The following is a 60,948-nucleotide window of genomic DNA, read 5'->3' on the forward strand; positions in this document are numbered from 1 at the left end:
ATCTTTTCCCCTTAAAATCATGATTCCCGGCCACAGCCACTTCATCAGTATAGAAAAAGCTGATTTTCCCACAGTCTCTCCAACATTGAGACAACAAACCTGCACCAAAGATGGTTCAATTTCATTGGAGTCAGCACCTAGTGAGCAATGTGGTTTGGGTTTCTTTTAAGCATTCAAGAACGTTTTTTCATAATAACGCCAGATGGCCTTGCAATCAAAACCTTCACATTCAGCCCTTTACCTCCAAATTCACCTCTGATGCCATACAAATCTGAATTTAAATGCATAATACAGAAGCTGCTTCAGATTTTCTCAAAAAAAACCCCAAAACAAATCACCTCTGTAGCAACAAACTTTCCAACTGCATTAACTGTTCCGCAGCTTCCCCAAACTTTTCCAAATATTATGTGAAGAAAAGAGGAAGAGAGAAAAGAAAGGATTTCTCGACTACCATCACAAAAGAAATAGTTCCTTAATTACAAACAGGACACCCTTAAGCCAAGAACTGGAGACAAGGGCAATCTATACGACCTTTCCCCATCATTTTGCTTTGAAATGTGGGGTAGGCAGAACCAACTGATGTGAATAGACTTAGTAAGATAAATACCAGTGGCAACTTTTCATATTTAGCAACTCTAGGTCTTCTCCGTACAAAGACTGAGAATGAGGAAACTTGTTATGTACCCTTGCAAAATGTACTGTGTATTTAAAAAGAAAATATTTGCCATCAGCTGTGGCTGTGTAATGTCAAACATACGGTAGCTACATGGCAGTTTAACCTTACCCCCAAGCTACAAGGAAATTGAGCAGATAGTTGGTTTTCTGGTGTCTCTAAAGTAACTAAACATGAAAGGTCAGACTTAGGGAGAACAGCAGATAAGCTGCCCAACAAGGCCAGCAGAGCTGAGGAAACATCTCATGTGCAATGGTTATCCCAGTGTTTGCTTAGAAATGCGTCATAAATGTAGTATTTAGAGATGGTTTAAAGTATCCCACATGAATCAGCAGTGTAATTTACACAGGAAAGAAAAGGATATGAGAGTGTGATTTCAACAGCAGAGGCATGGCTCCGTTAAGTCTCAGACCAATTTTAATCAACTTTATGAACTACCACTATAATTACTAGTCTTATTGTCATGGACCACAGCTAAGGCAATCATATTTCTTATAGCTGGCCTGTACATATTTTAGCCCCAGCGTAGCAGCCCTCTGTGATAAGACAGTGATGAAATGAGGAGGATCTTCCTGGACCTGCCTGGGCTGGATCCAGTGTCCTCCAAAGTCAACTGAAGAAAGTTTTCCACAGTCTTTGACATAAAAATCTAGGAGAAGCATAAGCACGATTCGAGATGCTCACTATTAGAATTTGTCAATATCATATATAACTGCCAGAGGGGATCACTAAGTGTCACAAGTTTAGTTTCTGCCAATACAGAACAGTCCGATATTGTAGGTGGAAAGGAGGAAAAGTGCAGTGTGAGGAAAAGATGGCTTTTGAGAGCTCAAACTAGTTGCTGCCATTCTAGCTATGCACAGGCAGACAGCAGGAGAAAGAGACAGCCCACACACAGGATTTAAAACCCCATTACTCAGTGACAGTGCCCCACACGGCTGGAAGGCAGGATGCCTGGGAGAGGAAGTAGCAAGTCCTACCACAGTCATCCACATCAGGAGGGCGTTACAGGGAAACGCCGCATCTTTCCAGCAGGCAGGTAAAGGCACCATCCCATGTGTCTTGCAGCTGTGAAAATATCAATAAAAAAGTAGTGTTTTGTGGTCATGAGCTCAAGAAAATTATCGTTTGTTCCAGCGGAGGTCTGGTAAGGTAGAATTCAAAGACAGCATCTTCCTCTCATTAGATCATTGTTAAAGTGCTGGATCCCAGGCTGGAAGTCACACCTCAGAGAGCATGAAATATTTCTACTGAAAGGGTAAATGTTTTAACACTTTTTTTTTACCTTTTTTTTTTTTTTTTTTTTTTGCAAATATATAGATACAGGGGTACAAACTGGTCATAAAGTTTCCTTGCAATTAATTCTGAGACTGTGTTTTCATCCCGTAACATCACTGGGAGCTACACATTTAACTACTTTGTTCAGAGGCCAATTCAAGAAGTCACTGCTGCTGCAGAGCTTGGGCATTTGCGACGGACAAGGCAGCTAACAATGCAACTCAAAAGATACAACTTTCACTCAGCAAAATCACTTGCAGATACCACTGCTTTCCTCCCATGGTTCAGAAAGCACTCCCAGAACAACATTGTTTGTCAAACAAGCTTAGCAGAACCACATCCACAATTCCTAGGAGCCTTGGTAGCTGCTCTTCAGTGGCAACCAATGAAGCGGCACAGGAGCTCAGCAGGGACGAAGCAGTGAAGCAGTCCCTGTCCTCAAGCACGCTCCAATGCTGTCCTGAGACCTGTCCCAGTGCCATCTCAGCAGAGCAACATCAGGGGGAGTGGGACAGGGACAAAGGAATAGAATTCACAGGACAGAAGCATCTCATGCTTCCTTCCCTTTGTCTCCTCCTGCCATCGTCCTGAGCCAAAGCCCATGCTATACTTCTGACAAACAATGGTGAATGGATGCTGGGAAATGGCTGTTTTCATGGAGGCATGAGTGCCAATTTGAATAAACTGTTTAATGTGATATTCCCCCACCGCAGAGTTGTGATACTGTACTTCGCCTTAATTTTTATGAAATTTTATTTGACTGAAGTTTTGAGTGTTCCCCCTGACTTGCATAAGTTTGGGGTTTATTGTACACCAGTCAGTTCGCTCACATCCAGCATAGAGTGCCCGTAAATTTCAGGTTAATTAACTCACATCTGGTTTTCCACAAGCAGAAATACGAAGTTCTGTAGCCAACTACTATTGCTAGCTAAAGCACTCTGTGCTCTCACTTGTCTGGGGATGAAACTAGTGCACCTTTGATTTTTAAATCTATATTCTAAAAGTCTGATGCCTTGTTAGAAGGCCAAGGGTTATTAATTTCAAAAACAGAAGGTAGAGTTTAATGAATAATGAAGAGCAGCTGTTGGAAACAAATCTTTGTAGCCTTGGGACTGTCTTTCCCTATGTTACAATTACACTTTGATTGACCTCAACAATAACTAACAAGCATGCCCAGCTGGATCATAAACCAAGTATATACTATGTCCAGATACGGTGTAAAATTTCACATCAATGAAATACTCACTGTCAGCCTAACTTTGTCCCATCATATGTCAATCAGACTTACAAATAAACTTACTAGTGCTGGGACATGCGTTTTCATAGGGAAAACAAGAATTAGTAATAATTACTGGCAACAAATAGAAAAAATAGGAATAGAAAAAACATGAGTACACAGGGATGTCTCTACCTCTGAAGAAAAGCCTTTTGTCCTGACAGACGTGTGGGGTTTGCTGCCTGTGTGAATGCATAAGTTCTCCAAGAAGGAGAGGCAGTTTTCCAGGTCGCCTAGAACAGCTATATCCCCATACTTGGGAGGCTGAAAGCAGAAAAAGATTAAGTTTGGGAGTTTGGGCCAATCAAACATCTGACGTATTTTCTCTATGAAGGAATGTGCCGTGCAGGGACCTGGTGCTTTCAGGGGTCTGTAGGTGGGAGACCTGTGGAGTTCATGGGGGTTCGGTGCCTCTCTGCTGTGGAGAAACACGTAGCACAATGCCTAAATTTGGGATCTGTCTAAACAAATGGGAATAGGAACACAGGGACAAGCTGATTATACACACAGATCCAGAAAAGCCTGGCTTGCACTGTTTGGTAGATGGATTACTCACACTTTTACATCCTGCCTTATCAGATAGGAACTTTGGTCTATAGCCAAACAATATTTGGGATGAGCCACTGGTGAATAAAGCACTCCAGCCTTGGGACTTATATATATTCTCAGCTTTCTAATATATTATCCTCCCTCTCTTGACAGTTCCAGGTAAAACAAACAGAGAAGCAACAGATCTTTGTCTCATCCAGTCACTGGACTTCTCCTCCTAGGCCTCCCATTTAAAACAGCTACAACGTATTATTATTGTATCATTATTTCTGTTGCTAAACACATTAAATGATTTTGTTGCCAGTTCTTCCTGTTCATGGACTACACTTTTACAACCCCCAAAATATCTTTACAAGCACTTTCTCAAAGGGCACAGCTCAGCCATGCCAAGTGACACAGTTGCCCAAATACCCCAGGTTTTCCAGCCTTAATTTCCTTGATGTGACACCATGTCACGGCTCCTCGTGCAGTCTGCACTGAACAAGAGTCGGCTCAGTGAGCGGACCTGTAACCAGGCATCCTACCTCTCCCCACAAGAAATCGAGGTCAAGCACATCCCATCCTCCAGCAGCCTTCTCCCTTCTCCAAACCTCCTTTAACGAGCTGCGAATGAAACACATTGCGTGACAAACACCAATGCGGATTTGGCCTCCCCACCTGCTATTGCTCATCCTCACTTTGTTTTCTCCAAATGAGAACTGAGACTGGTGCTCTATAACTACACCAGTCTCAGTCTCAAAAAGAATTCCCATTATCAGGATTTCCTGATCTCATCCATCTTTATATAGAACTTCTTCACAGATTCTTATCTGTTCTCAAAAGTTTTGCCTGGGGGGAATAAATCCTCGCACCAGGGAATGAGCTGTATACTCCCACTCATTTCAAAGGAATCAGAAATGTAATTAATTAAAATGCAGTTGGCCATACCTCAGTTCCCAGCACACGATTGCAAAATTCTAAACTGTAGCTATGGTATCGTTTTGAAAATAATATACTGCTCTTTCTAGAGAAAGAAAAAAACACCACCAACCCCACTCACCATGGGTAAAGTTACACACCACCACCAGTACAAAGCAAAGCCCCAGCACCTCACACCATCCCCTGCACCAGGTTACTCAGGCTTACAGCGTGTGCTAACTCTTGACAGACCCCAGCCCAGGTGGATGGATTTGGGAAGTAAAATCCAAAGCCAAGGTCAAGTGTCTCTGCCTGATCCCAGTTACAAGTGCTGCAGGAAGGGAAGCAGCCTCCTGGGTAACCATGTGGGGCTTTATGGGTTCAAACTAACACTTTGAATTCTGCCCAGGAACTTATTAACAACCAGCAGAGCTGATCTAGAGCATTCTTGGCATGAAGCTCCACATTGCGCACCAGCTCCGGTTTCCAAAGGGTCTCAGCACTCAGCCCTGTATGGAATGCATGGCAAAAACATAATACAGTGTCAGGGTGTCAAAGGCATGGATAGCTGTGATGAGGTTTCTCCACCAGAGAGCAAAAGGTCCACTTTTCCTAAGAGCAACATGGGCGGGGGGGTTGGGGCAAGACATGGATATTTTGTCAAAGAGTTTTCTCAAAGTCTTTTTATGCCCTGGACGCCTCTAATCATGGAGCCCCTCATAAAAAAATCAGCTATGGACCTGCTCTGTGCTTTGAGAACTTCCTGACTTCACCCCGATTAAATTAATAAACTTACCTAGGTGTGAACGCAGTGGGGGTGGGAGCGTCACACCAGCCCCAAAACTCCTCAGGCATGAAGATTAGCTGGGATATACTGGAGAAATGTCAGCGGATAAAATGTCCATCTTTGTTCTCCACAGAGCCTGTTCCTGTCATGCCCCACTGCAGGTTTTTGGAGGTCAGAATTTCTCACCATTCTCGACTCAGGACTGAGCTGTACCAGGTAGTATTTTTTCAAAAACCTATTTAACCTGATATATAATTGAGCTGATTTTCTCCACATTTCTTCTTCAGATACCTTCAGACTGCAATTACATAAAAACTCAAATTACTTTAGGACTGGAGAAGAATCTAAAGCACTAGCCCACTTTGCTCTAACAGACTTGCTGGACTGGAACCAGAAGTAAAAAGGCACCGCAGAGCAGACTCCCACATACAACAAGGCAGTGTGAGTCTCAGGTGGTCCAGGTACCCACAGGGACAAGCTCTGGCATGCAGGCTGTGTTACTGGTTTATGGGCAATAACGCAAATTATTCAAGATCAAACTGGTCAGTGAACTAAAGCTACTACATATGCAAAGAAAAGGATTGGTTTAGTTTCTGGTCCAGTCTGGAAAACAGTAAGAGTTTCATCTATGGGTTGAATTACCAAAAATGCATCAGGGTGCTTGCACTTCCTCGTAAGCAATGAATCAACAACATAAGGCTCCTGGACAAAGTAACAAAGCTGGCTAAAATAACCTAGGCAGCAAAAGACCTCTTCAGTTAAAAAGAGAAGCCATCTAGGCAGACAGACTGACAGAAAGAGTGAGTGAAAGATTATGGAGTGGGAAGGTTTCCTCCTCCATGATATTACCAGTAGCAACAGTAAGGGCAATTCAAGCAGTCCGGTCCCTTGGGGGTGGGGAGAAGGAAAGAGCAAAACAAAACCAAAACAATTTGTTTGACACAAAAGGATTTTAAAGTAAACATATCTTTAAAAATGTATCTTTACATTAAAATCTACATAGTCTATACTACATAGCTAGAAGAGAACTTAAGGTCACTCTCCTCTCTTGGAAGGAAGTAAAAGACCAGAGATTGGAATCATTCACACGGAAGTGGTTGCACTGAGAGCTGGATGCACAAGAAGAACATGGTCTGAAAGTCAGAAAATTTTGTGATTAGGGGATTCTCCCATGTATTTCTCTTGCCTGTGAAGGTATACGAGTTGGATCCCACCTTCAAACCCTTGATTTCTCTGAATTTTTGGTTCAAAGAGAAATTCTGGACTACACAGAACCAAAACAAGCATGTGCAATGCAAATCCTGAAGGATACCAGTTATTGCCATGCAAGAGCTGAAGAGAAAGCCCACGTGTTCATTCAGAGCTGGTGATTTCAAACAGCATCCATCACTTTCACAAATTTCCAGTCTTTGGTAGAACAGGAATGGGAACAGACACCCTCCCACAAAAGCCCATGAGTCTAAGACATTTTAGCAACAATATCATGCTTTGTATGGTACAAACGTTGCTCCAGGCAGATAACCTGCAGACAGAAGCTCCTTAAAAAGGTGAATGCTCAAGTGTTACTAAACTGAGCTCCAACTACTATGAAGGTTATGGATAAACCATAAAGAACTTAACAGAGTCCAACACCATGCACTCTCAAAATCTCTGTACAGAAGCGACCATTCCTTTAGGGCTTCACTCCAACAGACACAAATAACTTTAGACATCATCTGAAAGCCTTGAGGATATAAAAAGGCAAAGTCTTTCTCATGTTGCTGTTCATGACCAGGCAGAACAGCCAACAGATAACAGGAAAGAAGAGGTGCCTTCATACATCATAATCAAACCTTACAAAACAGCTGCGGAATTTACATTAAATACATCAACAAAGCTGAACATCCCTACCTAAAGGTTTATTCCACTCCAACCATGACAGGCAAGTATTTTTTCTTAAGTCTATTATTACTTTTGGTTTTGCTAAATAAGTAAGGTCTCCTGCCTTTGTTAAGAAATGTCGAGGCAATCCAAACACAACACTACTATCCTATACATCCTAAAGTGCCGGGCATGCCATACCAATTCTACCAGTGCATGGTCTACCTCCATTGTAGGAAATAAACATACAACTATTTGGGTTGTATTTGGCTGGACTACAAATAAACTGTAAAAATATTATGCAGATTAAGCAGTCACATAGCACCGGAATCCAGAAGCACTGGTCCAAACAAACAGAGAAGTTTCCATTTGGCAAAGAAAAATTCCCTGTATGGAACCCAGTTGAGATCCTCCATACAGGTACAGCCACATTCAAATGTTCATTTGGCAATTACAGCTGCACTTCAGAAGGACCCAGACATTTTCATTGCGACGGACAGAAGCCTGAAACAGTGAGGTGTAAGAAATACTTCTCATGAAGTTGAAATCTTTCCTGCACTAACAGCAGCAAGCACTTTTACATTAGGTCACCAGTTTGGGCTTAGCTACCTGTTTAGGAGCCAAACAAAAGTAGGTCCTTCTTTTGCTGAGACACTAAATAACCTGAAAGTATCAAAAGACACCATGCAGAATTTGAGGAGGGTTTTTTTGGTATTCATGGACTGATCTAAAACAAGGTCCGCTTACTCTAGTCACTAGAAGAAATAAATAAGTTTGGAACATGCTACATCATATGATAGAAATATCTTGGAAGTGTTCTTTACAGAAAAAAAAAATCCCAAACTCCTAACAACTACCTCCGTGGTAAAAGAAAGTGGAGGTCAGATGTGAATCGAAAGAATAGCAAGTATCCTCCTCTGAGCTTCCAGGAGAAGAAAAACAGAAGGGGGTGTTAAATCTTCGAATAAATCTCCAGTAAAGACAGCCAGAAATGATGCTGCCTTTAGCCACATGAAAGAGAATAGAAGGATTTCTCTTTTTAAATTAGTCCTTATTGTCTGCTTCGTAAATCGTGATCGCATGTGGTATTTATTACAATGAAATTTTATTGTCGCTACAGCCCCTTGCTCACATTTGGTGCTTTCTGTTTATTTTTAAAAGAAAAATGTCCAGAATTCCTTCAAGTTCTGTGACTGGAATTTTACAGCTGCGCACACAGCAGAGGGTCACGGTCACAACCAAGGAGCCTGTGTAAAATACGGTATACGCGCTTTTAAGTTCAGATTCAATGCAGTAGAAAAGAGCCTAGACTGTGTTATCCCATCTCTCCGTTTCACCCTCACACAGATACCTTTTTATAGGTAGGGTGGGAATTGAAGTCTAATGAGATTTTTCTCTGTGCCTGTGTAGCGTCAGGACTTGCCCTCCTTATTCCAGAGCCCACCAGAACCATCCCATTAGGCACAATCACTTAAGCCCTTCCACAACCCACCGAATCCTTTACAAACTTGCCAAAAGGGGAAAGCCAATTCACGGATTGACACGAACTCACCTCCCCACCGAGGCCACGAATCACCCCACGTATAAATCCCAAGAAACACGCCGATACGGCCGCGGATAAACACATTCCTCACATTTTTTTTCCCCTCCAGTTGGAAATTGACCCACGTTTGGTTTGAATTAAAGATTCATCGCACTGAAGCAAATAACTAAATGGAAAGATATGAGTCCCTTTGAAGAGCGTGCAAATCAAATTTGGGTGATAATTAGCAGCAGACAATTGAAACCTACTGTTTATTTGCACAGAACCTGGTGTTACTGAAACGCGGCTTGAATTCAGGCGCGCTGCGAACTGCCTGCCTGGGTTTTCAGGGCTTAATTTAACAGTTTAATATCCGAGAGAGAAACAACTGTGCTTTTTAACAAAGCAAGACAGATGTACATGTGCTCAGACCCTTCATTCCAGCTACTGTCCTCTACTGCACAGTTACTGCACTTTCAAGACTTCTTATGCCATAATTTTTTTTCCCCTGGAATACTTCTCTCTTGGGAAAGTGATGCATCGGGATGCCATAATTGGAAAGGAGAATAAGCTGCTCATAGTCAAGCTATAATGAAGTATTACCTCCTATAACGTCTGCCCAACTTGGTCCCTGTTTAACTTGGTTTGCCAGGGAGCATAAATACACGTGTCATCAGCTGCATGTTTGGCAAGCCAAGCAGTTTTTTCTCGGGATGTGTTTGGCCTCTGCGTAAGAGGAAGCACAGTTTTGCAGCACAAGTGGAGATGAGAAAAATGGCTCTCCAGCGCAGAGCAGGCCAGAGCAGCAACTCCCATAAGACAGATTTGGCCAGAGCATTGAAGCAAAGTTTGGTGGATTTTTCACTTCACCACATGTTTCATAATTTGCTTTGTGGGTTGGTTTTTTAGGGATATTTTTTTTTTCAGTCAGCCTGAGCCACCAGCAAATAAGAAAGAAGAGCTGATTAAGATTTTTAAAATATTAGAAACGATAGCATCTTTGTGATGAAGGGAACCAGCATTCAGGATAATGAATTACACAGGAAAAAAATTGCTAGTGCAAGTTTTAAGACACAGATCTTCCTGTATCAGCAGACGGGTCCCAGTTTCAGCTACTAAAGCCATGACTCCAGAGGAAAGGAGACAGCATTCATTTCACACTTGCTTTTATCTGCTGGAATTCTGAACTACGCCAGTAAAACTTGGTTCCTACAGCACATCACTGCCTCATTTTACATCAATCATCCACGATGACAGGGATGGAGCCAGTCATTACCTCACTGAGAAGGTAACACCTCTCCCAGATGGGTCATGGGCAGGGGAGCGAGAGCAGCATCCACGACAGCACGTGCCAGAGGCTGCCAGGTGGCTTTAAGAAGTGCGGAGAGCACCTACCCACTGAAAGGCATTGCTGCTGGATGTCCCAGTGCCAGGCACCCACCAGCAAGGAGCCATCCCCCAGCGAGGAAAGCAAGGAGCAGACCGCCAGGCTAGTCCTTCCTCCAGCCCCACCCCGTAGGGAAGCTGTCAGAGCTTTTTCTGCAGCTCCCCACTGTTTTTGCTCTGAACCTGCCACTGCTGCCAGAAAATTTGAGGCAGTCCCTCCCCTTCTCACCCAGACAGAAAACAGAGTCAAGCTTTAAGGCAACCGTTGTCACATCTTTTTAAGTGTGACCTACCTCCCAGGTAGGTACTGCCCAACTCAAGTCCTATACTAGTAATAAAAAAGCAAGCCTAACACAGTCATCCAGCTCCTTAGAGGTAAGTTTCACCTCTTCTGGGACAGATAACACAAAAATTGGCATTTGGCACAGTTCCAGAGGTCAGGTACCTCTGGCCAAGTTTATGTTCTTCAGAATCAACATGTTTTTTTTCTTCCACTAGTTTTGGAGGGTGTTCCCATGTATCTACCCCTCCACCCACAGAAAGCATGTTACTATTAACTGTCCATATTACTGAAACAGAATGATTTCTGTTAAAGGTAAGATCATAACTAAGATCACCTGAGTTACCACTAATCAACTGAGTCTTCAGTAACAAAACAGGCATTCTGTTAGGCATCACAGAAGCTAACCAAGCTTGACTACTGTAGATCTCTCTTCAGTAAGTTTTACATTGATATTAGGCATTTTGTCACAAGCTAACACACAGAAAGGAACCCAAACCAAACCTCATCTGAAGTACAAACCACATAGCCAAGCTCTATGAAATTTCCAAGTCCTGGCTATGAGCTAGATGTGTTTCTACCATAGGTATATCAATGGGAAGCAAGAAGAAATCATGGCCCTAACTGGCAAAGCTCTGCTGGAAGTGGTCATCGTGTATGTTGGCAAAAACACACCCTGTTGTGTATTTCCTTTAAGGAACTGGTACAATCAAGACCATTGAAGGAGGGGGAAAAGAAAGCATCAACTAAACCAACCAAAAAACTGTCTGCCCCTTGCCCCTGGAAATAAAAGCTTTGGGATGTTCGGAGGATACACTCCTCCGTACACTGAAGAGGAGGTTAAGAACATGTTCATGGACATTTTCCCTGATGACAACCCCGTTTATCAAGTCTGCACTTTCCTCACCTCCCACTTCTTTCTACCTCAGGCTGCAGCTAACAGATGCTTCATTTACAGCAACACAATGCTCATGGGAACAGAGGAACAGGCAGCTCACAGAGAACGTCTGGGCTGAAGGGAAGCAAGACGACCACTTGTGTCAGCTCGTAACCACAGCCTTAGATAAACTTCTGCCAAGAGCAGTATAGGCATAGTGGAACAGGTATTGAGGACGAAATGCCTCCTCAAGACCCCTTTCCAGCCTTCATTCCAAGCAATTCACTATCCCAGGCTTTGGCTCTACTCCGGTGATCACTTTCTATAAATCACCCTAACAACATCCCATTCCAGCGGCTTTTTATCTTGATATACCTTGTAAAAGAACCCATCTGCCATAAGATGGCCAGCTAAAATAGAAGCAGCATTAACAGAGAGAACTTTGTTTTAACAGAAATTAACTGAACTGAATTTTAAAACTGACTTTTTCTATTTTGGGCTGATCTTCCTCGTCACAGGCAAAAATAAGAGCAAGTCAGATGATAGGGCCTAAGACAAAGGAAGGAAATTGCAAATTACATGGGGTTTTATTTTTTAGGAGCTGCAAAGACTGGAAACAGGGCTCAAGATAAGGGAGACCCACAAGCCTGGGGCTAATTGTGCAAGGTAAATCCCACCACAATCAGGAAAGAAACTGCAAACCTGATCACAAAATCAGAGTCCTCAGCAGAAACCTAGTCTAAGTTACAGTATTTTAATTACAGGCACTGGCTGTGCTTGTGCTCTTTGCATTTTATCCATAAAGAACACCCCTGCAATTGACCTCTAGGAGTGAATACACAGCAACACCTCAGAGAACTAAGATTCTCCGGTGGAAAAGCAGACGTGATCACATCGGCATCCTTCACAAAGCCCTTAACGACCTTCCGATGAATCAGGACAGAGAAATCCCCATTATCCTTTTCAAAAGAAGTGAGAAACCTTCTGAGCCTGTCGTGCAGCCTCCCTCTGTGCAGTCCCATGGCCATTTCGCACACGTTGAAGCATAAGCTGCTTCCCCCACCTCGTGGAGAATCCTGAAATTGATGTACAAACCCCAGTCACCTAGAACTGCTCTTATTATTTGGAAGCAACCTGGAGATCATCACTGAGAAGGGAGGGATGGATCTTGAACTATCTTGAAAGCTGTAACCTGTACAAATCGTTCTTGCGTCAAAAAGCGCAGAGGGTCTCCTCTGGCAGGGTGGTTCTCCTCATCCCACTGCACTCTAGGTGTCAAGCCCTCCTACCAGCAAACACCACTGCTGCCAGACAAGGCAGTAACTACTGTTCTGTCATTATTCTGGGACAGTTACATGAGGGAGAAAATCTGTCTGACCTCACTCAATGTTTACCTCTGTCTCACCTGCTATCCTGGTCTTCCTGCACTTCAAGTTTACACAGAGGTATCTGATTCTCCTTCTCTGCATCTGCCACTATTTCACCAGGTCCCTTTTACTTGACACCTTTGTAAACCCATGGAAACACCTTTTAATTCCTTGTCTCTCAACTCCCTTTTTGCTAGGTTTTGGGTTGGGTTTTTTTTTTTTGGAATGAAAAAATTAATGCCTTATCCAAATAAATTTTAATAGAAGTACAGTATTACCAGCTTCTCATGGTTTATTCCTGCTTTCCAAGCCTCAGATTTTGTTTGCTTTTTGACTACCCACTTACCTGAACCAGATGTTTTCATTGAAGTGTCCGTGTTGACACTCGGCCCAACGCAAAGTATGACACCACACAGCTGAAGAAACGGAATGCATTAACTGGGTGTTAATTGCACAGCAAGCAGCAGTGAAATTAGGCTTTTAAATCAACACTCCACGAAGACAGCTGGGGGAAATTCACACTTTGCAACACTATTGTGTCTGTCTTCTTACAGAAGCTGTATGTGCTATTTCTTCCTGGAAAGATGTCCACATGCAGAAAAAAAATGGGTCTGCAGAGCAAATTTCAGCTTTTACGCAGATTCAAGTGTTTACCTGTCCCCAATTCCTTCTTCTGGGGAGTTAAATGCTAAACAAAACCAAACCAAGCCACCACTAAGCACTCATTACCCAGGGGTACAAGCGACCAAGCCTAAGCCCACTCGCCTGGCCCAGGGTAAAGGAGGCCAGAGCCCTGCAAGAGGCTCAGCGCAGCCAGGCATCCCACTGCCAAAGCCAGGCATCATCCCACTGCCAAAGCCAGGCACCAGCACCACATACACCCAGTTGGGGAGAAGCCCAACTCTGGAAGATCTCTACATTCCTACCTGCAGAAGAGGAAAACAGGAGTGTGCAGACTTTAAGACAATTTTTTTTGCAAGAATCTGTATCAAAACTGGACACCCCTGCAGACAGCTGCTGCCAAGTAACAGGGCTAGCTGATGGTTTCAGTGCCACCTTTGCAGGCAGCAGGTCGCTGATGGGATTTATCCCTCTCCCTGCTGCAGCTGTTAAGTGCCTAGCCAGCTGGATGGCAGATTGCTCTCTGTCTGGAGAGTATCACAGTATAAAGGCACGAAATAAATAATCAATTTATACCCCGAAGGTTGATTTCGAGGTGCAGAAAAAGCAGAGGCTCAGATGTCTGACCAAGGATTTCCCAAATTTGCCATCTGTGCTCAGAAAGCAGCTGCCAGCATCGCCCTCATCGTAAACTGAAGAGACCAAGACTGTTCTCAGGGAGAAGCTGGCAGCTACCACAGCAGCAGACAGACTAGGCAATAGACAGCAGCCGAGCATGAGGGTAAACATCAAATATTTTTAATGGTGAAAACGGGCAAGGCCTATTAAAAAAGAAGAGCAGTCACTCGATCCCACAACCACTGTATGAACTTCCCAGAGTTAGGAGCTACAGCATACCACAGGCTCCCCAGCAGAGGATCTGTGTGATTCTGTGGTGTTTGGGAAATACTTAAGAGCTAAAGACGGACACCTACTTCACCACCCGCCAGTTCCTAATTTGGCTTCTCAAAGACCTAGGGGATGGTGCTCTCTTCCCAGTGAGTCTGTGAGAGGAGAAGGTTTGACTCCCAGAGGAGGCTGAGGAGGTGAAAAGCAATGCTAAGCATTTCCTCAGGAAGAGACTCTGCCGAGGAACGGGAGATGCTGTTCAGATGGGGCTCCAGCCTCACTAGGCTTGGTCTAACGTTTCCATCACACACAGACCAGCCTTCAGACAGACCTGACAACAGCCCAAGGCACCTGTGCGGTCCTGCGCACTGAGACAGGCGTCCTTGGAAGAAGGACGGGCAGCCTTGTAATTAAGCAGCTGCCTGACAGCCATGGATAATTGCAGGTCCAAAAGGTAGGAATGTGGGGAGTCTGTGTAAGCATGTGAATGCCCTGTACAACATGTGTGCAGGACACAGGGCAGGGCCAACACGTTCATAACACCTGAAGAAAAATTAATAATACACTCCTTAAGCAAGAGTCACACAGGCATTGCAATTCTGGTGGGGTTTTTGTTTTTAAATACTGAAATAGCTTTGGATGGTAACAGTCTTTTAAGGTGCTTCTGACAGTACATACTTTCTAGGCCATGAAGAACTGAAAGCCATGTATTTTTTAAACATACCCATCACATGCCTGTCACCCCAAACAGCTCAATTCAAAACCGCAGTCAGCGAAACCAAAGCTGCCTGTAAAACTGCATGCTTAAATATGCATCTTCACAATTTTCACTGAATATTATTGGCACAGAATCACAGAAAAGTTGAGGTTGGAAGGGACCATTGGATATCAACTTGTCCAACATCCCCTAATCCAAGCAGGGCCAGCTAGACAAGTAGTCAAGGACAATGTCCAGATGACACAGCACTGTGAGATCTCTAAGGCAGTGCTTGACATCTTAGTCAACCACTGCAGCAGATATTTCTTAAATTGCCTCATTATCTCATTATAGGCCCATACTTCTTAATTGATGCTTTTGGTGGAGGAAAGGCCTGCGACCATTATTTTGATGCCCCCAGAGACTGAAGGCTGTGTCACTACAGAGAAAAGGACAAACACTCTACCTAGAAAGATCAAAAATAGAAATAATGGAGTAGAGAAAACAGGCATGCAAAGCACCAACTGACCTGAAGTTGCATAAGGGAAAACAGTATCTGGGGGAATAACACGCTCAGAACAAGATACTGTTACATTTATATCATTTTAAAACTTCCCATTGTTACTCAAAGCCCACCAGAACCATCCCATTAGGCACAATTGCACAATTCCACAACTGACCAAACCCTTCATACAAAAGCCAATTCACAGATCGACACAAACTCACCTCCCCACTGAGGCCACAAATCACCCCACATATAAATCCCAAGAAACACACCGATGTGGCTGCGGATAAACACATTCCTCACATTTTTTTTTCCCTCCAGTTGGAAATTTACCTATGTTCGGTTTGAATTAAAGATTCATTGCACTGAAGCAAATATCTAAATGGAAAGATATGAGTCCCTTTGAAGAGCGTGCAAATCAAATTTGGGTGATAATTAGCAGCAGACAATTGAAACCTACTGTTTATTTGCACAGAACCTGGTGTTACCCCTGGAACAGGGACACACACACACACAGCCGAGTCTTCTACTTCCCACCTTCCCTTTTCTTTCCTTAAACCTTTTACAGAAGACTAAGTCAAGTCACCAATTTGAAGGCTCCTGCAGCCTCATTAAGTGAAGGAAGGGAAGCCAGCCAAAATTCTCACTTTATGGCTTATTATCTCACTTCAGGAAAATGAGAGTACAGAAACAGTTACGGTCCTCTGTAGGATCCTGCTTGATCACAATGGCTCTGAAATAAACCAGGTGGTCTCTGACAGGACAGTGCTGCAGAAACAACTCCAAGTGACTCTAAGGCTGAGAATGCTGCTTAGGGGCTTCAAATGTGGTTGGCAACGAATAAAACAATTACAGAGCGGGGATGGCACCTCTCATTTGGTCTCAAAGAATCAAAGGGGGTATAATTCAACTTCAAACAAAAGGAGGTCTTCAATTCCTTGGGAAGTTTTAACTCTCAGCCCAACTGTCACAAAATTCAATTTGCCCTCCTTAATAGGCCAAAGTAACACAAGGCATTTTCATTACGTGAATGCTCGTTATTACAGGTTTAATAGGGCTGTATACATTTTCCCTAAAAACTCAAAATCTACTCTAACAATGGGGGAAAATTAACCTCAGAAAAAACCTGCCTAGTAGCACACAGTTTCCGCACCTTCCGTGCCTCTTGGGAAGGGATATGTGGCCAATTATATTCATTCACTACAATGAAAGCACTTCCCCAATTCCACATTTTGAAGCTGGCTCACGATGTCCAGCAATACTCTTGCTCGGTTTAAATCCAGAGCAACGTGCCCTGGCCATGTCCCTTCACAGCCAGCTTTACAGCTGGGTGTTGAGCCCATCTCTGCAACAGCAACACATACAAATCTACATTCAAGCACAACAGCCATGATGTCCTGGAATTCATTCTCCACCAGTATCACCTGGGCATTTTCAGAGGTGCAAGGAGAAAAAAGCAGTATGTTTAGTAATTTTTTTAATGTTAATTATGTGATCTAATAGAGAAATAGATACAATCCTATATAACGTCCTGTGTGTACAATCCATCCAATCTTTTTTAAGTCCTCAAAGGTCCCTAAAATATCCATCATCCCTCGCACACCCCCCTACCTTCCCTGCTCATCTCCTCCAAGCCCACAAGCCTCATCCTTCAGCTTCGCCTGAATTTCCTTCTCAGTGCGCAGGGATTTCCAAGTCCCTGTTCCTGCGTGCTCGGTACCCAGCCCTTCACAGGCACAGCAGACTGCTCCGTTTCCGGTCCCTGTTAATAGGCGCCTTCCAAATCCTCTGTTCCCTCCTCAATTTTACCTCAAAAGCTAGGTGAACCTGAATTGTTCAACCTCAGGAATATTAACCACAGGCATTTCAGTTCTGCTTGCCCTTTATCAGGCTCAGGCACACCCACGCTCTGCTGCTGCTCACTTAAAGGATACACAGCAGCACACACACACACATCAACCATAGCAGGGCTTAAAAAAAAAAAAGAGCCTAAACCATCTATTAGATAACTGAAATACAGCTTGTGTATTACTGCACTTTGGAATGACTTTGGAAGGAGTTGTTGTAATCTGAAACGCAATCAGCTTCAAACTGAATTTTAAGTGATTCAAATTCAGTAATAATGCAGAAATATTCTTGTTCACATCTCCTAAAAGGACCCGAGAGAGAACGAAATGCTGATATACTTATTTTGTCAGTGCTGGCCCAGTGGCTCAATGCCACAGAGTAAGAGAAGCACCATCATTTACAATACTAGCCCCTTGAGTTCCAACAACAATCCCTGAAGCTAAATCAGGCCAAGTCTTTTTTAACTGTGTTGTCCCATATGCCAACAATCCGCCGCCGCACGCAGCCATCCCAAAGCCTATTAGCTGCCTGACTGATCCGGAGACGGAATTCACCTGCAAAAATAACAGCGCGATTTGTGATTACAGCTTTAGAAGGGACATGAAAACCTTAAAAAACAGGAGCCTTTTGCCTGTGCCTTGAACATGCCATCCGACAGTGCCAAAAAGCTGCCCGCTTTGAGGAACGCCATAGTAATTCCCAGAGTTTGAAGTCCACATGAATTCAATTGCTGAGACACAGCTCAGGAATCAGATGATTTTAATTATTTCGACCTTGTGCTTCTCCAATTAAACTTCACAATTTGAAATTTTTGAATTCAAATTCAGCTGTTGAACTTCAGTTTGGATCACAATAGTCCAAAGAGGGGTTTAGCCTCATATAAATGTCACCTCCTATCTCCCTTTTGTAATCCCAGCCACTGTACCGCTTCCCTGACCTTGGCTGCTTGCAGCGATTGCTCACCATGACCCACGTGTGGCTTCACATCTCAGTGTTGAACACTTGAGTCACAAAATCAACACACAGGAGAGGGTAAAACTTTGTCTTTCCTAACTGTGCAGTAATTAGCATCAGTGTATGGCATTTAGAGGCAAAAAATCAGCAGCCTCTGTACACAAAGAGATTTTATTCCATCACCACCCCAAATAGCACATTAATTATACAAAGTTACCTACCGCAATGCCGAGATGGATATTGCTGTAGAATGTGAAGGTCCTTGCACCACGTTCCACCCAAGGATATTACAGGAATTCAGTTTCAGGTTTTAAAGAGAAGTATTACCATCATAACCCTTAATTCAAAATCACCCTTCCACAGTCAATCCAGCCAAGGGTGCTGGGTGTCTACAAAGAAATGTCAGTTCGGTCCCTGTTGCTTCCATCTCAGCAGTGGGCAGAGAGAGCAGAGCTCTATCAGGACAAACCCATCCTGGTAAATCAGAATGAAAAACCACTATCTTCCCAAGTTGTAATAAGCCTGTGACAGTAAGGAACTTGCACAGACAAGAGTTCGGGGTAATTCTGGTAACTTGCTCTCTGGTGTGACTACACTATGTAATGGAAAACTACATAGCCATAGAACTTAACTGAAACATTCAAAGCTGTCTAGATCCATCAGCACGAACTAATCAACCTGCTTCCCCTTCAAGCACTGGATTCTAAAATTGCTGTTTCATTAATAAAGTTGCAACATTGACATTAAAACACCTCATTTGATTTGGTAGTATTAGGTTAACAGCCAGACTTGATGATCTTAAGGGTCTTTTCCAACCTAAGTGAATCTATGATTTTCCTTTTCAAAAAAAAAAAAAAAAAAAAAAAATTTTTGAAGAAATTCCTCAAAGAATTCCTGCAGTGCAGAAGCAGCCCTGAAGAGTGAGCACTGCATTCCAGAAGGCTCAAAGTAAATACAATGCCACTCCCTAAAAAAAAAAAAAAAAAATGCTAGCGTATGAGGCCAAATATGAAGAGCCTTAAATTCTGACTTAGCTTCTTGCCCCATTTGTAGAACATTTTTCCCTGGACTGTACAAAATCAAGCCCAGAAAAAAATAAAGCAGGGGTTTATGCTCAGCATACAACAGGACAACTTTACATGTTTTTGCTTTTACACCAAAAATACTGGTTCAGCTGGATGCTAGGCATCCTGTTACCTTTTTCTCCCCAGTACAGCAAGCTTGCTCAGCAGTGCTTGGTGTTTTTACCTACTGCAGCTAGTTATTATGAATACCTTTTTCCACTTTCAGCACAGCGACAAGTTGCAAGGCTAGTAGCACAGAAAAACAAACGCTGATCCATAAATTATAAGCCAATAACTCAGCACACCCACCACTACCGCAGTCTGGAATCTGCACAGCGTGTTGTACCTGCCCAGCAGAGCTCATGCTGTTCAGATCTTCACCAGAGCTTGTTTTCCTGCAATGACTTTCTTCAACCAAAACAACCGGCACCCCTCAAGTCATGACAGGGATTTCTTGAATGTGTCTGACAATTGCATCGTTGTGAAAACTCCTAGAAAAAGTGTGTACAGTTCCACAGGAAGTATTCAAAGGCTTGCAAAGAAAACTTCCTCACGGAGACAGGATTTTCTCTGAGGTTTAAGCTTGCTTACTTACCTTTTTTCGTGCCGAGCATACTCTGGCAATTTATTATTTTTTCCCTTTGTACAGAGCATCCAAATGAAAAGTATTCCAACTTTCCCAAGAAGCTATGCACTAACAAGCATGCCCAAATCTTCAGAAATTCTGCCCTGAATGTTGGAACAAGCGTAACAAACCCCACCATAAAAACGCTACTGAAAGGCACCTCCAAAAGCAGGAAGCATCATCACATCGCCAGCAGCTGCAACACCTTCTCACACCAGAAGGAATGGGAAATACTGCACACACAGGGGTCTACAACCAAATACAACTGACGCAGCTCGGAAACCTGAGGCATGGGTGAGGCAGCCAGCTGGGTAACAAAACCCCTCTCCTCTTCAGGAAGATGATGCATCTACCTTGTGCAACCGTGCTGGAGAAGGAGAGCATCTCCCAGCAGCCTCACCGCGGCCAGATTTCAAACGACCAGAGAGAAGAACCATTGGTAACCTTGTTACCTGGAGATGGACGTTACTCTATGTAGGTAAAATACCACGAGCGCCAAGTTTAACAACGTGTGTTCAGAAAGGTCCGTAAAGAGTACGGGAAGTCGGCCAACTTAAGTATTTTGTGACAGGGCTGCACTAATAAAAAGCACAGGAGTAACCATCTTTTGCAAACATATTACTTAAAACTGAGAACAATCCTCTTTTGGAAATGCAAATATTCAACTTGGTTAAATCAAGACAACCACAGATAGACATTTTTTCCCAAATCTTTGGCTGTATTGCAATGGTTGTTTCAATTTGTAATCTCCAACTAAACATTTCCTATCCATGGATTAACAATATATTTACTGACTTGTGTCTTTTAACAGTATTTATCCAACATAACAAAATAAACTGCAATTTTTTATACTTTTTTTTTACAAAACATTTTATAAATATTTTTACAAAATGTATACAAAGCAATTTCAAGTGAGACATACTTTACAAATGAAGGTATTTAAGCAAATAAAGTCCATACCACACTGACAATAAGTGACACATCCTCTTTAAGTGAAGTCAGTCTGTAAGGCCTCCCTAATCTAACAGATAAATTATACTAAAATCTTCAAAACGAACATAGTTTTCTTAATTGCCAGTTTAAAATTCATTTTAATATTAGGCAGTATTAAATAACATTGAAATCACAATGCTGATCCAGCAAAATAATGAAAACATGTTTAAAATCATGCACATTCACAATACTTTGCTGGACTTGAGCCCATATGATTAATAAAGTCATACTTTTTTTTTTAAGCACAACAAAAATACAATTCTTTCGTTTACTGCTTTACCACGTACCAGAATTCCTTAAGAATTGAATTCTAAGGAGTGAACAACAGAACACTTAACAATCTAAGATTACTCTCGCTAGGATTGTTCAATGGGTTCCTCTCAGAAGTAGTTCAGAGAAATGTGTCTGACCAAATCAACCATGATTACTTTTTGTAATTTGCCATGTTTTTATATATGCCATTGTCCCCCATCTCTAAATGAGATCTAACAGAAGACACATAGCCTGATACTTCAATACAGATTTGCTGTAGAGAGGCTGGAAACACAATACCCATTTTTGAGGTGGTACAAAAAGCAAGTGGATCAATGAATGTGCAACCTTTACTTTTTTTTTTCCCTATTAAAAAAAAAATAGGGTAGTTAACATATAGCTGTGTATATGTTTTCCTTCCTTGATAGTTTAGGACAGTTAGATTTCCAAAATGGTAAAATACACATCCGGATACACAGCCACGAGCATATCATTAAATCTAAAAAGGCAATAGGTGAAGACTATATTGTCAGTTTTGCCAATAAGAAAACAACTAACCACCTGAGAATCTATTCTATGGACACCTAACTAAAAATTTAAAACTGGCAATACTTATTATTACCTTCAATATTTTATACAACACTTGGGAATGTTGGGTTTTTACAAACACGTACTTTAAAATTGGCACAATTTTTTTAAATGGCAATCAGTGACATACATAACCAGTATTTCCATTCACGTTGAAGGGGAAATGAATTTTAAGTAAGTTCATCTCTCTCACATTGCTTTCTAGATTTGGTTTCCTTTAGTGGTCAGACAGTGGACTGCAGCTCCATACTGAGTTGCACTGGAATCTTCTACTGTCACAAGGATCTAATTCTGCTTTCTTTTGCTCTATTCAGATGGACTGAGTTACATGACAGCAAAATCTTTTGTTTTCTTTCCTGGCAATCTGACTGACAACCACAGCTTATCACAACGAGCCTCTGTATTATGAAAACTGTAATCAGCAAGTCTGGAAAATGGCTGGAAATTCTCCTAAGAAACTGTGGAGAAGGTCCAGGGGAGAATGTGAGCATACCTTAGAAACCACAAAAGCTATATCCTCCTGAGCAGACATATGTACGACGCGTACGTGACGAATGTCAGCGCACTTGTGTGCACAAAAGCACTCATGACCAAAGTAAACTAGGAAAAAGCAGCATGGGCAGCAAAAACAAAACAAACCAAAGGAAAAAAAAAAAAAAAGATGTCATAGTTTAAAATAAATAAATAAAATAATAAGATTCTATCTTAACAACGTGACAGAAAGCCAAATACAAACCATGCAATGGTTTCACTTGGCTCTACAATATGAATTATAATTACACACTTTTCGATATGTTTAAACAATGGGGTTGCTGATCAACTTTGGTCTGTACATATCTTGATAATTATGACTGCTACGGTGGATGATTTAACATTCTCTGACAGCAAAAAGCCAAAAAACATAGCAAAAAAACCCAAAACCAACCAAAAACCAAGACAAAAAAACACTGGCCTTTAAATTTAATCAGAGTAAGGCTAATGTCCTCTTAAAATATAAGCTACAAATATCATAACAGTTTTCAAATAAAAGTGCTTTTGACACTTGGTCTAAAAAAAACAAACAACAAATAAAATAATAAAAAAACATTTATACCACTTCAGAAAGACTCAAGGCTGACTACATCCAATTATAAAATGCAAAATCTTTTCCTCAAGAGTTAACATATATATGTATTATATATATAAATTCATGGCTCTATCATGGCCTCATCCTGTACACTTTGCCATTTGCTGGCTTCCATTCTACCTTCCTTAGTCAAGCATTTATTACTTCATATCATGCCACTGTGACTAAGATCATATAATATCATCCCACAGACTAAAGTTACCCACTACAAATATATCATCAAGTACTAGTTTCTGCTCAGAAAGCAATAGAAAAGCACTTTTAAGTTTAAATTATGAAGCCTTGTAAACACACTGATGATATCCTTCCAACTTAAGAATCCTAGAACACAGATTCATTAACAAAGCAAATAATCACTTCTGAGTAGAGGTACAGCGGGTTTTCGAGAAAACTAAAAATCTGATGGTTTGTGGAAGAGAAGGGTAGGGGACAATTGTTGCTTCTGTCACTTCTTAAAAACATTTTCTTAATAAATATATCCTTTCAAATGACTGTGATTGTCAGTATATTACCATATTACATAGGGCCTAACAACCTGCAACCTTGTTACGTTGCAGTACTGCACAATTATCAAAAGCACTATCGTAATAATACTTGAAATAGTAAGGCCCTAACAGACTGCATTCTAACAAGGATTAACTTTACTTGGATATCTCACTGTAACCACAATGAGTATTGCTCTCAAACACAGAACAGAATCTACTTTAGAAAGGTTAACCTTAAATGCATGTCAGGCTGTACTTGTGGTGTCATTCACATTTGCTTCTGCTAAGAGAAACAGAACTTGTCCATGGTACTGTAACTATTAACACTCTAAGATACTATTTACAGCTGCTTCTAAAATAGAGTCAGTTTCTACAACACCTTCGCTGTGGTCTGGAATAAATTTTTCCAGGCAGTTTTCCTGTGAAGCAATAGGTGAAAAATTGGGAAATTCTAACTCAACCGAGCCGCTACTCGTCGCTTCGTTTTGCGGCTGCCTCCCAGCTTTCTTCAGTTCCAAGATGTTTTTAAACGTAGTTTCTAAACTCTTACTGAGCAGTAAGTCTTGCTGGGGTTCACCGGAGCCTTTCCTGGTATCGGGATGTAAAACCTCGTTCTTTGGAGAGCTCCTCAGAGTTTTGTCCTGGAGGGAATTATTACACGTTACCTTTGAGAAAGGCTGAACTGCGTTCCTTGGTATTTTATTGTGTGTTCCGTGACCGCCTCTCGACACAGTTTTTGACAAGTCTTCAGAACTCAAAGAATTCTCAGTGGGCTTGGCAAGATCTTTCCCAGCCATCCTTTCTTCAGAAAGGGCCGTGTACTGGCTCTCAGAAGAACAATTAGCTTTTTCAAACTTTAAAGCTTTAGTGAGGCTCTCCGATTTTTTAGTAGAAGCTATTCCTTCTTGTGGTGTCAGAACGTTGTTAGGCACTAGAGGAAGTTTACTGTGATTTGCGGACTCTGCTGAGCTGGATTTTGGTCGGTCTCTGGCTTGGTTTTTGGTAGTCTGACTCCGAGGAGCTAATGTTTTGCTAGACTGATAGTCACTTTTGCTGGACTGTGCTTCTTCAGCTGTTTTATCAAATTGTTTGGCAGCACAACAAAAATCGGCCTGATAACCATCTGAAAACCAAACAACATTTTATTTAAATTACCTCTACATCAAAACAGCAGACACTTCACACTCGTTTCTGAGCATTAAAATCCAAGCAAAATCCACAGCCTACAGACTCACGTCTTTTAAGAGACTTACGCACGCTTAAGTGTGCCGCTGAGCCCAGCTTAGGAGACTATCACCAAACTAGTTGCTGTACTACACATGCACATGCACTGTAAAGCCAGGCTATGGGCACTTCCCAGCATTCTGAATATGCAAAACGTGGTCTCTGGAAGACTAATACCTTCTTCAATACACACTCTGAGCATCTTGTACAATGTACCGGATACGCAGAACATTTACACAAATGGTAACTGTTATTTTACACCAAATCACATGTTCAACATCAGTCTGGTTAAAAAAGTTGTCATTGAAGCACCCATGACATTCCAATATGAAGATGAACGAGTACCCATGCTTTTTTCTGCACTGCTGTTTGGGACTGCCAGCAAACTCACAGGTTCTTCTCCACTACAAGTGAGACCTCACAGGAGCCATCACTATTATCAAAAGAAACTCAAGAACTGTTTCTCTGCCCAACGAGCCAAGTAATTGCCTTCAGCTTCACACTGTCTCTGAATCACTGATTCTGGGAGTTATTAAAGTTTTAACTGGCAATTGCTTCTTCAGTGTTTCAATTACCAGAATCCCTAGCAATCAATGCCTCATTCTGGCCACGACTATTTTTAAAGACCCCATCCTCCTGCAGTTTTTGTAAGACTCGGAAGTTAAGCATTACTTACCAGGATCCACTAGTGCAAGACGCTTATCCCGGGTCAGAGACGCCCTTTCTTCCTGGTTAAACATCCTGTCGATCATAACCATTTCTGCAGAGGGATTTATCCGCTGTAGGAAAAGGCAAGAAAAAACAACCACCTCTGTAGTCACTTGTACATTGGTACCAACTCAAAGCATTTAGAGCTTAGTTACTCCTCAGAGAAAAAGAAAGTCAATTGATAATTTGCAGCAGAGAATGTTCACAACTCCACACCATCTTCAATAATCTTGCCTGTGACCCCAACCACTACTGAAATTCAACCATAATATATTATTCGCGTTTTGTAGCACATTTTATTTGTTAAGATTTTAAGACAAGAAATTACTAGTCCAATTGTAAGAACCATACCTTTTCAGGACAGAGTATGTTTTCATACTGTATACTGCAATTTTTTACATCACACAAGTATCTTTCTCTTTTAGAAAGAAGAACAGCAAAAATTTTGCAATGGAACCACCCTATCACCTCATTTCTTCCCTGCACTTCTCTCCCATCCTACTAACAAGATTAACTGAGCTGCATTTTGCTGATGACTCCTTCAAGACAGGTGGTCCATCCACCACAGAAGAAAGTTCACTGGCTACTAAGTCACGACAGGCAACTAGCTGCAAACTTGAACACTAAGTGAAATAACCTCTTCAAAATGACCAAAAGGGATTTACCATACAACATGCCAGATGCTACAAGAACAGATTTTAACCTCCACCTCCCACTTTGCATCTGTAATTAGTTGCAAATATTTTATGGTTACTATCTTTTCTTTTTTTTTGAATCTAGCAGTCCCATGAAAACCATACTCATTCACACTTCCATTACGTGTGATTTAAATGTCTGTTACTCTCAACTTCAAAAATTTTCCAGGCTTGAAAACTAGTATGCCACAATGGCATTCCCTGCTCCTTGTAAAACACATTCTTAAGTAACTTTGGGGTTTTCTACCTCAATGCCTGGGACTGGGAGAGCATTTGAATCAGAAGCATTTCTGATGAAAATGGGAGGCTCCACCCAGCCTCTGAGGAGAAGTAATGATTTCCCAAACTATAGTATAATTCAGCTCCAGCTATAATATGGCTGGAGGCTCTGAATGGAGTTTTTCAACATTCTTTCAGGCACTATCACCCTCAGAATAATACAGAAATCACCCACCTGGCCACCTGTTCAGTGTAAGACAGAAGCATATACAGAGAGTGGAAGTTCACGTGTTTTAAGTGTCTGTGGAGCTTGTATGTAACAGCACCCTTAGGTGGTAAGTGAAATACAAAAATCAACCCTTTTCACTGATTTTTAAGGTGTGCATACACATAAAAATGCAGGCTAGCCACTAAGACTGCTGGTGCAATCACACGTGCACTGGCTATATATATATATATACGTATGTATCTCTAAACCCTTCACATATAGATTTATCATCTAAGGCAATAAATAGTATCAACAAAATGAAGTATAATGCTAGCTCTCACCATCCCACAGCTATATCACTTCTTTTTTTAACCAACCGAACCGCATCCTCTAAGCCCCAAATGCACCTGGGTTATGCACCTTACCATTGCATCTTCTATAAGCAACCATCTGTATTTGTTCAGCATGGCCTGTGTCCTCTTCAGCAGCTGTGTAGCTACAGACTCAAACTCACTGTCCACTAGAAAGACAAGAGAGCACTTATAAATACCATTCATCACTACGTAAAAGGTTTAGTAACCTGCACAAATGTTAAAGTTCCCTTCCTTATTGCTTTTAATTACATACAGAATTCTCTCAATACATCAATTATAAACACATTGCCTGTTTTTCAAAAAGAAAACTACCTTTTCTTAAGTCTTCCTCTGTTGGCAGTGATCCCTGGCACACATGGTATGAAAGGAGTCTCTGAACTGCATCGTTTAATGATCTGAATTGACTTTTATCTGGTGTCACAGCATGCACTTGATCCTTCTGTAATTGCTGTAGTATGCTACAAGGAAAAGTAAGGACATGTAACCAACACATACTCTTAATACAAGTTTATACATTGACAAAACTAAAAAGACATTAAGGTTAGAGGAAATATCTGCAACACAGTTACAAAAGAAGAAAGACTTACAAAGCTCCTTTAGTTAACTGTTTAGCAGCAGGCCTTTTCTGTCCACCTAAATGACCATCCACCTAAGTACAAAATAAAAGACAAATTACAATATATCCCCTCCTTTGCAAAGGCTACATTTCAGTAGGTGTTTCTGCCAGTTATGTACATCAGCAATACTAAGTCTAATCACCACAACTGTACAAACACTTTCAACTACCTCCTGTCTTCACAGGGCACTGTATCAATGAAATAGGGAAGTACTACCGTGAGTATCTTGTGTTCTACTTCTAAGAGAGGGAAAATTCATTTCATACTACACCACCAAGTAAGTTTACAGCAAGGAACAAAAATTCTGAAACAGATCCTCCCTTGTTTTCTTCCATGGCTTTATAGTTTAGTTCCATGCACAATGAACACTTTAAAGCCTACAACAAACGTTTGCTTCTTGCCTTCAGCTACTTAGTCCATGAATGTAACAACTGTCTCCTCCCTCCATAAATTCTTGTATTCTCTCCTCAAATAAGCTGACTTCCCCCCACTCTCCAGCCCCAAACCCTGGAAGCAGTATTAAATTTTTGTGCATAGTTGCCACAGATAAGAGAACTGTTGGTGGTTAAAAAAAAAACCACAACAAAACCCCATAAAAGACAATGTGGTAAAGAATAAATTAGACAAAGACCAGATGGAATTCTACTGCTACTTCTCACAAACCTCCCCTCCAATTAAGCTAGAGAATAGCTGAGTTGGTAAAAAACAATGATAAGAGTAGGTCTAACATGTCCAAGTCAGAGAAGAATTGCTATGTCATATGAAATTACCTTCAGGGAACAGTACAGTACAGACTCAACTTACTGATTTACATCTCAACAGAGCACTTAGGGTATCGATTTGCAAAATATTCAATGGTTATTATGTCAAAGTAGAATTTTACAACATTGGCTGGCTTCATATACTCATAAAATAACCCAACCTGCAAGGACCCCTAGATTATGAATATGGAGTTGAAACATTCCTACCTTACCAAAATTTCAAGGGAAAGGGAAACACATAAAAGTAGTATTCTCTACCTGTATACTCTGTTGAGCTGATGATGATCCTATTACTTTTTCCTGTGACTGTGCTGTTCCTAGAGATTGCTGGATGATTTTTCCTCCAGAGTCCTGTCCTATAAAAAGTATGTCAAAAAGACTGTCATCCTAAGCAGGTACAGAGTAATTTCATGTAGCTAACCCAATCATTTCAATTGAGGATTTAGCTTTTATGAGAAAGATATGTGTCTCATGCTTAAAAGCATTAGCACAACAACCCTGTGGAGAAACTGGCTCCTAAAAATGCATCAGGACTGGTATTTTGTGCTTCAAACTACAAAAATCCTCAGATATAAATAATCTCCTACCAGTGATGTGACAAGAAATTAAAATACCGTAAGTATAGTGTCCCAATAATTTATTGAAAATCAGACATTTTATCAGTCTTTTCAATACTAACTCCTCCTCAAGCATATCAATCAATTTTTTCTAGAACTCCTCAAAATACATAGACAGCAGGCATCATAAAAACGGTTTCTAAACTTCCTGCATGGGCAGACTTCCTTCAACAGTCCCGCTCAGGAATTCAAACAGCATGTTATCAGACTTGCCACATTACAAGTAACACAAGACAGAACTTTATTCCCCCAAAAAACCCTGACTGTGCTCATTGTAGAGCATTGCCTGGACAACCTGCACATAGCAGCACACAAGGGGGGCGGAGGGAAAGGCAGGTAGTTTATGGGATTTTAAAATGACCTTCAAAAGGGTTACTTATGCACAAAGTGATCATAACGGTTACTGCCTTGTTCTGTTTGCTTTGAATATATTGGGGTTTGTTTTTTTAGCAGCGTGGTGCTGCTTGAAAAGCCCAATATTTTGCCATGAACAATGTATTAGCTATTCTATCTGTAAGTGACACATTCAAAAACAAATCAGGTGATGACAGCCTGCACATAATCTTGTAATCATTGTTTTTCTTTCCTCCATAACTGAAGCTGCCATGACAAAAGAGGGTCATAGAAAAAAACTTCATAGAAGTTTTTGCAGATGTCCATATTTTGAAAATTACTTATTACCATTTATGTAAGCTGAAAAAGGTAAGAAAACTTAAAGAAGGGACAATTTTGGACTGGATAGAGGGGAGAAATAATTGCTTGTGGAGATTCAACTTTGAACTCTATAAAATGAAGTGCCATGGTTGGAAAAAATAAAAGCACACATTCAGTATTGAAAGATTTAGTATGCATTCTTCTAAAAATAAAATTCTGATAACCTTTAACCATGCTGATAGGTCTTTAGGACCCTATCAGCATGAGCCATGAATGCAAGTCTGACACATCGAAGAACCACCAATTTCTGTTGCTGGAGAAAATTAAGAAAATTATTTTAAAAAGACCTTAGTTGACCTGATAGTGTGTTGCTCAGAAGACTTGTTAACTGAGGCTGTCTCAAATTATCCTGTGTCTTCGCTGCAGAAACCGGTGATGTCTGGCTCAGAGCTTTTTTCTGTACCACACACACAAAAAAAAAAGCAGACATAAACGTTTACTGAAAACTTTAACAGAGGAAAAAAAGCAAAAAAAACCAATAAAATCCAGTTCTACACATCCTTTCTCAACCTCAAACTCGTAAGTGGTGAAATTTCAGATATCTCAATTCCTCCTAAGCAAAATAGTTTCATAAAGTAAATCAGAGAGGAACAGAAATTACACTAACAATACAAATATACACCAGTTGCATTCTAGAAGACCCACTACAAGTGGCCCTCAAAAAGCTCAGCTTCTGAGAGTCTCAAAACTTCAGGATGACTAAATAAGCTGTGTCCACAACAAAAAAACACACAGTGGAACAAACTGTCCAGTGTTTGGTGACTAAATGATAAATGGTTTACAATACAGTACAATATTTAAAATGAAGCACAAACAAAACAAAAAGATTCTGGTAAACAGCAGAATTTGTTATTTGTGGTTCCCATTTTCAGCTCTCAAATTTCAGCACAAAAAAAATTATCCTTTGCAGCAGTAAGCAATATTATGCTTTTATATCTGCTGAAACTCACTGACCCAGCACATATCCTACAAATAGAAAGATGTAGATATGTGAAGAGAAAGGCAGGCAAGCCTCAAATTACTCATCTGCAAACAAAATGTTTCAACATGTGCTAACATTTTTGGCAAAGATTTTCAATGTAATTCTATAACAGGTTCACCCTTATTTTCTAAATACTCATTATTTTCTAAGAGACGCTATTTTATTGCTCATTTTGGTTGTGGTTTGAAAAAAATCCCTTACAGTCCTGGAAAAAGAGAAAGATCTAATATAAACAGAGCAGAATGCATTCTGAGACAGTTACTGTCAGTATATTATAATGCCCAAAGAAAAAACAAAAACAAAAGCAAAAAAATACAGAAGTGGAATAATAGCTTGCTGCTACTTGTGTGACAAGTCACTGAGCCAAATACTGGCACAGTTTGGAAGTTCACTTATGGAAGTTCACTTATGGAAACAAACTAGTTCAATATATTCTGCAGCTGCATCAACTGGACAAAAAAGACCAGTTCTCATCTTCAAATTTAAATAAGAAAGCCCGCTTCTGAGAGAAAATACTTTTTAAATATTATGCCTTTAAAATCTGCTTTAAAAGGTGTTTCCTTTTACGGTTTCTAAGAAACACCTCTTGCCTTGTCTTTGCTTCAAATGTGAAAGCCTCAAACTGCTCCAGGCCCACACAACTACAGTAGGCAAAATGCCAAAGAGATAAAGCTTTAAAAGGTTTATTTTTAATGGTAAGTAATAGAGAAACCCAAAGAAACTTTATTATCTCTAATTTGAATAGGTCAAACCTTGAAAACACATGCATAGCTTTTAATGGGGTAAAAAGACTCCTAAGTGCTAAGAATGTACCGAGCTTTACAACTAGCTCTATGGTAAGATTCTCAGGAGAGCTCCTAATTGTATAATCTTTCAACATCCATACCTTCAAATTAGAGCAGAAACAGATCAGTGTTAAACTGTTCTGTAAATCACCAACAAAATCTTCTGAACTCATTCACTTGGTGAGAGAATTCAGAAAACACTGAGTGAAAGGCTGTCTCTGGGTTACAGTACTTTTCAGCAGACCCACAGCATTTGCGCCAACACAAGCAAAATTAACTTTCTTTTTATTAACACTGACTTTACTACTCTGATAACCACATTTCAGCATGGTTTAGAAGCGTATCTTTGGCTACATTCTCAAGCAGCTTTCATACCTGACCAAAGGTAAACGTCTGTTGCGTTGCTCCAACTGAAGTGTGACTAAAGGTGCTGGCAGATTTGGAAGAGGATGCTGGAAGACGATGAGACGCACTGACGGGAGCTTGAGTTCTGTTCTGTGTGAGCTGATCTCCAGTGAAGTTTCCTCCTGAGGCGACAGACTGAACTGAGGGTCCCAGGCTAGGATGTACTGAACCAGAGGAACTCGCAACGGCAAATCGGTTAGAAGCTGACATGCTTGAGACCGTCGACTGCCCAGGTGACATCGTAGTAAAACTCGATCTGCCTTGAGAAGCATTAGCTTGACTGGGTGACAAATGCACCACCGTTGGTGATGCCTGCTGCAGTGGCACCTGTCCACCAACAATTTGTGAAGTTCCATGATTCACTATAACTTGGTTTCCAGGAGCTGCGAACGTCTGGCCAGAAACAAGCTGCACAGATGTGCTCTGATTATTCAGCATCTGTCCTGAATACGACTGGTTGGCTCTCAGCATGTTTGTAGAGTTCCTGTTGAGCATTACATGCTCAGCAGGCACTTGGCTAGGAACCAGCTGGGAAGGCTGAGTCTGAAGAAGTTGTCCATTTATAGCTTGGACATGATGAACTGAGTTGGAATTAACAGACAAACTTGTAGGTATGAGAAATTGGTTCTGAGGTGTGTGAGGCTGTCCCATAGGAGAATGGATAACAATACTACCTCCAGCATTGCTAACTGTCTGAGGCGTAACTGACTTCCTTGTGTTTTGTTGATTAACAATATTAACAGACATGTGAGGACCAACTACTGAACTCTGAGGAGAGTTTGCAGAAGCAAACGGAATCCCTTGCTGTACATGATGTTGCTGTATTCCCAAGTTATTTACATTGTAGGCAGTCTGCTGACCCATCTGGATAGGCTTTGGTTGGATATTAATGGGAACTTTGTTAGAGTTTGGTGCCAAACCCCTCTGAATGATGATATTATGGACAGGCAACGACGTCTGAAAATTTGTGCTGTTAAATGGAACGGTTACAGGTTGTGCTACTGGACTTGAATTTGAGTTACCAAACAGCGAGTTACCATTTGGAGTCTGTCTATGAACCAAGAGGCCACTACTCATGTTTGCAGGTGTTTGTTGACCATTACCTTTCAGTATGATCTGAGATCCATCAAGGTTATTAATGGTCATCATGGAAGGTTGATTACTAAATGAACCAATTAGCTGTATCTGCCCAGAACCACTAATCTGGCTGCTATTAGATAAATGCTGGCTGGGAACACTAATTCCGACATGTTGCATAAAGCCATGTTGCACACCGACTGTATTGCTTGCAAAAGATGCTCCAACAGGTTGCTGTACCACTTGAGTAACTCCTATAGGTTGCAACGTCTGACCTGAGTAATTAGAAACATTAGAAGCCTGAGTAAAGGATGCTGATGAAGAAGGATGAAGCTGAGCTTGTGCAAACTGTTGGCTAGAACCTACACTGGCATCCAAATACGCCTCTTCTGCCAAAGTCTGTTCAGTAATATTGGCCTCTTGCAAGGACTTCTGAAGAATATCAAAAGGCTGATCCTCAGTAAGATCAGGTAAAGGAGAAGACACGAGTTCATCTTCAAGAAACTGAAGGCTACTGGACAGCTGCAGTCCATCACTAGGCCCCTCTCCAAGCTGACCGCTTACACCTTTTACGGACGACTTAGGATCAGTGTTCTGAAATGCAAAACAAGAAGTAAGTCATTTTCAGAAATTCCGAGCTCTACCTTCTCTCACCAGTAAACTGTTTTTCATGCAAGCAAGCTTTCTTTACAAAACTATATTCTTTGCATTGTATGTACATAAGGTTACGTTCATCCCATACAGTGGGCCAGCATAAACATGTGCATCACTTACACCCTACTCATGACCTTGTAACAGACTCCTGAAGGCACTACTCTCACTTCGCCAATCTCCCAATTCCAGAGCATTCAGCTCTGCAGCTGCACTGTTTCAAGAGGATGTAACATGCTCTTGAAGCAACCTTTTCCCTTCCTCAAGCTGAGCACTGTATGGACAAAAGGATAAAAGGAAGGAGGAGTGAAAAGACCTCCACTGGAACTCAATCTGGGGCACGGTTTCAATAGCAGCAGTAGTAACAGGGACAAGGCAGAAGAAAGCTGCTCTTTCGCTGACTTATTCTACCAATGACATCCACCTCCAAAATCCTACCGATACTGCTACAGTCACATCGATGCAAACTAGTGACCATTTCCTAAGGCTAAGGGATTACACTAATTCTTTGGTTAGAAACATTTTAAAAACAAAGCAGTAAGAAAAGCCACACTACATACTTTGTGGTTTATGCTAGTGAAAGATTACAGAGAACTATAAACACGCAAACTACATCATATACTAACTGGCACCTAGAATGAAAAAAATCATCAAATCTACATCCATAAATATGGTGATAATGAAAATGAGAATCTACTTTACTGTCAGTAACATTTTCCTGAAACTATGTCCACAAACTCTGAATAACTGTCATGGTTTAACCCCAGCCAACAGCTACGCACTACACAGCCATCTGCTCACTTCAAGGGGATGGGGAGGAGAATGGGGGAAAAAAAAACCACCAAAAAACCCATAAGCACACCCCCCCCCCCCCCCCCGCCCCCTCAACAAAACTACTTGTGGGTTGAGATAAAGACAATTTAACAGGATAACAAAGGAAGAGACTAATAGTAGTAGTAACAATAATAATATATAAAACAAGTGATGCACAAATGCAATTGCTCACCACATGCAGAAAAAAAGAACCCGACGCCCAGTCTGTTTCCAAGCAGCTTCCCCAGTTATATCTGGAGCATGACGTTACAGGGCAAGGACTATCCCTTTGGCCAGCCTGGGTCAGCTCTCCTGGCTGTGCTCTCCCAGCTTCATGTGCACCTGGCAGGGCATGGGAAGCTGAAAAGTCCTTGACTTAGTGTAGACACTAAAACTACCTATCAACAGCTAAAAACATCACTGTTACCAACATTATTCTCATCCTAAATCAAAAGCAGAACACTATACCTACTACCAGAAAGAAAATTAACTAATCTCAGCCAGTACAAGGACAGTATCCACCCCTTATTCCATACCACCTACATCATGCCCAAGCCCTATGTTTCCCCATACATTCTAATTATCATCATTTTTCCTGTCTTGTGATACATACACACAGATATTATTTTCTTGGTCTATGGGCCATCCCTCTAAAACATTCATTGAAATTGTTCAGTCCATGACTTTAGGACTCCATCTGTCCTAACAGTCTCTCAGGGCAAAAGACCATGTGTGCTACTGGATTGCTGCACACTGCATCTGGAGCTCGTAACTGATACATCTGGTGTGGTCCATGCTCATGGTCTGCCAGCTGAACATGCCTCTCTCAAGGAAGCCGCTGAAGCCAATTCATCACCTCTGCACCTCGCTCAGTTTCATCAAAGTTCATTCTTAGTTAGTCTGGTTGATTCTTACTGTAATACCACTGTTATGGCACACAGCAACCATATTCGTGATAACACACAATATTATGTGCCAATCAACACCATACAATGTAAAACACTAGCTGCTTTCACCCAAAATCGAATCCCTTGAAGTGTGCATTGGCCTGTCCAAACCTTCCATATCACTCACAAAGTGCACACCCGGGTCCTTGAGCAAAAGCAATCCCATGGATAGGCTTACCCAAGGCAAGAGTAATCCAAACTGTCTTCCCTAAATTGTTCCTTATGGACACTACACGGACTTTCTACAATACAGAACAGTGTTAATTGGGAAAGGCCAGCTTAATTGGTAGATCCTCTAGGGTTGACTAACCAGGGAGGCTTTGCTGCATGTTTACTCCAGCATTTGAAGGTCCCAGCACTCATTGTTCTCAGCATAGTCTTTAACAGCCCACTGTCTCCTTTGATTCTCCCGCAGGCTGGTGCATGAGAGGGAACGCGATACACCCCCTCAATGCCATGCTCTTTGGCCCACTGTGTTGGCCACCATGAGTCCTTATAAGAGGTAGAGCACCAGCCGCTTTTCTCGTTCAGTAATTCTAAAGCCAACTGGATGGCTTTCACTTTGCACACTATTTCACCTTCTCCTTCAGTAGCTTCTGTGACCTGTTGCATAAGACTCCGTACTGGCCCTCCTGTGCAGGTCACTTCACTGTTCTTGCTCTACTGCAAAAACAGCTTTCAGAATGGTTGGAACTATTCTCTTTCCTTTCTGAAAAACTGCTGCTGGTGTGCTGCCCCATACAATGTTGTTGATGTACTGCAGCTACTCCAGAGCTTCACCCTGTTCCAGAGCAGTTTAGACTAGTACATGGCAAATGGTGGAATTGCGTTTCCACCCCAGGACAGTTGATTACAGGTGATTCCAAGTGAAAGCAAACTGTGGCCTGCACTCTGCTGTCAAAGGAATGGAGAAAAACACATTGGCTGTATCAATTCTGGATTATCACTTGGCTGCCTTTGACTGTAGTTCATACTGAAGTTCCAGCTTGACTGGCAGGGCAGCACTCATAGGCAGCATGACTTCATTCAGGTTACAGTAGTCTACTGTGAGGCTCTTCCACACTGGCCATGTGGGACTCTTAAAAGGGTGAGCAGGTTCTGCTGATTGCTCCTTAGCTCTCCAGTTGATGAATCAGCTTATGGATGGGAACCAGGGAGTCTAGGTTGGTGCAATGATTTAGCATACGCTGGTGGTGTGCTCTGTACAGGTCACTGTCACACTGGTTGGGTTCACTGAACTTCATCAGCATCAGTGGGTAACTGCACATTGTCCAGGTCAAAATAAGCTATTTCCCACATGGGTAATTCCCTCAGGTGCAGGTTACCTCTCTCCATGGTGGCCCACTTGCCTGGGTCACATATAAAATCTTCTTTGAAGGGATATGTTTCCCTCATATCTGATGAGTTGCCTCCAGAGGCTTATGTCCCTTTTCCAAGTGCCTTGTCAAGGTCCCTGCCCCAGAAAGGGATCCCAGCTGCTTCCCCACCCTCTAATTCCAGGCTACTGGCCCCACTATCCCAGCATTAAGAGCAGCCTGGTGACAAGTTGCTTATCTCATCAATGACTGAAATCTTTGCACAAATCTCACAGCTCACAGGATGGGGATTGAACAGTTACCACATGTGTCGTTTCTTCTTGTTCTTGTGATGGTCCTGTTTTGTCATCCTTTACTAAAAAAGTTGACTCTGGTGTCCGTTTCTTCTTATGTACAGGGATGACCAACACTAGCATGGTTCTAGTTGGTTCTCTGTTTTAACTGCAGTGCTTATCACCAGGTTTGAGTAACCACAGTGCCCGTCACGGGGGTTGATCTCCATGTAGTATTCTTTAATAGTTGTTTAACCCTAAACAAGACCTCAATCACATGCCCTAACAATAGAAGTGTGCTGGTCTGAACATTCCAAGGACATTCAATACTCTCAAGAGCTGTTGTAATTAACCTGGTGAAGGTGAAAGAAGGCGTCTCCCCTACATATGGCTCTCCAAGGAGAAAAAGTAAAAAGGTATTATTAACAGTTTGTGACAGATGGCTTCCCAAGTACAAAGCTGGAGCTGTTGCTGTCGCTCCATTGCAGCTGAATAGATTCAGCCGCCACAGAGTACAAACACCAAACTAGTCTATCAATGATTGGATCATACCCTAAGCCAGTAGTACACCAAAGAGCAGAGCGATAACCTTAATCCAGTGCCCTGAAGTGACAAACCACACACAAAGCCTGATAGCCAGTATATATAGCAGTAAGCTGTTACCTGGCACAAATCTGAAACCAACTTTGTGAACAAATAAAACAACATTGTGGCCAGCAGACCAGTGATGATTAAACTAATACAATGAATGCTTATTGCAAATTTGTTTTAACATGTTCTGGTCAGATCTGTCGTTATCTCAACCCTTTGAGCCCCATGTTGGGCATCAAAAATGCCTGTCATGGCTTAACCCTGGCGAGCAATTGAACACATGGTTGCTCACTCACCCCCACCCCCAAACAGGTTTCTACAGGTAGCATGATGACTTTAAATGCATAATAATACTTGCAATAGTTAGACAGAGTACACCTTTCTAAATTACAAAATCATATCTCAACTATTCAAAAACAAGATCCAGTTTCTTTTTAGGTCAAGATAAATGGAAAATGTGGGTGTGAAATTAACAGTCACATTCATACTTTCAGCCCTCACTCCTTGAAGGTCAGAGACATTTGTTTTCAATCTCATATAAATAGTGTGAAGATGCTGCAAGCCATAATTATTACATGCTATAACATCCCCACTCCAACACCAGTTCCCCAAGTAAATTTATTCAAAATTTTACCCCAATCTGTTTGTGAATCAGCCTGTGTACTTTATAAAACTTCAGTCGTTTTAAAATATTAACAGATTGTTCTTAAAATTCAATTAAATATTTTCAAAATACAATTACAGAATTACAATAAACTTTTTACATTTATATTGACAGAAGGAATTAAGCTGGTAGTTAAGTGTCTCTATATCTGCACTTCACAAACACCTAAAATTATAAATCAGGTTCACAACTGTACCTAGCTACCATCAGGCAGAGAAAAAGGAGTCACAAGTGCAACAATGCTGTGACTCATAATTGTCAGGTTCTTGTGGAGAATTCCCTATTGCATCTGTAACTTGTCTCCAGTGACAATGACCACCTAAAATTACACAACTGTGTAATTTAAAGGGCTCCACTTAATGCTATTCCAGTTAGTACTGGCAATACAACTACTACCGATAATAGTAACAGCAGCAGCAATAATAAATAATATTACACGCAATCAAAATTAACAGCTTGAAACTCTCCCACTGTAATGAAGAATCCCAAGTCTCATTCCCTGCTCCGAGGTCTGTTTAGCATCCAAAACTACTTTATGTGCACAAACTGGAACCAGGCACCTTCCAAGCTAGTATCTGAATCACTGCTGCTCAGATTCAGAACAGCCACACAGAACACATACTAATTTTAACAAGGAATTAATGCCTCTGCAACTTCATGAATCTGCTTACCAACAAGTCTTAATTCTCACTGGTTTCACAAATACTCTGTTCTCTTAAACTGTTCTACTACACTACAGTAGGAAGATGGAAGCAGGCACTGAGAAATAGCTAAGGAACCCATGAGGGTTATAACAGAGACTTATGAACATCCAAGGAAACCACCCTAGAATCAGTAGGAATGGTATGCAATCATTCAAGTCGAGGGTAGGAGGGGAAGAGTGGACTCTGCTTTCTTGTCCTTCAGTCAGCAGGAACTTAAACTTGTTTGTGGTAGGTGAGGCTCTGAAACCTTTGCACCGAATTTGTAAACTCTGCCACTGAAAGGTATGAGACAGACATCAAGACAGTCAAATCCTACTTCATTATGGCAATTCTGAAGAACTTTCACTATCTGCAAAACCTTCAATGACCAAAAAAACCTCAGAAACCTTTAACTTTTCAGGTAACTTATAAGCGGGGACCATGAGAACATCTATTTATGTTCAGAATTTTGGTACCCCTTGTTCCTTCACAGTGCACTGTAATAATCTATCTTTACAACCAAGCTGTTCTTCACTTAGCACAGGGCTTTCACGCAAGAGAGAAGGAAGAGAAGATGGCATTGGCATTAATTACGAAGATTCATAAGGATGAGAACTGAGCATGAAAGGAACAAATGCAACAGAATGAAAATACAGTAATACATCCTAGAAACACCCACTGGAAATGCCTGCTCATCACCTGCTCATCACCTAACTTCTATCCACCCTCCAATCTCATAAACCAGAAACCTCTTTTAGCTTTCACCAAATACTTTTTGATTTTCCCAACTGCTACTCCCTAAGCAATGATTCCACCTTGCCCAGATTCTCCCAACTCCCTCTCAAAATTACTCCCAAAACTTTCTGAAAATACAGCAGATATACACCTGACTCCTGCCCACTGACTCATACCTAGCAGAGGCACCTCTACAAAGAGCAACTAGGAAGATTAGGCTGTGATAAATTGCTGTCTCAGGACGTCACCCTTTTTTCACCCATAACCTCATCTTTTTTCTTAGGATGAGTCCTCAAAACCCACCTCTGCCATACCACACATAGGAAGCTGCTGTCTGGTAATGTCTAGCCTGGTACCAAGTTGAAACCATTGTTCCTGATTAGCTGAAAATTGAACAATCTATAATACTCCTGGTACCCAGCACCCCCACCATTGCCTCAACCAGCTTATCGGGAAAAAAACCTGTCACTCAACTTAGGTTTCTTCTACAATATTTAATAGTGATACTGAAAAGGGAAGAACAGGACAAACACTTCACATCATACTACTGTGGCTACAGAATTCTACACACAGAGAAACAGCTTTCAAGATTTATTTATGGATTTATTATTGAAGTCCCTACGCACCTACAAGCATATCCATATATCTGACTTGGGACAAACAGACCGAGTCTAGACAACAGTACAACAGAAAGAGGAATTACCAAGGAAACCCTACTCCATGTATAGAAACAACTGAATTGTGGGATGAAAAATTCTTTTTTTTTTTTTTAAACACACCAATGAAATCAAAGAAGCATGGGTCAGAAGTGATCTCTGGACGTCATCTCATTCAACCTTCTACTCAAAGCAGGACTACTGCCAGCACTAGAGCAGATCAGCCTTGGCTTTATCTCTAAGAATGGGGATTCTGCAACCTCACTGGGTAAAACTTGGTTCAGGGCAGCGATACACTCCTAGCAAAGGCAAAGTACTGAAGACTATTTGCAGGACTTAATGAATTTAAAGTGACTTCCCTAATACTGAAGTTACAGGAAGGAAACAACCCAAGCTAGCCATTCAGGCTAAAGAACAAAACACAGCCCCACTCATTAAGTTGCTAGCTCAGATCCTCCTTGCAAATAAGAAACAAAATGATTGTAACATACATAAGAAATGTACGAATGACTAACTTCTAAGGTCTACATTTGAGCACTACTGCATCTACAATCACTAGAATTACAAGTCCTGGAGACTTGTAACTGGAGAGAGTTACACCTGAGAGTATTTTCACTGCTCAGTAAGCTGGTTTACAGGTTTATGAAACATGGCCCAACAGTGCAGTCTTCTTCAATTAATTCCCCCGTGAAAACCCGATGACATACTTAAAACATTAACAACACAAAGTGGTTCTATGTTAGCATTCAGAATTTTCCTATGAAAAAAAGTCCCCTATCTACTTCATTCAGTTTTATAAAAGCCAAGTGAAGCCACAACATAAGCATGCAATCTCAATACAAATGTAATTTATCTGCTGGTCACTTACATTGGAGTTGGCGAAAATTGAATTCGAGTTGGCTACAGAATAATCTGCATTAGTCAAGTCTTCATTGCTCTGGTAAAAGACAAAAGTCATGTTCAGAAATAGCAGGCTCAATGAAACTTCTGAATGCCTAATACCCAGGAACACTACTTACAGATTTGCTGCTAGGTCCATGAAGAAAATAATTCAGCGCCTGTGGGTCCCTTAAAGAGGAAGGAAAAAAAAAAGTTACCACTTTTAAGAAGCTCTTTCTGCTAACGGGGCTAATTTAACTAAACCAGATCCTGTATTCATATAGAACAAGCTTATAGTAAAACCACAATTCTTTCACTCACTCCAATGCAAAGCTGAAAGTTTATACTATCTGAAGATCTGTGTTTCTGTATCAACACAATTTCAAGCAATAAACTATGCTTATCACACAATTTTAGTTGCATTCTGCTTTACTTCCTTTTATGTGGGTATTACACATACTGTCTCTAAAAACCACAGTATTTTATGACAGCACATAATACAAAACCTAAGGAAAATACCACCACCAAATAGCATGAGAACTGCAAGAGTTGCCACCTCTCCTAGACAGGTGAACTGTAATGCCTGTTTAGCAGGTGACAAAGTCAACAGGGTATTTACAACCCTGAGTCTTTAACATGGTTTCTGCAACCCTTAACATAAGCCAGCAAAAACTCAGGGCTGCCAGAGTAACAGTCACTTCACTTAGAGGAAAAAGCAGCACCTTTTCCAAGTGAAATCAGCCACAGAAATAACTACTTTATTATTATTAAAAAATTTTCAGTGCATTTCATTAACTTAGCACTATCACCACATAAAACTAGATTAGAAATCTATTCTGACAGAATTAGTGTTGCAAATTCAAACAAATAAAAAAAACATTAATGCAACTGCACATACAGACCAAGTAAAGAACATTAAAAGGTTGTGCTATATGGGATTATTTTTATACAATTACACATCATTTCCCAACATGTCAATTAACGTAAAGAGTAAAATGACATGAAGTTTTTTTATTTTAAAACATCTTTATTGATTAACAAGTAATAATAAAACATTTTTTACAAGAACGAGATTCTCATGTAAAAAAGTATTAATTCAAAACAGCTCTCCTCCTCTCTGGACCATCCTAGAAAATAAAGAGGGAACAAGTTAAAGATCTCTCAGGTTTACAGGTAGCCTTTTAAAAGCAAAAATATTCCTCTATTCCTCTTTCTCATTGTCCTGGTTTTGGTCAGGATGGAGTTAACTTCATTTGTAGCAGCGGATGGAATGCTGTGTTTGGGTGTTAAAATGAAAGCAGTGCTGGTAACACCCTGATGTTTTTAGTTGCTGTCAGTCAGTCAAGGACTTTCTCAGCTCTTCGTATTTCTCTATTCAGGATTTCTCTATTCAGGAGAAAGGAGGGGCGAAGCCAAGACAGGTGACCCAAATGGGCCAAAGAGAGTATTCCATGCCAATTACATCCTGCTCAGTATAAAGGGGGGCTGATGGGAGGAGGAGGAGCAGGCGGCTCCGGGACGCGTGGTTTTTGGGGGACAGTCGGGTTCCGGGACGGGACGGCTCTGGGTGGCACAGCCTAAGCTGTGGGTTCGGTGAGAAACTGCATTGTGTATCAACAGCTTCATATTTTTTTTGCTCTAAAGTCCTGTTAGCATTGTTATATTTTATCTTTCTGCTATTTAGTAAACTATCCTTATCCCAACCCACAGGCTTTTGGTTTCTTGGGTTTGGGGTTGTTATTTTCCCCCTTCCTTTTCTCTTCCTTCGCCTCACCCCCACCCCTTCCCCTGCTCTTTTCCTGTAAAGAGCAGGCAGCTGCGTGGATCTCGCCGGGTAAAACCACAACACTCATTTAAAACCAAACTGCACTCAACATGTTTACAAATGGTATGTTAAACCCTACCTGGCAGAGACTTTAAGATATAGTTACAACATGGAAGGGGTTACATACATTTTCAAATGAAAATTTGTCAGTTCCATAGTAGATTACACTAAATTTCAAGAATTAAGGAGAACAAAACTCCTGATCTCATATAGGGCTTTATCAATGCTTCCAGTTTTAATGATAAATAACCAGGCCATTTAATAGCAATTACACTCACTGGCTTTAAATCATGAGAAATGCAATTAAAAATGAAGAATACTTCAATATTTCAAATTATTTCTCTAATAAGGAAGGAAATTTAGGAGACACTTACCAAAAGCAAAGATCAGATGGAGAAAAAAAATGTTTTCCTTTCTTCTAGATGCTTAAGTCAGTAATTGCTGCCAGCCACAGGAAGAACACTAATTTTTCACACAAAACACTCATCTGGATAGAGAGCACTTCATTTTCTGGACCACTAGTGAACTTGTACCAGGATCCTCATGATTTGTGCTCACGTCAGAGCACTTAATTGCCCCATAGAGTCAATTATCACCTTTAGGTTCCAAGCAGGATGTGTTGTCATTTGGCCACAATCAGTGATCTTGCACAGTATACTTCACAAAATAAAACTGCGAGCCATTACTGGCAATGGTTTTGCTATTGCATCCACACAGTAATCCCCAAATTACAGCAGCCACTTGGTGATACTCTGTTGTTTTCTTAAATCAATGTTCTCACTGGTTTCACAGGAAGCTTTGAGAGATTGAAAAAGGTAAAAGGCCTATTTCCTTACTGTATTAAGGTCAATGAACAGCTCTTGTATGAAGCAGACACAATCTTTTAGCAGCTGCTGGGAGACCGAGGTCATACCAATTTCTGGCAGAGTTTGAACAAAGTATCATATATGAAATATTTTGTTTTCTTCTTATGCTATAAAATACATTGTAGCATATTATCTGTTCTGGAATACTGGCATGAATGTTAGCCAAAGGAAGGTAAATTGTCACTTACACAAACCACAAAAACTTGCTCATGCTTCAGTTTTCCTAATTAATTTTTGAGATTCCCATATGGAATTATAAATCCCCAAATAGATCTGCTAAGGAAATAACAAAAAAATCCAAAACAAAAACAACAAAAAAACCCAAACCCACACCACAAGCAGAACCCAAACCAAACACACACAAACACCTCCATTTGCCACTTAAAATCCCTAATTTTATTAAAATTAAGTATCTTTGAGCAAAATGATGATAAATTCTCATTTGTTGTGAATATTTAACAGTACTTGGTAGCAATTCTATTTTTCTAGCATTTTAATGGAAATTCATGGTTTTAGTAGAAATTAAGTATTTGTAATTTTCAAAAATAATGAACTGACTTTTCCATTTAAATGCAAGCACAATGTTCACAAAAGCATCTAGTTCCACTAGTCAAATAAAATTAAATCCAGAAGAACAGATCTTTGCAAAGAAGTTTGTTAACTTCCCTAGTAACGTGCTTCAATGCCGACCGACTATTATCACTTTTTGGGGAGGGAACCCCTTCTCCACGAACACTCGTTCCTCAGCCCCTCTGGAGGAGAATGCCAGCAAGCGGACTGGTGACTAGCACACACTGGGATTGAAGGTTTGTGTGATACACACATCTCCACGTGGAGAAGTGAAGCGTAGCTACTCATTTCATCCACAGGTCACCCAGTCTTGAGGCAACACTTGCACCAGAACCACATTCAAGGAGATGATTTTGCAAAACAAGAATTCTGTAGGAATAACTTACCCAATAAGATCAAGGAGGCAGGATTCATCATCGTCATCATCCATGACAACTAGAACAAAAAAAGGAAGAGGATGACTATTTGATAAGTGTCAGACAAAAGATTGTTTTCAATGATAAAACCAATTTAGAATATCTCAGTATTTTTTATTAAACAATTTATTATGTAGACAGATATTTACTACTTGAAAAATTCTTAAATAAACCTGCACCTTCCACAGAGGTCCATTAATTTTTCTCAAAATCAAATTCAGTCACATGCAATGACATACAAAATTCCATGGAAAGTTTTTCCAGCTAGGGGTTTTTTTTTTTTTAGAATTCTTAATTGGAGAAATAAAAATGATTAAACAAACTTATTAAATAGAACTTAGATGTCTTAAAAATGTTAGTAAAGAAATCAACACTGAATGCAATCTCAAAATTCCAATTAAAATGCTTCTGTAGGGATTTGCTACTGGCTAATCCCAGTGAGTGAATAACAGAACACTACAAAACTTAAAAAGATTGTGACCAATTAGTGACTATAATACTGACCAGCCAAAAACTATGAACAAATTTAGGTCAGTGTGATGATGGTGCTGTTACAGGCTAAAACCAAAACTGTAGCCAAGACATTCCAAAGCATGAAGAACATCATGTTCTTGCAGACATTTCTTAGCTATTGCTAGTGACAATATGGCCACTTTCAGTTTCTCCTCAGCAATACTCAGAAGTGTACTTAGACAGACGCGTGATTAATGGCACAGAGTTCTGAAAATCCTTTTAACAATGGGTGGGGAATTCACATTAGCCAAACTGTTTGTAAGTAACCATTCACTGCATACAGAGCATTTTTAGCCTCAGAGTAACATGAACACCCATGCTCTTACTGCCTACTGGGTCAGGTGCTGCCTGTACCAAACACACTCCATCGCTTCTTCCAGTCGCTGGTCTTTCAAAGCTTCTGTTTACATATCCTGGTTCTCCTGCTCTCTGTAACTTTCAGAATGCCACCTGACACCATACCTTCTCCCTTTTCCCTGTCAGTAACTCTCATAACCACCTTATTCTCCCTTATTCTTTAGGTAGGGATCCCATCTGAATCACTGGTTCAATTATCAACTGATACTAGCATTTCCTAAACCTCCTGGTACCCTAACTTCTGTTAATTTATCCAATCTCAGATTCACAGTACCTGCTAATCACATCAAATCAGTTACTGTGCTTGTATTTTTCTCAACTTCCCTTAAAATGTATGCTATCATCACTCATATTTAGTAATACAGTTTTAGCTTTAAATCATTTTGCTGTCTCTCTTGCCAAACAGAAGCTTACTCTCCCTGACCAGACCCATGCGAATCATTGTTCAGGCTCTCTCTCAAGAGCTCCATAACACCTGAGACAACGAAGGGACTGGAGCATCTGTTACACAAGAGGCTGGGCGGACATGGGGGAATCCTAGCTCTGTGCATAAATGCCTGGTGGGAGGGTGTAAAGAAGACTAAGCCCAATTCTTCTCAGTGCTATCAACAAGAGGCAACAACAAAGTCTATTTAGACATAAAACCCTTTTTTATTTTCTTAACTCACAAGGTGGTCAAATACCAGCACAGCTTTTGCAGCAAAGTTATGAAGTCTCCATCCTTGCAGACACCCAGAACTCAGCTGGACCAGAGACCTGAGCAGCCGTCTCTGGCTGTGCCTGCTGTGAACAGATGAGGTGATCTCCAGACCTCCCTTCCAACTTAAGGTGTTTGGTAATTCTGTGGCCCCTTTCCTGACATTTTTCTGTATTTCACTGGTTCTGAAACTGGTTTATACTTTAGGAAAGCAGAGGGTACCCTGTCCTCTATATTCCATAGCCTCATTCATATTTTTTCCTCAATGTCCTTCCTTTGCTTTAGCTTACAGACAGGGTGAAGCAGAACCAGAGGATACATGACTCATTAAGGATCCCTCAGTATCACATCTCTGGGAGAACAGGAGAACAAATCATGGCTACAAAGAAGCACCTCAAACACTGACAAAATAAACATCTGTGAAGCAATCATGCATCTTAAGATAAATACTTTCTCCCACGATTCAGAACATCTGCTCACTGTTGCGTACAGCCACCAGTATGAGCACTGATTTTGCAATTTAATGCTAAGCAAATAACATGACATTTTATGATGTCATGAAATGTAAATGGGCATTAGTAAGAACAAATTAATAAACTATTAGCATTAAGTGATTATCATTCTGTTTTAACTGTTAGTACTACTTCCAGAAAGCAGTTACATCCTCTAGCAGCTAAACAGCAAATCCAATTCTCAAGTAAGGTTTTAAACACTCCTAGCTAACCAAAAGTAAAAATCAGCTCCTGCAAGTCACCAGGATCTGTTTTCACACATCATGCCTACTTCTGAAAATCCCATCTCATCAGCAACACTGTCACTGTTCTACCAAACCAAATATTCTCTGTGACTATGCTACAGTAAGCATTAGAATAAAAACTTCTAACACAAATTAGACAAATTTTCTAAGTTTACTAAACACTTGAAAGCCTGCATATAATGACCAGAAAAAAATAACTTGCATTAAAACACCAGTGAGAGAAAGTCTTAATAGTAACATAGATACACTTCAGCCCTTTAGTCAAACATGCAGTTGGCTTTCTTAGAAAACAGTCATTTTTTGGTTTTTTTATTTCACCAATATGATCCAAGAAAAATCCACCCAACATACTGTAAACTCCTGCAAGTTTACACAGACAACAACCCCCTCAAAAAAAGCCGCATTTTTTTATAAACACCAAATATCCCAAATCCCCTCCAGATGTGCATCTTCCTAATAAGCTTTAACAACATTGTTGTCATCTCTAGCAGAACTCTATACACACATGAAAAAGAAGTGTCACTTTTTTTTCCTTAAGTTTGGTTTACCAAAGAGCTGATCTGTGTAAAACCATTGCCATAGATCTGATCAGTGTACCATCACAGAGCCAAGAACACACCTATCATACACAGCTCCTGTCAGAAGGGGCTACACACACACCTTGACAACTTCAAATACAGCACAGGCAGACGGTTACCACCTCAATACCCCCACAAGTGACAGCTAGGTAACACTACACTAACATGAGGCTGCATGGCAGCGCTTTTGTGAAATACCACAGAAGCACCACTCAATTTAACCGGCACACACAAGGGTATGTGGTCTGTAAAAGAACAATCAAGATCACAAACCACAAACCTACCTATTTAGAGTAAATTTAGTTCCTATTTCACCACACATACCAAAGACCTACATAACCACACAACTACCAGTTTAAATCTTTTAAACTGATGCAGATTTTCAATGAGGACTGGTGTGCTGTTAACTTCAGGACAGCAGCAGAGGACATGCACAATCAGACCAAGTCCTTGCACACCCAAAAAGCAACTACTCGTTTGGTCTATTTAGGGCAATCTTAGCCACACATGACCTTGACATAGATAATCATTTAAAAGTGTGTTAATAAAAGCAAGCCTATCCTGTGACATTTTCCTAACATGTTTACTATAGCACAAGCAGCAGAAATGTTCACTGCTTTTCTTCCCAACTACCTTTTCAGGTTTTCTAAACACAAGTTATAGAGATGCTGTCCTCCTCACTGTTTGTTAAAATATAGTGGGACAAATCAATGCCTTATGTATGAAATCAGTGGAAAACATATTCTGAAACAATTTGAAGATAAAACTTTACATAATGAGTGAAATTAGAGGATTAGAGTTCTGTAGCCCAGACCAGTGATCTCCAAAGTGGGGGATGTGAAAGAGAATCCATTGGGGTGCAGGAATATTAGAACTACAGTAGTATCTGCATATAATTTGTAAATAAATACACATATATTGGGGGTGCATGCTCAGAAAGCTTTTTCCAGTAGGAGGGTGTGATTAAGAACATTTGGAGACCTAGACTCACCTCTGTATTTGGATCAATTGACAGGGGTTTCAGCCAGTGGGCAAGGGGTGTAGATGGAAACTCCAGGTGAGGCTTGTCTGAGCCATCAGGGTGCATCAGTGCACCCAAGGCCTTGACAAGAGCCCACACAAGAGATAGTTTGGAGGGGGAGGGGAGTTAACACATAGAGAGGTCCACAACCTGCTGGAGAACTGTTACAATGTAGCCTAACAAATATCTAGTTATCAACACCTTCTACATTGTCTTCTAAAAAAATAATTGAGAAAAAAAGACTTGTTTAGCTGAAGTAAGTCAAACTCAGCCCTGCTGGTGCATCCAAACAATTTACAAAGGACAACCTTTACTACTTAGTCACAACCCGGCACAGATACTCCCTGTAGCTTACTATTAGCAAAGCCTCTGTTTTATTTCATACCCTGTCACTGCACCAGTGAACCCAGTCTATACTTCAACTTGGGTCACGTGTACCAGTGGAAGCAGCAGTGCTTTCCTTCTGGGAAACGACCAGAGTGCCCTTTGTCACGCACTCGCCTACAGAATATAATAAAAGGTGAAGGCAATAAACCTGACCAGGAAATCACAGTCCTCCAGAGGCTGTCAGTACTTGGCCTTAAAGCCTCCCTTTCAACGCTCTCACCTGCTACAGAGCAAGACCAACAAAAGAGGAAGAGAGCGGTCCTGTGCCCTTCTCATCCACCTTCCCCGTGTCAGCTCAAGGATTTCACCATTTGCCTGGAACGAAAAATTAATCTGACAATATACACTGATCTGTTTCAGCTTGGATTAGCTTCTTGGTTTGGTTCTGGCTTGCCACGGGGCTACAGGAGTGCTAGTGCCAGCGCAAGGGAGGGAATAGGAGTGAGGTAGCTGAGTGGGGTGGCAGCAGTGTTCAGCCAGCTTAAAGGAACTCTCAGACCATAGCCACACACATACTGTCAAGGCAGTCATGGCTCTCACGTTAGCTGCAGTACATGCAGCAGGGTGATGGAAGCAATCACTTTACTCAGCACTCACTAGCTCCCCTGTGAAACTCTATGTTAAGTTTTGCCACACACCCCACCCCACCCCACACACACACCCCCTCCCCCCCCCCAAATAAAATAACTGAAGAAACACTTGAAAAGAGTCCAGTAGAGTGCCAATAAAATCCTGCAGGCACATGTCATAAGAAAGCCTGAGGGAACTACATTCTTAAGCCTGGACAAGAGAAGGCTAACCAGGGGGCTACCTCCAGCCTGCCGCTAGCTAAAGGAGTACCAAGGCAAGCAAAGCCAGCCTCTTCTCATCGATGTGCAGCAAGACACAAGGCAACAGTCAAAGCATACAACACACAAAATCCCAACCGGATTTAATGAAAAAGTAAGAGCACAAGGAAGAACCCTCAAGCAAGAGGGTGGAATTACCCTCTTTGGAAATTTTCATAGTTGGCCCTGACCAACCTGCCCTACCTCTGAAGCTAGTTCCACTTAGGGCTGGGCGCAGGAACATACCTTCAGTGGTCCTCACCAGCCTAAATTTTACACCACCATACTGCACAATACACAGGATCATGCAACACATGCACAGTCTGTAGAATCATTAAAGGCTGTCCAGAAACAGTCCATTTATTTGTACACATTTCATATACTGCACATGATTTTTAGAACTTAATAAAGTATTCAAAGCCACCGTAAATACTGGATTTTAAACGCTTATTATATTCAAACTTGTCACAAAAGAATTATTTTCCTTCCTCAAAGCAATTTATGAATTCGTAACACCTTAATAAATTCAGATATAAAGCAGTAAAATATTATTTTCACATTTTGTAAAAAGCCTAAAATAGCTGCTAGCTTAGAAAAGCAACATTTAGCACATTAATTCCCAAGAGTATGAGACAATCAGCATCAAACCTTGGTAAACCACAAGTAAATAAATTTATCTGCAAAACCATTGTAAAAATTTACAGACTTGTAGCTTCCATACAACTACAAAGGATCAGTTCCCAACTGGCAGCATGCTGGCCCAGGACTTCTAAGAGGAAGCACTGAACTTTGGAAATCAATGCCTTAAAGCAAGGAAATGACTGCTCAAGTTCAAGCTTTATAGCCTGAGATAATCAAACCTGCATGCAGTAACATACACAGGACCTGGAGCAACTACAGTTTAAATTGCAAGATATGTCAACTAATCCTCACAAGTTCAGCAAGACTTTGTACACACACAGTCAGTGGGAACCATGACAACACCTCCACGGTGTTGTATAATGGGTCTGAGCTATCGAAGCTGTACTGTTCTGATGCTCTGCACCATGCTCCAGGATTTTAACCTACAATCCCAGTATTCAGACTAACTTCATTATGGAATATCTGAAGAAATAGATTGTCACTGTAACAGTAATCATCAGAACAACGGAAGAGAAGTTAAAGTTAGCACAGCAGTCACTGTAGAGAATGGTATTGTAGTGAATGGAGTTGCTACATCAAACTTCTGCCTTTTATATCCCTCATACCCTTTTTGAATACAGATGTTGGATTATTAACCCAATACAAGTATCCATCCCTCCTTACATTGCATCAAAGGATCACAGCAGCATGAAGCAATTCCACACTGACTGCAGAGGTAAATGCCCAGAGTTAAGTCCTTCCCCCACACAAACTTCCACCACGAGTCCCATTTTTACAGTGCCAAGATTGCTCAGTGTGCTCCTGAACTGGGGGTGGGGAGGAAGATGCCATTTTACCACGTATTAGGTAACACATAATTTAAGCAGTGTGTGCTTCAGGTTGCTAAGGTGCTGTAACTACTGCCTTACTTCCAGGGTCGGTTACCTCACGGGTTCCTAACAGGCAGCCTTGGGTCCATTGAAGGAAACCTGCCTACACAGGAACAACCGGATCTCCTTTGCATTTTCTGTAACAGGAGTGTAAGGAAGGTGTATGAACTCAAACCCTTAGTACTATGTATTTTATTCTTAAGTCTCAAGTATGCTACTTTTGAACAATCTAGGATTTTGCAAACTGGACAATTTCAGATTGTTGTAACCAACCAAGCATGTGGTTTATGAACAACTTAAGAGCTACCCTTTATTTTCAAGAATCTGATTTTTACACAAATGAAATAAAAAATACTTGTATTAAGAAGTACTCCCTCTTCCCCCCACCCCATCACTGTAAAAAATTATGTGCAGCAGATTAATGACACAATATTCAATGGTAAAGAAGAAAAAATATTGAAAAACTTGACTACAACTTAAAGCCTCACTCGGGTTTATTCAGCCAAAAACAAAATTAAGAATTTGGGATTCTAACTAGTAACAGAGTGCAACGTGCAAGTGTGAACTTGAGATATATATATATATATATATGAGTGTTCTTTCATTACAAGATTCTAAATTGATACAGTACTTTTAAGATGAGCTTATGATGATGTCTGAAATCAGCTGTGGAACTGAATTTAATCAGCATTTCAAAGACATCTGTATACAACAGAGTATAGGAAGAAATATGTAATTTAAAATAGTCAGAAGAGTGATGCAAAACCTCTCTAGGAAAGACCACTCTGGAAAAGAGAAAAAAAAAAAAAAAAAAAAAAAGAGGGGGAACTATGAAGGATTCTGGAAATACAAGAGTGCTACCTCATGAATTGTTAGGCACATTATGCTTCTTCATGTTTTCTAAGATCTGGCAGAAGACAAACACCTGAGAGGGCAGGCAGGGTCTTTATACAAAGTACCAGTTCCACATACCGAGGGACAAGTAAAATCCACACACTAAAGTAGACAACCTACAACAGGTTGTTTATCCAACTCTTAAATTTTACTTCCCTTTACTATTCTATGAAAAAATAAGATTCTTGATTTGATCTTAACTTACCAATCTTCCAAAAAGTAGTGATATTTTAATATATTAAGTACAAAATGGAAATGTGCAGCTCAAATATTAACAGTAAGTATGATAATAAAGGTTAATCCAGGTCATCAAGCACACCAAGTACATGCACGACCCCCCTGTGCAGCTGCCTAAACTCTGGTTTCCCTCAGATATACATGTTCGGCATCAATTTTCTAATAAATATTTTTTCTCCTACTGCATCCAGAAATGCTCTTGGCAACACCAAAACCTTGATCAGACTTTAATTTAGATTTTTTTTTTTTTTTTTTTAAACCACAGAGAGAACATCCAGAGTAACTTGCAGCCTGAATGTCAAGATGCTTTCCTATCCCGTGGGCTTGGTTGGACACTTGGCTCAGCCCACTTCCCCAGCAGGGACCGCTCTCATCACTGTACTGCAGCTTCTTGGGTTCTGTCTTCTGAGCTGCCCCACCACACACACAACTCTTTGGAATCCCAGTGTTCACAAAACATTTTGAAGGGTTCTGGTTTTATCCCAAAAGAGGAAAAGGAGAAGGCATAATCTCAACAGCTGCTTAGGAAAGAAACATTTGCCTGCCCAAAGGCACATAGATGTTCTAGAAACTCCTGTATGCAGTAACACAGGCTACTAACATACAGTATTTGTGCAATACACTATTTCAAGAAACAGTGGGTCAGTTTCAGTGAATTTCTGCTAGTGAATACCTGTGCATCATATTTCACATTCTGTGCATATAATTTTCAAAGATTCTGGAAAAGCTTGGGCAGTAAAAAGCCTACCAAGAACCAAAAAACCTCACCAAAGCTGGTTACCTTGCCACAGGCATGGTTCACACAAGCTAGTATCAGCTAACAACTGCCAATAATTAAAGTTGAATGGAGATTATACTCCTTTCAGTTATTTCAACTGAAATTTAAATACAGTGAATTGGCAGACACATTACTAACCGTAATCAGTACAGTCTGTATCAACACCCTCAATACCAGACTGAAAATCTTCCACACTGCCAATCTTGTCCCTGGTGAGGACAATGCCTTGGTGAAGCCAATGGTAATTTTGCCACCTATTTCAGTGCGGTCAAGATATTTTCTGCAGCTGGGACACATTCAGTTCAAGCTTTGCACCAAATCTTGAAATTCCACAGTGAGACCAAGCACACATTAAAACCACTGCAAGTTCCATCTGAGACAAGGCATAAGATCAGCCCTTACAGAAATGATCAGCCTCTTGCAATGAATTTAAAACTTTCTCATTGGACACCGCTCTCTTCACTCATACTACCCTTCTTTCAATGAAAGAAAGGCTGTTGTGTTAAGTTTTGACAGTGATTTGCCCACTTTCCTTTTGGTAAGTGTTCCCTTACTCAAACAGACATCTGAAGTAGCTCTAGAATATGTTAAAACTAGTGCAAGAGAACAAAATAAGGCAATAAAAAAGTCTATTTATGCTAGTAAATAATGTTCATTTTTGTCTAAAATCTCAGTGATTTTCAAGTAAAGCAAATACAGGCACTGTTCTACAGGAGAAGTAGGAGCAAATGAACATTTGAAAATAAGACACATATTTATTTAACTATGTGGTGATGATCTTGAAAAAACATCAGTGCAGGTCAGTGTTTATGCATTCATGTTAGTGCAACACGGCCTTTACCAATACTGCTTATTCTAACTTCCAAATTAGAACAGTTGCAGGTCACAATGAACGTTAGGACAGTTTATTGATCTTGCTGCTTTTCCTCTCATGTAAGAAAGCAGAACACACTTGTTTTTGTAGACAATCCTGGAACGTTATCATAAAAAGCCTTTTGAGCACAGATGCGGCTTATTCCAGCAGAACTACTAGGAGAAATTATGCCAGCTCTGAACAGAATAAACTACATTATCAAAGAGGCACTTATGCTTGCACTGTATCTATTACTTAGCCAGGGCTGACACACTTTCATGCTCTCACTGCTACATCTACGCTAAAAAGCACCAGCCATTAGACTTGCCACAAGCCTAATGTGGCATGAAAAGGCATGATCGTTGACCATTAGAGGCACATTATCAAACACAACTGCAGTTATGCAGATACAACTTTTCTGGAACTGATGTGGAAGTCTACCAGCAAAACTCATGACAATACTGCTAAAATATAACAAATGCCCAAGCAGGCACAGGAACACATCCATGCCTGCAAAGCTCTTTGACTATGGAGATACCCTGACTGCAAAACTTGATGGATACAGAAAGGGTCCTCGGAGGAATCTGGAAATGCACCTTATACTAGCAGGGCTTTGATTTTTCTCTCTCAGTACGATTAAACTAAATATATACAAACTCTCCTGGAATAGGACATGGGGGGGGGAGGGGGGCAGGCAAATGACACATCTATAGACATTTAGCTACAGTAAAAACATTTCTGTCCAGGGCAGAACTAGGTAGCACTGACCTCATCTAAGGCCACCCATATACTGAGGGTATTATCAACCCAAGACTACAGGAATAACATACAAGGCAAGTGCCCAAACGATGGACAAAATAAATGTACTAGCGAATAAGCCACGGTGCACCCAAGAAAGTACAATTGGGCTAGAGTAACACCACCATGAGCTTCTGCACTCCTCCATCAACGTAAACCAGCTACACGAAACGCAAGGCACTACCTGCAACTATGACACAAAGAAAAAACACTTTCAAGCTCAGACACACCAAAGAAATAGATCTTTAAAAGAGTAGATCTAGTATATTTAAATACTATCCACCAAAGCCTTCAACTCAAGGTGAGAATACATTTTGGTTTAATGCAAGCAGGTCAGAGTAGAGTGCATGTAGTCATTGGCAACTATTATGCCCTGAAAGAATATAAACTGGTCACTTTTACCCCATTTTTGTCATTTCTTCACTATTTTCATAAATTAATGAAAAAATTCACAATCTGCCAGACATTAGTGGATAACAGAGAAATTTTATTGTATAAAAATACAATAAAAAATTCACTCTTGATGCCAAGGCTGTTAGCAAAATGTGAAATGTTCTAGAGAATGCATTTTGTATAACAGTATTTCTGAAAAATGTTAATACTCTTAACTCCACACTACACAGATTTTTGAACAATTATGCAAGTATTAAAGCTGTCCCCATGGAAGTCTTCAGACTTTCTGATTTATTAATAGTCCAAGCAATAAAAACGTGTATTTCACAAATAATTTTGTTTAAAACCCTTCAACACCAACAGGCAAAGAATTTAAACCACCTTAAAATCCATCCCAAATTTTAAAATACCACCCACTTCCTTCAGGAACAAGCAAGAGGCACAGAGAAGCCCACCTCTGATCTGTCACAAAGCATAAAATGAAGAACTAAACAAGCATTCCACACTCCTTAGTGGGCACAGCATGAGTTGGTCTGGCAGCATACTTGTTGTTCCTGAATACAGATGTTGTTGGTATTAAACTCAAGCCACAGGAACATCAATTAGATTACATAGAAAGGAGCGCTGAAAAAAGAAGTCTGATCCAAAAAAAAAAATAGACCATTTTCAATATTCTCCCTAACACCACCACCAAAACTTAAAAAGCACATTAAAGTGCAGCTGCCAAATTTCAGTATTTTGGGAAAAGCACTGATTCTTATGATAGATAAATAAAGGATATTTGAAAAGATGCCTCAAATACTGAGAGTAATAGTAAGAAAATGAGGTATTTGTCCATCCATCAAAATGTTACTCGCCCTTGTATTTCTGAAAGCCCTTCAAAAAGGCATTGAAGGCACTTCAGACAAGACCATTTTTTAAAGGTGGCTTTCTTTTTTTAACGACATGTGTTTTTGGTGGAACATCCACAGATGTTCTCTCAAACCCTTTTTTCTTCTTACAACTCTGAGTGTCTCTCATGTCAACATACACGTACTGTAGAACAGAACACGCTCTGAAGTGATGCTTACAGGCCTTCAGCCGGGAGCGCAGGCCCCGCTGAGCCAAACCGGTTTAATTCCTCACAGGACCATCACCCACACTACTCAGGAGATGGGGGAAGCCTAAGCAGCCAGTGATATGTGGCGACAACTCTAGCGGGGCCCTCCCCGAAAAGTCCCCGTGCCCCGAACAACCCACTCCTTTTTGCTCCCCTGCAAGACACAGAGCCAGGAATCCTGCACCTCTCTCCCCAAAGCACACGCGGAAGCAAGCCCTTACAGCAAATTCTAAAAGAAAGAAGCAGCCCGGGGGGAGCAAGCAGCTTGTGGGATTCGGGGGAGAGGACCGCAAGGCGCCGACAGTAACGCTCCCGAAACAGACACGGCCCGAGCTGAGCGCCACGGCAACGCCCCACCCGCCGCCGCGACAGCAGAAAGGACCTTAAAATGGCGCCCGTGGGGGGAGGAGAGTCAGAGCGAAACTGCGCAACAAACGCTGGCAAGAAGCCAGACAGCGCCATCTTGCTCGCTCTCTCCCACTCCCACTCGCACCGAGAGCTGCTCGGCAAACGCTGGCCGCCGGGCACGGCCGGAGCCGCCTCTGGAGGACCTCTTCTCCTCTGCTTCAGACCCTGTTTCAGTCCGTACTGCTGAGACCCGCGGAGGAGAGGAGAGGAGAGGGGTGCGGGGTGCAGAGAATCAGGGAAAAGCAAAGGCCTCCACATCTCTCCCCTTCACCCAGTCGTTATTTAGTAACGATTCTCAGTAAATATAAGCCTGCCCTCTATACATTGTTTCATTTTCCCCGGTTTTTAGCACTACTAGTTCTGCCTTCTGCCATTATCCGTAAGCGAACTTCGCGATTAACAGCAGAAACAAATACTAAATACTGAAGCCGCCCTTCCCCCCCGTAACCCAATAAACGTGAACGGCGAGGACTCCACAAAATAACCTCCACAACCCACCGCTTCTAGCCACTAATAAAAACTACTTCTGAAATCCTTTCTTTTGCAGAAAATAATCCCAGCAGCGCAAAAGGATCAGAGATTCACATCCACTCTACAGCAAAGCCAAACGGGTTACTCCAGACACGGTTTATTTTTTTTTTAAAAAAAGAGGCGTTACAGTTAAATATTTCCTCTCCAGAAAGGGAAAAAAAAAAAATAAACACCACACAAACCCAAAAACCAAATCCCAAAAAACCCCCACACAGCGAAAAACTTGGTCCCGAAAAGGAGGAAAAAAGCGCATTAGCCCAAACCTACCGCCCGAGCATTTCGCGCACCCACAAAAAGCAGCACCGTTTCCATTCCTTGGTTAAAAGCAGGAGGCACGGAGCAATTCGGAGGAAATCGCAAATAAAGAACCAAACAAATCAAATCAAATCTAGTGGCGACACCGAAAACGAGGAAACGATTGAAAAATAAATCCCCAGAAGGCACAAATCTGAGACACAAGCTCAAAGAAATGACAAGATTAGGATGGTGGCGAGTGGACGGGGGAAAGGAAAAAATCAAGCCGGGAGTGAAAAAGGAAAAAAGAAAAGAAAAATCCTTCCCAGCTCCACGGCCAGGAGAGAGACGAAGTGTCTCCATTTTCCCAACGAGGAGGAAGAAAGAGTGTTTCACAGACCACAGAGCTTTAGAGAAAAGCAAAGAAACGAGGGGGGAAAAAAAAGAGGGAGGAGATTTGAAAAGATTATTTTTCTTTCTCCCTCACACACTCTCTCTATCCCCCTCTCTCCCTCTCACTCGCTCTCTCACACTCACACATACACACACACACTCTCTCCCTCCTCTCCTCTCTCCATCCCTCTCTTGATGGCCATCAAGGGGGCGGAAAAAAAAAAAAAAAGACAACAACAACAACTAATTTTAAACCGGCTCAATCAATGAGTCATTAAAAGAGATTTTTCTTCCCTCCTCTCCTGAATTTGCATGGCATCAGCAAGAAAAAAAAAAAAAAACCCACCCCAAACCTCTCCCCTCTCTGCAGCTATCAGCCTGGACCTGAAACCTTATCTCTCCCTTCTACCCCCACCCCCCCGCCTTTATTTTAAGAAACAACTTTTTTTTTTTTTTTAAGTGCCCTCAGCAGCCACCACCACCAGTCTCGCCGAAAAAAGAAATATATAGTTCATTTCCATGTGAATCCACATCTGCCCAAACAACAGCCACCCACAAAATATCCCTCTTCTTCCTCCTCGTCTCCCCTCTCGCTCGCTCTCTCTCTAGATATATATTTATATACATAGCCCCAGAGCCAATAGCTCTCTGGGCTGAAACCTAATATCCTGGTTTTGGCAACTCCTGGTTGTTAATTTGCTCCTCTTTCTTTTCTGTCTGTCTGGAGATAGATTTCCCCCCTCTCTTTTCCCTCCCCGAAGGAAGGGAGGAAGGAGGTTGTGTGTTTTTTTTTTCCTTGAAATTTTTATCACAAAATTATAATACACTCAAAGGGAAACTCACCGTCATGAAAAAGCAGTGCCTTGTCAACGGGGTTTCTTCGCCATCACATCAGGGGCTGGCAGTGTAAGAGAGAGAGAGGGAGAGCGAGAGAGCGAGGGAGGGAGGGGAGAGAGCGAGCGAGGGGGAAAGAGAAAGAGAGCGAGCGCGGAGAGCACGGCACAGCACGGCACCGCACCGCGCAGCGCTGCACCGCACCGCGCCGCGCCGGCGGGGCCCGGCCGCGCAGCTCCGCCGGGGGACAGTGCCGCAGACCGCCGCCCGGGCACACGCACCGCCGCCCTGACACGATGAGTCCCCAGCTCCAACGCCATCCTCGCTTCGCCTTTTGTACAGTCAGTCCCTTTAAAAAGTTTAGCTGCCTTTTTTTTTTTTTCTTTTTTTTTTTGGAAAAAGCCGTAAGATCTGGCAATCTATACGTGCCCGAGCTGTTTACTTTCGGTTAAAAGTTGGGGAGTGTTTTGGGCTACAGAAAAGTAACCAAAAAAATAAAAAAAATCTAGTTTTTTCACCACTAAAAAGAACACGCATTTTAACAACTTAGTTGATTTCCTTCACGTTCAAGCTGTAAACCACAACACACTTGGGTGGGCGGGGTAGGGGGTGGGGGGTGTGCGGTGGTCCCAGAAAAATAAAATGCAGGGTCACCTTGAAAAACATTTGATCCCCTTAGAAGCTGCAACATTTGATACTTTAATGTATGCTCTTACTGCCCTGGGTGGAAACAAATGACAGGAATTTCAGCCACTTCCAACTTTTGGGTAACCTAAAAACGCTAATTTGGAATGAAATCTTACAGCACAGAGTTCACTGATACAACTCTACAATTTATTTCAGTTGAAAGCACTAATATAATTTTATTTAAAGCTTTCTGGTTACATAAAACTAACTCAAATACTTTATTCATTACAAATATAAATTCTTCATTTGGATGGTCTTAACAAGCTTTGCTTATTTAAAACTAACATTTTAGTGAAGCCTCAGTTAGATTCTTAGCATAGAGAGATATGTACGCTAATGCTTTTAAAACAAGAGATCTCTTTAAAGACCCTTTTTCTGCCAGTAATCATTAATTCCCGAGGATTTCCCCCCAGCAACCTTTTCTGTTTTATTCCTAAGGAACAGTAACTTTGTTAAAACTCCTTTGAGACAGAGATTTGAAGACTTCAGTCGTGCATTCTTCTTTATTAGCTTCACAGCTCAAAAAACCCACTTCCGTTTTTAAACACAATGATGTGAAAATGGTTATGGGCAGTGTACTAAGTAGACCTTATCCAAGAAGTTGGCTGGGTACTATATGTTTTTAAAAAGTCAGCACCTCAGCATTGTCTGCAATTAAGACTCTGTTTATATTAAATTTTTTAGGTAATCAAGCAATCCATATTATAATATGGGAAAGAAAAATTAAGCCTGATGCCAAACCTTTGCCAAAGCCAAGACTCACCTGTAATTCTTGTTTACATGCCTGTCCACAGTAGAAAATGTAGGTGAAGTTTCAAATCTCTCCCTAAGTGGAAAGGTCAGACCCCAGCAAACGGGCCTCAATACACGCCCAACAGATCCTTTACACAGCCCAGGCGTACTGAACACAAGCATGGCAAGGCCTAGTCCATCAGCCAATATAACAACTTCACTTTTCATAAACACAGTAAGGACCTGAATAGCCAACACTACGGACGTAAACACCACGTGTCAAAGAGCTGAAGCAGGGAACATGATAAATATTAGTTGGTCAGCAAGGAACTATGTAAAGGATGTGCAAAGTTCCACCTAAAGGACCACAATGTTAGCACACTGTGCATTGTAATACCTCAGGAGAAACAACTTGTCTCTGAGAAGGGAGTGACAGAGATGAAGAGGGAAAAAGGAGCAGCCCTCCAGTCTGCAGAACCTGTTAGCAAGACAAAAGTTAAAGCTCACCAAAAGGATCTGTAATGAACAGGAGTAAATGAACTAAATGGCCATCAAATGTCTTTGAAGCCCACCAAGGGGTTATCGGGGTGGGGTGGGTGGGCGATGAGCACTCAAAATGGAAAATATAAATATGCATATTCTATGCATGTGTATTGTGTAAAATCTGAATATGCATAGATTATGCATATGTGTGTTGTGTAAAATCTGTGTAACTGACCCTTTACAGCATGCACATTAGGGGGAGCGATCCCCTGTGCTGC

The 60,948-nt window shown here is 41.2% G+C and overlaps 1 protein-coding gene across 1 annotated transcript; it reads right to left on the reverse strand.

Moving 5' to 3' along the window:
• Nucleotides 1–23,665: 23,665 nt before the first annotated feature.
• On the reverse strand, nucleotides 23,666–44,687 carry BICRAL (BICRA like chromatin remodeling complex associated protein). Its single transcript, XM_084262270.1, has 11 exons — nucleotides 44,639–44,687; nucleotides 41,132–41,180; nucleotides 40,981–41,049; nucleotides 31,678–33,378; nucleotides 29,833–29,932; nucleotides 28,463–28,560; nucleotides 27,414–27,475; nucleotides 27,139–27,284; nucleotides 26,878–26,972; nucleotides 25,299–25,401; nucleotides 23,666–24,521 (listed from the first exon to the last, which is right to left on the reverse strand). The coding sequence occupies exons 1-11, from the start codon at nucleotides 44,680–44,682 to the stop codon at nucleotides 23,719–23,721; spliced, it is 3,270 nt and encodes a 1,089-aa protein (XP_084118396.1). The 5' UTR covers nucleotides 44,683–44,687; the 3' UTR covers nucleotides 23,666–23,718.
• Between the last annotated feature and the right edge of the window lie 16,261 nt (nucleotides 44,688–60,948).

This window comes from Gallinula chloropus, assembly GCF_964237585.1.
Source record: "Gallinula chloropus genome assembly, chromosome: 3".
Classification (NCBI taxonomy): Eukaryota; Metazoa; Chordata; class Aves; order Gruiformes; family Rallidae; genus Gallinula; species Gallinula chloropus.

Bases quoted from the DNA above. Each gene is read 5' to 3' on its own strand.
- BICRAL (XM_084262270.1), bottom strand. From the start codon at position 44,682: ATGGATGATGACGATGATGAATCCTGCCTCCTTGATCTTATTGG. The intron at 27,285-27,413 runs GTAAGTCTTTCT...TTTTCCTTGTAG, and splicing joins CAGTTAACTAAAGGAGCTTT to CATACTACAGCAATTACAGA. The intron at 26,973-27,138 runs GTAGTTTTCTTT...TTGTCTTTCTAG, and splicing joins AGAGGAAGACTTAAGAAAAG to TGGACAGTGAGTTTGAGTCT.